Source organism: Tubulanus polymorphus, chromosome 6, assembly GCF_964204645.1.
Source record: "Tubulanus polymorphus chromosome 6, tnTubPoly1.2, whole genome shotgun sequence".
Taxonomy (NCBI): Eukaryota; Metazoa; Nemertea; class Palaeonemertea; order Tubulaniformes; family Tubulanidae; genus Tubulanus; species Tubulanus polymorphus.
In genome coordinates, this window is record NC_134030.1 from 14,231,960 (window position 1) to 14,304,048 (window position 72,089).

Below are 72,089 nucleotides of genomic sequence, written 5' to 3' on the forward strand. Positions count from 1 at the left end.
CTCGTTAAAATTCATATTAGCTTTTCACGAAAATCTGAGCTCAAAATATCGGTTTTAAAAGCCAATCAGAAAGCAAAGACTCCTCTATGATAGACGCAATAATCAGCAGGTGTTCACGTGAACCCGCGGTATCGTCTACTGTTTACTTCCGGGTTTTATTTAAAGATTTGAAATTGTATTTCAAGATCGATTTCTGTGAAATCGTTAGTTGATTTGGTTATTGGGAGGATTTTTTTATTTGCACTACAGAAAATATCATCGACAATGCAAAGTCCGGGAAAATAGCTTTTTCGGATGGATGACCTTGATATGCTAATTAAATCAAATTTTATCCTGGAAAAAAGATCAAATCTAATTCAATTTTACTTTATTGAACAAACAAAACGTCGAGTTCAATTTTGTTTTATTGAGCAAATTTCAGAAATCCAATTCAAACCTATTCCGCTTTCAAATCAATAAGACCAAGGGAAACGATTGGTCTGAGGTATTTGTTGCTGTCCAGCTCGCTGTCTGTGCTTCTCTGTCTGTGCTAACACGATTGTATTAATAGGTATTGACTCTAGCTGGTTTTTTAGAATTTGAATATATCGACGATTGATTGGACTCACCGGCAACCAGTCTAGCCCCAATATTAATGACGTAGTACATGTCCACTCAAACTCTATTATTGAATATCCATCAAACTTAACATTAATTGATAGTCATGAAATTTGATGGATCCAGAAATTAATGTAATGTCATCTCCGTGTAACGCTAATATTGATGACTTGGTTCACATCGATTCAAGCATTACCCCTAAAATGACGCACAGTAGACCAAGTTATGAAAATAACATTATTGTTACAGGTTTTACGGCTTCAGAAAGTATGTTTGGTCAAATGTTTATATCTCGGTCATATTTCAACTAAAAAAAAATCATTGGCTACCGGGTGGGTCAATAATTCTACTTTTGAAATTGAATTTCCTGCTTTTATTTTTTTTTCGGGCTCCAGAATTTGGAGGAACAAGGTATCTTTTGTAGCCAAAGCTGTTGTGATCGATATATTCTTTGATTTGTTGTTAAGCATTCTCTCATTTGTTTACGTCACATAATGCCTCCACGTCGCCGTTGGATTTTTCTGTCATATGATGCCTTTATCTTTCTTCTATTTCATCTGTATTTCTATATTTTGTTTTATTGAACCTATTCTCAGCAACGTGGTATTATCTACATGCAGAAGTTAATTTAGCGTAGCTTTTGAAAAACTTTTCTCGAGGTCAGAGTAGATATTTGAAAAAGCATGGCTGATGATCTGAATTGATAGAAATGGATACATCTAATGTGGTGCCCGCACCACTACTGTAGCAATATGACAGGCGAGAATCCGCCAGGTTCGCTAGTGGTTGCTCGGTTACCTTAATTTCTTACTACATTTTAATTAAATTCGTGTCAACTTTTCTCATTAGTAAATCAATTTCTAATAATACTCTACCATACACTTACTGGGACCGTCAATATTTCATTTGGGTGCCTAAAAATCCAGTTCCAAGTTCATTGAAAATGAAGTAATTTTCACTACGTATAACTGAGTGTATTGTAGCGCCATCTGGTCTGTGCCGAAACCACATTGAATCAATGAATAGAAAGATAGCTTACGGCAGAGCTTTTGCTCCTATTCCTAATTTTTTGCAGCACGCTTGCACAGCGGATGGTAAAAATGTATTGCTATGGAGTGAATTTAGGAAGGTCTAATCGAAACCTGGCATGCTGCCAGCTATTAACGACAGTTGGGTGCGGTCAACCCTCGGTGCATCAATCACTGGTAGATTAATTTCAAGGAGAATGTGTTTGTAAGTTTCACACTTTGAACGAGGCAATGATCGGATCAATGCATGCGATTCGGACAACAATTTGCGTTATGGATAATATAACCGTTCGTTGAGTGTTAGGGCATATTACTATTAGGCATAAACCCCTTGATTATTGGGTTTCTGACCATTCGACAGAAAAACCCTATGGTACCTTACTGTCGAGACGTAAACATCATTTGCCCGCACTGAACTATCCATCATTGTGATATTTGTGGCGTGTTCTTGCCGTTAATTTTTTTCTGCAAAACCATCTGAGCTACGGACTTCGATACGTACTAATGAATTCAATAATTTCCAAAAATCGCCTGCGTAATGGATTAATCGCTTTCAAGAAACAGAATCTTGAATGTACAAAACCATTGATCGCTGATTTGTAGCTATGTGTAACTGAATAAAAGTTTTTATGGGATTACCAATGAAGTTTAAATCATGCGCAGTTAGCATAATGAACAAATCAAGTTCTTGAAATTAGACAGAGATTCGCATGAGTTGTAAAAACCTATGTGAATTAGACAGCTTCACTGTACAAAATGTGATTAGTAAATACCCGTTACATTTGGGTAAATTGAAAACTAATAATGGCTGCATGACTATCGGTGGACTATATCGGACTGTTTTTTTACATTACACCGCATTACCATTAGTCATTCGAAATTCATTTTTCTATCATAAAAACCGAATAAATCATTCTAAATTTACTCAGATAATGAGTAATTAATGCGTCCCCGCGGAGTCTAACGATAGCGACACTACATACAGGAACCGTCGCACGAGGAAAAGGGGGAATGAAACCATATATTAAGCAATTAGCGCCAGTGAGGGTCGAGTGAGGGGGATGGAGTAACGTGGGTTGGATGAAGGGAAAGGAAAATCTTCAAAATTTTGGACATTCGCAAATCCAGGTGGCGCCTTCCGAACCGATCGCAAGAGTTGGCCTATGAAATATTCTACGTAGGTCAGGTAAGAGACGCGAAGTAACGCTATTTCGGATATAATAGGGTTGTCGCTCACGGACGATTGTAGCATAAAACTAAAAGAATAATAATAATAATGAAATATAATAATAATAGAATAATAATCAATAATATCAATAATAATTAATTAATAATAAAAATAATTATTATTTCTTAATGTATGTTAGTTGTAGATTGTCGATAACAACAAGCACTAAATCAATCGATTAATCATTAATGGAATTGGTCGGGGGCTCGGGCTGCTGTACAATGTTGATAATAGCTTTTTCAGCCCACCAAATCGACAACGATAAAAAACGATAGGCAACATAAGTATGAGAATCAAATCTCTTCTACTTGTTAAAGTTTCTATTGCCTTACAAATGTCACTCTCAGTACCAGAATTACAGTATCTGAATCGAACATAAGTGGTGTTCTCTCCACTAATATTTGCAGAACCTGGTTTACATTGTAATATCATCAATCTCAAATCCCCTTTTACAAATTGTCAGAAATTTTTCAAGATTTGTTCGTTACAATAGTTGTAGGATTATTTACGGTGAGTTTCAGTTACTATAAAATCCACATAAGTACACATTGAACTATCTGATCTAGTCATTGCAAACCTATCACAGTCATGTCGATCATGTTGAATCCTACGCGAATCGAACGAATGAAATCTTATGGCATGATGCGAGATCAAATAATTTCTCTTTCTGCACTGTGCTTGACCAAATCGCTCGATGACACTAGAATCAGTATCAATCAACATTCATCGTGTGTTGTTTGGACTAAAAATATTTTAAAACATGAAAACCCATATACTGCAATATCAAGATTTTCAACGATTTTTTTTTCTTGATATCGGCTATTCGAAAAACGTTAAGGCCCGTATAGATTTTAAACCGAGAAATAATAAAGGTCGACTTCGATGGGCCCTATTCACCAGAATTGTATAATGCGTACAGTTGTACACTATCAGAGTAAAGTTTGGAGAAATTAGTACAATGAATGTACACAGGTCGACATACCTATTAGAACCGGGTCAAATCCTTTCTGTGTGAGCATGGATTAAGTAAGGTCTTAAGGGATAGAAAATAGTTATGTTCGGAGTAGGCTTATCGTACTCACGTAATAAGGTATTGGCTATTGGTAAGGCCTATTTCATCATTACACTGAATAACACGTAGGATTTTTCAGAATATCAAGATTGCCAAAAGTTTTCACCGATTTCATTCAGGAGAAATTTAAAGTTAAATGTAATTCATCACCTAAAACAATACAAGTGGAACATTATCTATCATTTCTATCTAACTGAAGGTTTGATGATTCATTTACAGGCAAAAGATAGGACCCAATTCTAAATTCGAATAAGCTTATTACTAAGTCCTGTCAAGTTAACTAATATACCATTCTTATTTGATATCATTTTTGTATCGTATATAATCGATGTATCGGATTAGCATCTATTGTGGAAATGGTATCTCGCAGATTGCGGGAATTCGATGATGTATTAGTAGTACTAAGGGATTGTCAATAGTCTATCTATTAGTCTGTCTAAGTCTATTTATACTTGAATTTGAAATTGAAAATTTATCCCATTAGACGGCCTTCTCATCTTAATATTCTCTAGCGACGGGAGCTGGAACACAAAGTATGAGGTAGAATCCAGTGGGGAAGTTTAAAATCGCTTTGACCAGTATTCTTTTTAACCATCGACAAGACGTAGGATTCGAGGGGCATTGTCGCTTTCGTCTGTCCTGGTGGGTGGGTGTACGTGTCTAGGAAGAGCTTGTTTTCGCTATACAGCTTATACACTTTTAAACATAACACGCATGGGGAATATCTGAATTCTGGATGTGGGGATGAGCCCTATTGTTTTGTCTAAGGGGCCATCGATGTCCACAACCACTATATTTGTGTGTGAAATATACGTACACTTAATTGCCGCTCTGCAATCTGCATTTTTTGACCGATCTTCTTGTGACTATGAGTTATTGGTGGAACGAGAATGTGCCATATTGTTTTGGCATGTGTGACTTTAAAGATGACCATTGTAGGCACATGCTAAGGCAACATATGTATTTTGTTCTTTGTTCTGCTCTACAGTCTACGAGTTTGGACCAATTTTGTCATAGCTCGGTACGTGGATTATGTATCAAATGACTCATGATATGGTCTTCATACACATACTTGTAAAACCTTGATATATTCCAATCGAGGGGTATTGCTAGCATACCTCTGGTTTGTATATTCGAAGCCTGATTCAAGTCTAGTATATTGCTCAGATCAAACATCTAGTAAAAGACCCAGACTTCGGCAATTGTTATCTTCTTAGAACAATTATAAACAGATGCGGATCCGGAGAGAGGGTTTCAGTGGTCGTGACATCCCCCCCGTGCTCAGCTACCAAAAAATTTATTTATGGGAAACAATGAAAATAAATGAAAAAATAATTCATTAGTGGCAGTAAATGGAATATGAAATAACTGCCATGTACTTAAGTTATGGTTGACGGGTTGTCACATCTCATCGTTTACTGTGTCGGCTGTCAACGGTCATTTGCTGTTAACACTAACCGCAGAACGCTAAACGCGCACCATGCCGTGAACTGACTTATCAAGTGAAATTCACTTTCGGATTACGGATATATATATATATATATATATATATATATATATATATATATATATATATATATATATATATATATATATATATATATATATATATATATATATATATATATATATATATATGCATTTTATCATGCACATTGGTCTCTGTTACTCACTGGGATTTGAACTTGGAAGCACCATACCGATGATACGCAAAATAGAAGAAACGTTGTGATGCATACAACGTGCATAGTCAAACAATTAACCATCCGGCTCAACTGATATAACTGTTTTACTCAACAATCATCTCTAATTCTAGTAGTGTTCTCTAGCTTTGATTTATCTGCGGAAGTGTGCTCCGTTGCCTAATGCTCGTTTTATTTCGTTCACGTTTTTGACATCGGGTCTACAACAGCGCGATATGTCATTAGCTCTCATCGGACGGTCACGTGATCGTGTGCGCTGAAATACATAATTCTTCCACTTGCCGTGTAATTCGACTTAAATTCAAGTTAAGATAGACTTGGTTCTACATTACGTCCTGTGCCTTTTCTCTTAATCATTCACCATAAAAAGTTAATCGGAAATTTCGGTGAAAATGCATGTTTCGATTTTGGAACCCAGAACCTTGAGAGACAATGTATCTTATTTCTAAGTTAATGTAATCGATTTTCTCCCGCGCTATAATTGATATTCTCTCGATTATTATGGTTTGTAGAAATACCTGTTGCAATTCCCTATCACATTATCATTATTATTATCTGACCTAATGGCGTAGTTGGTCTCAGTTCCGCTTAGTTTTTTCGAGTGTGATGTAAATCGATGATCAATAGTCAATAATGAAAGATTGGGTAGGTCAAAGAAAATGTCGTCGAATATACAGTCGAGCCCACTTTAGTCGAATTAAATTGGCCCAGAGATCATATTGCGAAATAAGTCAAAATTCAACCTCGAAAATTTGCGTCTGGCTTTTTATGCGCGTATACCGTAAGTAAACGTTTAGTAAGTTGCGTTTAAATAAACGCAAATAAATAGCTACGTGTACCTTGTTTTGGTTACCTTGTACCTTGAGGGATAATAGATCGCCAGATTAAAGTTTGTAAAGTTGATGGAATGACTGATATAACGAAGATAACTATGAAAGAACAAGTTGAGTTATTGAACATAATATGATTTAGCAATTTAAATATGGCTACAAATCAGGGATAGAGAGTTTCTGCAAATTGGCTTGAGTCATCATATGCTCTAAAATTCTAAATAATTGTAGGCTCGAAGGAAAAATGATTGATATTATTAATATTATAACATACTTTGTGGTAGGGAAAAGATGATGGAGGGAATTTGATACAATTTTATAAGTATAATAACAAATATAAGTGGAATACAGGCATTTTATTGTAGTGCCTCCTAGTGGAAAATATATGAACTTAACTAATTTGGTATCGAGTTGTATCTAATGGGACTACCTGTATACCAGGTTTTATTATATGACCTTTTTTTCTAAAAGGACTACCTTGTTTGAAAAAGATGCACCAGATTTGAATATCAATGGGATTTTTCCAAAAAAGTATCAAGATACCAGCTTTTGTAATGATAACTTAAGTTACCCCAGTACCACAGTAAAGGCGTTTTAATATTTCGCCCCTATTATGAACTAAATGTAATTTGATAGACCGTTTGATAGCCATTTCATAACAAGAGGCCCATGAGCCTTAAAGCATTGGTAGATTATACTGTGTTAAGGTATTAAGTGAAATGTTTACATCTGCCGGCAAATGTTCTATGACGATGTTGATTGGGAGGACCACAGACTTAAGGTCAATTTGTGTTAGTACGATTTTCATTTATACTGAAAATGAATTTCATTTTTCTGCCGAACGATTTAGCCTAGGCTATTTGTACTGTTAAACCCCATTAATGCGATTCTGTTGAAAAGACGAAACTAGTTTATTCTAATTTTCTCCATCATGTCACAGCCAAGATATTTATATCAATCAAGATTTGGATCCAAAAACCATTTTTTTCGCCTGAACTGTGAGGCCCCACTGAATAATCATAACAAAAAGAAAACGATTTTTCTCAATGCAATAGCAAGATCCCCTGATGCGTGATAGGTATACGTAGATCAACCGGTCAAACGTACGCATGCAAAACGTTGCACAGAGAACGATGACGGCGTTGGTGTCACTGAGGCCGGCTGATGATTGTTTGTTTGTCTTTTAGTTTCTTTGGATTTACGTTGTTTGGATCTTGGTTTCCCAAGACTAACCCTATTTGATTGTTTATTTAACCTCTCGGCGGTACGGCGTTTGAAGTGTTTCCTGCACACTGTACGAAGCCAGCAGGACTCGAACCCATTTGTCGTCACTCAGTACTAAGCACTGGATTCAACAGCATCACGCACTATCTCACTGAGCTACCGAGGCCGGTCGATTCAATTCCAAAATAAACTACAGCAGTGGCAAATAACCATCGTAATGTTGCAATTTACGACAAACAACGTGTAAATTTAATCACTGTTATGGTGTTCAACGCATGGAAAAGATACAAGTTATTTTTCCCGGTGCGCATTACAAAGTGGATCTGGCCCAATTCGGATATAGCACAGTATAGTGCCTTGGCGTAGAGTTAATAAGTTGTGTGGTTAATGTATCAGCGCATAGATACATTGGCGCATGAATACATTGATAATTGGGTATTAATGCGCGGCAAAGGAACAGTTCATGTACAGGTTGACCGACGACTAGTGACAGTTGACTACTGTTGGTTGTTTGTTGGTTGGCCCATGGGAGAGATGATAAAGTGCATATCTCATCCGCTGGTTGACGGTCGACGGATGACACGATGCAATTTTGTCGCCAATTTATGTACAAGGATCGTGGTGACAAAAATGAGAGACGATAGAGTGCATAGACCTATATGATCCGTTGGTTGACGGTCGACGGACGACACGTCGAAATGTTGTCGCCAATGTATGTACAGGGATCGTGGGTTGACTGGTTGACGGGTGACCACAAAACACAAACAAACAAAAGAAGTAAATAAACAACGTATTAATGTATTAGGTTTTATTAACGAAATGATTACACAATGAAATTTAGTTATCAAAGTCCATTAGTTGGCCAGACACCCGGGTGGTATCCCAGAATTTCGCGGTATAAGTGTCCTGATTTATTCCGGCTCTTTTAAGCTGCGTCGCATCAGGTGCCAATGTCTCCGGTGCCGGTTTATAGAAAATGTGTCGAGAAGCGTTGCGCATTTTGCGGTTGGTATACTTACCTAATCCCGCACTCGCTTGTGCTTGTAGTTCAACTGAAATTGGAATAACGCCGAAATAACGATACTGTGGTCAACATAATAATGTGGATTGCTTAGATTAATTGCGATTGTTGTAAAATGTAAAATAACATGGAATTAATTTGAAGTGAGCATAGCGTACCTACAATTTCTTGAGCTAGAGAGCCTTCTGTATGTCGCTGTATTTGGCGGCTGTCGACTAAAGGGCCTGGTAAGTGGCATATTGTCCTTACAATGCGATCTCTAAAAGACTTAATTGGTGGAATACGGCATGACGATTTTCCTTGATCTCTTGATGTAGCTGTGGCGGCCTAAACGATAAGAATATATAGTAGAAATTGATAATGTATTTATTACACGACATAATGCAATAAATGTAAACGATTATTATGAAATACTTACGGAAATGAACAAAATCTTTTGTAGACACGTCGACATGTTGACACATGGAATGTTGGCCGGAGTGTTAACGGCTGGCGGTGTCACGGGGTTTTTCATGTGTTTGGTCACGTGGTGTGTTTGGTGTATGAGGTTAATAGATCGTTAATAGTTAATTTGTTGGTTGGTAGATACGTCCACACGTTGACACATGGAATGTTAAAGGCTGGCGATGTGAATATGTCGACATGACAACTTTCTTTGGGATACACATAAACCGAACAACGCAGTAAGCATACGCGAAGGAACTATACTATGCAATACCCTACTTGAGCCGTCTATCTGCCGAGTGCGTAGGGGGCTGCTACCGCCTCGTGCGCAGGGGGCGGACAGAGCATCTTAAAGTGAAAACTTATCTTAGAATACAGCCGAACCGATGGAATTTTACAATAAACTGTCAGTCAACTGATTGATGACACAACATGGTTGTTCTCGGCGTATTTAACAATGATATTTTCCTCCAATAAACAACTGAATAAGATGATCTATCTTTATTGGTGATATCGTATCATGGTGTTAGCCTACCGTTTACCGTTTGTTGTTTCGTGTTATTATGAAGTGGTTTTAACTTTAGTAAAGGCGTTCCCGCGAGATCAGATAACTTACCTAACTTACTTCAGTCACGAATAGGCCTGCCGTTCCATGCTCTGGAAATACGTATTCTGACGCTGAGAATAAATCCCAATTGATCCCATGGCTACTGGCTACTGATAGTTGGAATAACAGGGATATTTAAACACCATGATATCTATAAATCGGAGGTACATACTTTCATGTTTTTTCTATTCAGAAGAGGCCGTTCCCCATTTTTTACTGCCAATGTCAATGCAGACATATCACTATGCGATTGCTTAACCCGCTCTCATCTACCAGATACCTAACGAGAAAATTGCGATAGAATAACTTTTTGGACCATTAAATCAGAAATCTGATGACGCTACGTTGTGGGGAATAATTTAAACATTATTTTGAGTCATTTTAAGCTGTTTCTAATATTTTACGTGAACGGAGTTACAATTTGAAGTTACAATGGAAATGAAAAGAGTCGACGCAATTTTTTCGTACTACTATTTTAGATCCATTTTACTAGCATTGGCATGACGTCATAGACGTTAACCAATGCTAGTAAGCTACCAAATTTAGTGGAAATGGTTGCATCCAATCTGTGTAGTAGGTATTGATTAAAAATGCGTTTAATGTATTGTAGATGGTGCCAATTGTTTCATTCTTTCAGGAATAGTCTGTATTGAGCAAAATGTTGTCTTGCCTATATCGAAAAATACCAAGCAAAGGTTTTCTTTTTAAGGTTTGATCTTGGCACCCAACGGTTCTAGCCGCAATCGCGCCTCTACCAACTGGAGTATAATTCAGACAGCGTAAATATTCTGTTAACGCACTATACTCAATATATCACTGAATGATATATGTTCTATTTTCCTTCTCAGTTTCCATGATATTATTATATTTCTAGGCGATGCTCACAAAGAACCATCCGGGGGTAAGTAGTCAAGCGATAGATCCTAATGAAGCGTTTTTTGAGTCAGAGATGTAAGAGTACTTCCGGTTTTTGACGGAATACCGTTTTATTTTTTCAATTTCCTGGTAGAAAATGCTGTGAAATTGCATCTGAGAACACTTATGATCTGAGAACACTTACTTAAAACATCTCCTAGCTCCTTCAGTGTGGCGTTTGGATATCGAATATTTAGGGTTTCTGCTGCTCTAACAGAAACCCCTTATTAATTATGTTGATTATTAGGGTTTCTGCTACTTCGCAGAAACCGTCTTGTTATTCTCGTGATTATTACCTTTTCCACTTTCCAGCCAACTTTTTTCATAAAATGTATCTCCTCTCAGATTCGACTACTAACAGCTTATAAACGCAATTTTAAATTCTCAGAAATATAACTCAACGTCTGACCATTTCGAATTTGCGTATAGTAATTTATTATGACTTGATCTCGTGTTGTTACCTGGTCTAAACAGCGACAAGTATAACGCAAAGCATTATCATCCATTGATAAAAGTACATCCCGAAAAGCCTACAAATTACTGGACGACCTCGAGCGTCAACTTCAACCGTAAAACACGGATTCAAACTTACAATCAGTCCAGATCCGTCATTTACCGCGAACAATATTCAGCCGTCAATCTCATCCCGTCATTATTTTTCATTGTCTTTCTTTGTTTTTTCTCTCTCTCTCTCTCTCTTCTTTTTTTTTGCTTTTCAAGGGTGCTTGCTATAGCGGCCTTTTGGCTTTTGCTTGGCCCTCAAAAGAAAGCCTTCTTAATTTTATTTTTGTTCTGTTTATCAATATTCTTATAACATGCTTTCTAATGAAATAATTTGAAATTGATATTGAATTGAGCCGGTACGCAACAAGTGTCTTATTAATGAAACAACATGGCGGATGGTTGAAATCATTTTCGGCTTCAATTTATCGCAAATTCATGGCGAGTTTTAGGACTTTAATGAACTATGATCCCTAAAATGAATCAATTGATTAATTCTATTCGTAAATCAATTTACGTTAGCTACATTTCCTGAAGATTTCTGGCACAAATCAACGTAATATGGACAGAAATTTTAGGGATTTTCGTATGGAATTTTACTTCCGCGTTCACTTGACGACTCGGATCGATAACAACGTCAGCAGAGTTTATGAAATTTAAGGTGAGAATCCATTAACCAGGGAATATTGGACATGATTTCTTGGTCTAACTACAATTAAGGTCCCCATTCCTCTGGGTGGTACAATGATATGAGTAAATGGTAGCTACCATCGTTGGCTACCTACGTAATGCCTAGCTTTTTGGGGGGACACACCTAAAATAGATTTAGGCCCTTAATGTAGTGTGTAGAGCCAGTGGAAAGTAGTAAATTAAGGGGCTGGTTTACACTTGAGGTATATGACTACGGTATTTATTTCGATTACTTTCTTTCCAGCTATTATTCGTGGAATGAACTGGTTACTACGGTCTTCAATTCATTTGCGGATTCTTGCAGCTAGTGGGAATATATTCAAACCACAGTGCTGTCTCAGATGCTGTAAGTACTTGACGTTTTGTGTAATCTAATGCCATGTTTGAAATATTTGGATCAGTAATCCGTCGTGCTGACGTACATGCAGAATCGGATTCATTGTTATTATGGGATAATAATTCATGGGCATCAATAGTCCTACGATATACCCTTGATATGAAGCTATTTTTTTTCAGAGACTTGTTTTGTAGTAAACCGAATAGCCCTGTAAAGCTGCAGCAATAACGGTTTTTCTGACATTTTACATACACGTGACCTGAAGGGATTCATTGCTTTGGATTCCATCAGATATTAATTTATAATAACATTGATAATAGTGCTTTATTGGCGATCTACAACTTTACATATGTATGTATTCAAATATTTCAATAAAAAGATGTCTTTTATTGAAATAACAGATATATTTTCCTATCTCTGTTGAACGTCAACTCATCAGAATAAGATTGAGTTCTTGATAGAACAAATCAAGATCTTTAGTGAAGTGATATTATCAAAATGCTTCACGAATGCATGTTGAAATCAATTAGTATTTATTGAGTACAGGTGGTTTAATTCAGTTTCAAAGCTGTATCATATCAAAAACATGGTATAAGCACATATACACGTAAGTGCCATATGCCAACGGGTATAATTAGTTTATGCAAATCCCAACGGAACTATGAAAGCGCCAGTCAATTAAGGAACATCAGTACTTTTTACGTGGTAGCCTTTGTGGATCCAAATATCGCGGATGTGTCGCGCTCCTTCAAAATAGTTGCATGTTATACTGATAAGAATCATTTTGGTGAAATCTTTGGTGAATCACATTTAAACCAGCAAGGCAGAAACCCGTTGTCGCTGCTTTGCAGCTATATTCATTATCTTTAGAGCTAAGGCTCTTTGACTGTGCAACTGAGCATATGTTCATGCAAATCATTCATTAGAGCATTATCCATTCTCCAACCCCTAAGAAGCTGAACTTTGAAAGAGTGCCTCGTTAAAATTCATATGAGCTTTTTCGCAAAAATCTGATCTAAAAAATATCTGTTTTTAAAAGCCAATCAGAAAGCAAAGACTCCTCTATGATTGGCCTAGCCACAGAGATCAGCAGGTACTCACGTGAACCCGCAGTATTGACGTCTACCGTTTTACTTCCGAGTTATATTTTGAGATCTAAAATTATATTGCAATATCGATTTCTGTGAAATCTTTAGTTAAGTTGTTTTTGGGAGGAGTAATTTGTACCACACTAAATATCATTGACATTTGTGCATAAATAGCTTTTTCTTAAATCGGATGGATGACCTTGATATGCTAATTAGCCATGTGCTCAAACTGCAAATTCAATCAAATTTTATTCTGCAAGAAAAATATCAAATCCAATTCAATTTTGCCCTATTGCACAAGGTAAAACAGCAAATCCAATTCAATTGAGCAAATTTCAGAAAATTCTATTCTATTCCGCATTCAAATCACTAAGACCAAGGGAAAGGATTTATCTGAGGTGTTTGTCCCTGCCAGCTCCAGTCGCTGTCTGTGCTACTTATGAAAGTACGATTGAATTGTGTAAATTATTTGCCTGGGTTTGACTAGTCTATCGAGCTGGGAGTGTATTTGGACAAATTTAACCCACATAATGCATCATTCGCCATCTTATGAAAAGCTGACAGGCTGGTCATAGCGCCCCTTTTGGTTCTTGTTATTATTACAATTTTTATTTCTTTTCCACTTTCCAGCCAAAAATTTTTCATTAAATCTTACTCCTCTCAGATTCGACCACTAACAGCTTAAAACGTAGTTTTTTATTTCTGTCAGATATATTAACCAGCGTCTGACCATTTCGATTCTGCGTATTGTAATTCTCGTGATTATTAACAGCTTATCAATGTAATTGTCAATACAGGATATCGACAAATTCAAGTTCTGGAATTACTCGTTTGATGGCGCTTGTCAGAACCGGAAATTGGAACCTATATCCGCCATGTTCTAGTTCAGTTGCAATAAAAATCTCTCGCTTCAAGTTTTTAGTTAGCAATATTTTATTTACTATGATCGGCACGCGTAATCCTTTAAGTGTGATATCCTGACAACGTGTTGAATTCGATAAAACCTCACTTCGAACGCTAAATATCACTAAAAATGTCAAAAAATTACCAAGAATCACAAATTTAGCGAAGACGCTCGAAGCAGCTAACGGAAGTAAAGACTGGCGCCTGATGTCATCACTTTGTTGTTGAGTTCAAGACTCTAAGGTGAATTTATTGTGGGCTACACTGATAAATATGAAATAATATTATGAAATAAAATTGATTTTTGAAGGACTACACTCGTAGATTCATAATAAAAATATGAAAAATACCAGGACTCGAACCTAAAATCAAAATTGGGCTATCAAGTGCTGCCACCATGTGCTACCTGGCAACCAGTCTTTACATCGTCAGCTGTTGCAAAATGTTTTTTGATAATTTTAGGACATTTATAGTGATTTCTATTCTAGCCTTTACAGTGAGGTTTTATCATAACCAGCGTAACGGCAGGTTATCATATTTAAAGGATTACGCGTGAAGATATATAGTAAGTAGAATATCGCTGATTGAAAACTTGAAGCGAGAGATTTTCATGGCAAATGAACTAGAGCATGGCGGATTTAGGTTCCAATTTCCGGTTCTGCCTAGCGCCATCAAACGAGTAATTCAAGAACTTGAATTTGTCGATATCCCGTATTCTGAGAGAAATATAACTCGGCGTCTGACCATTTCGAATTTGCGTATAGTAATTTATTATGAATAAATCCCACGTAATTTCCGGGTCTAAACAGCGACAAGAATGTCGCAAAGAAGTTTCATCCGTTGATTGTGAAGTGCACCCAGAAAAAAAGACTAAAATTACCGGACGACCTTGAACGTCAACTCAACCGTCAATCGCGGATTCGGAAGCCATTCTGGTACATCAATACTTTTTACGTGGTAGCCCTGGGAGCGTTCATAAATTACGTACCTCCATTGGGGGAGGGGGGTTTACTGATTTTTGGTACAAAGTGGTACATGGGGGGAGGGGGGTCAGCAAAGAAGGTACGTACTTTGAGGGAGGGGGGTATTAATCAATCTTGGTACGTACTTACGTACTTTATGTACCAAACTCAAATGAAAATAGCCGTTGGTGTTTTATCGGCTTTTAGTACCGGGTATATAAAATCAATAAACAACAATACTTGATTAATTCTTTTGTTGCGTCATTTATTTAATATCGGAATTTTGTTCTAAACAAAATGTCGAGGTACCACTTGTAGTAGACTTCAACTGGGATTTACCCAATACCGGGTACCCGGTATCGATATTTCACGCACTTGTTGGTACATCATTAATGAAATCAGGTATTTATATATTTTTTTTGATTTGTGTTCTTTGCATCAATATAATTGGGGGGTGGTCATGGGTGCGATGGTACGTACCTAAGAGGGGGGTCAGTGAATTTGGTACAAAGGTGGTACAAGGGGGAGGGTGGTCAGAAAAACGGGAGATTTTGAGGTACGTAATTTGTGAACGCTCCCTGTAGCTGGATCCACGTGTTGACCCAGGTTGCGCTTCTTGGTCCTTTATGGACTGATCAGAATTATTTATGGATATGACATTGAATTGAACAAGCTCATTGATTATCATGTGTAAAGCGGTCTTAAATCTTTAGACTGGTCTTAAGTTGTTATATTGGCAATACAACTACGACGGTCTTAGACTGGTCTTAAGTCTGAGCCCTAACTATGGACTATTCCCGTTAGTTATTAAGGTCCTAGGCACCTAGTTTTGGGTACTCGCTGGGTCCGTACTGTTGAATTTTTTATTTAAATATTTACTGCGATAATGCGCGCTGGTGAAGTTGTAAACATTGATATCGTCTTTCCGCCGATAATTCAACTTGAATTATTGCTTTATCTCATTCAAAAGTTCGTTATTCTAACAACCTTTAATCTAAGTTTTCAGGATATCTAAATATCTTTATAATGTATCTATATAATAATCTATGTTTTTTACCGTTCTCAACGATCTTTATTAGTTTTCAAGTAATAGCGAGCCAAACTTCAAAAACACATTTTCTTGGGTCTCATGCGTGCATCTTTTGATAAGGAAATTTCAAAATTTTACTGGTCCCTACTTTGTTAGAGAATCCAAACTTTATGAAAATAAGGGCACCTATATATCCGAAAAATGGTTAACACAGATATATTTTATCTAAGATTAGTCAAAATAAAAATAAACGAAATAATCCAGGTGTTAAGCCTAGCGCACATCGACACTGCGATTGGAGACAACTAGTTGCTACCGAACGATTACCCCGCGCACATCGAAATCTAGTTACAACCGGTCAGTTGCAGCAACTGCATGGCGCGTGTCGATCGTCGAAATCCAGAGCGCGCACATTGACGGATATGACTGCGATTGAGTACAACCAGTTGCTCAAAAGTAGAACATGGGCAACTGGCTGGAACTGGAGATAGATCGACGCTTACCAATCGTAAGCTCGCTCACATCGACACATTCAAGCAACTGATCGTATCCAGCCAGTTCCTCTCATGCGCCGAAAACTGCCTTGCAACTAGTTGTCTCCAATCGCAGTGTCGATGTGCGCTAGGCTTTACGCTCTAACCAGCTTCGTAGGTTCACTACAACAAAAATTGTCATTATTTCCTTCGTGCATGTGTCATTCGATTCCAAAACGACACGTAACGCAATATACCGTGAAACTTGATGTATAATATTGGCGGGAGACGAATGAAACTTCAATGCCTGACACTAGAAAACCTATTTCTACATTTTTACTATCTTGGGAGAGGGTCCAGAAGGACATTCCGCGGATTAAGCCTACTATTATGGTTATCCTCGGTGTCGAAACAAGTACATCCAAAATGATGTAATTTACAAGAGGATGATGGTTAGATTTGCAGGTTTTGACGGTCTTAATGGGAAGGCAGAAGTCAGGACTACCGACCCCCAACATCTAGATCTGTCCATTTTTTACTAGAACATATATCTTTATTTATCAATGTTCGGACGGATACCTAGGTGCCCTTGTTTCCATAGTTACCGGAGATTTTGATTTCAACAAAGTATGGACCGGTAAAATTGTGAAATTTCGTCATGTAAAGATGTACGCATGGGGCCAAAGAAAACGTGTTTGGGAAGTTTGACTCGCTATTACTTAAAAACTAATGAAGAGAATTGAGAATGGTGAAATAAATTTTCAAAAAACTACATATAGATGTCTATTGTGCCTGAAAACTTCATGTACATTAAAATTTGTTAAAATTACGACGTTATGAAATTAGTGAACAACAATTCAAGCTGAATTATCAGGAAGACGATATAATTGTTTATCAGCGCGCATTGTTGCAATAACTTTAAGAATGGGTAATATCATTATTAGCCGAGTTCATCGATATTTTTATTTCGTTTCTATCTTGGTCCAATCCAGAAATGAACGAAACAAAACAATTAAACAAGGGAAAAAATAGGGACAAAAATTCAACAATTCGGACCCAGCAGGTATTCTTAAAACATGGCAAACCTGTTAAAAGACTTATTGTTTCAACACCAAACCAGCTGGCCTATGGAATTCCCAGCAGGTATTCTTAAAACATGGCAAACCTGTTAAAAGACTTATTGCTTCAACACCAAACCAGCTGGCCTATGGAATTCTTATCATGTTTATCACAGGGGCATGTGGGCATGTAGATGTGTAGACCTTTAGCGCTCCTAGGGATTGGTTGCGGTGGAGGCCTGCCAGGTATAGTTAATGTAATTAGATTATCAACACCTTAAAGTAGTCAGTTTTACTTAAGGACCGCGTCATTTGTAATTATAGTTGCTTCATCCTTTCTAAACCCGACATACTCCGGGGAAAAGCAATGTTTGTTTGTCCGTTAATTGAAGTGAACTGAAAAAAACTTTTGGTCAAATGAAAACATTCGATTGGCAAGCCCAAAAATATTTGTACCCTTCACTTTCCACCACCGAATTCAGAATTGGATACAGGATTCGGCGCTGCAGACGCAACGCCCAACGTCTGCGGTACTCCCCAGATAGATTTGTAAAAAAAGTGTTAAAACATATTCGGGTTGAGTCTTAAGTATAGGGCCTAGATTGTACTGTAACAGTAAGACAGTTCTAAGTGTTAATTTTATTGAACGTGGATATGAAAATTGGTAAATATAAACTTCTATGTTTGTTTATTATTCTTCATTTACGACTAAAATTACAACATTGAATAGGATTCGTCTCAGGTAAAAATCGTTTTAATCTATTAAACATACTGATACTCTTAGATGTCTCACGTTGAACATCATTGATGTGATTCATCCATGATAATTTATTGTCTGTATTCATACCCAAAAGTATGTGCTATGATTCTGATCGATATTAATTCCGCTAATTTTAATCGAAGTGTTAAGTGGTGGTTTCTGGCCAAAATGCCATGCCATACCTGGATAATTTATTAGCGTAATACCACGTGGCTAGTTTGTCAAGTTTGCTAGATACGGTCGAAGTAGTCTGGCACATGAAATCTAAAATTTGGCATTTCGTTTTCCAGAAATAATATATGGCTGGAATTTTTACAGGGGATGAAGAACGTTCAGGGGTGTATGAATCAGACATTCATTACCATGGCAACAATGGCACTGTTGCTAAAATATGTTGTCATGGTTACTAAGTCTGTTTTCCAAATAATTTCTAAACCAGCGTAGAGCTTGACCTTTAATTCCATAGAAATCTAATCAATCAGTTGAGAATCACAATATCCGTGGTATAAAGATGATGAGTTCACAACCCCTTAATCCTACTGACTCATCTTAGCCTCATAACAAAATTATAGTTTCTTTTGCCCCTTGTCTTGATAAATTCAAACCTACTCTTCGCCAATTTGATACCGATTTCATTGTAAAGTAAAAGAATAAGATTTACAATTATTGCTCCCAATCGTGAACCCTAAGGTTCATTGTGGAGTTTTTAAAATTAATTTTTCTGATTGTGACCTTTTCTATATCGGGGAAACTGGGAGAAATCTCAAGGATCGTATTAAGGAACATAAACGGGATGTTTTTATTCAGGTTAAACTAGAAAGAGGGGTTGCCCTTCATTCTTTGGAAACCGGACATAATTTTGATTTCCCTAGAGCCAAAATAATTTTTCCTTACAGTTATCTCACGAAATGACATTTACTTTTTATTTGTTTGCATTTATGATAATATATTTATCACAATAAGACATTAATCTGTTATTCAAGATTTCTTCAAGAATTTTTTAAAAGCAAAGCAAAATTGAGATAAATTATTATGATTATTTATTGTCACCAATTTTATATAAATATCGGATTCTAGTGATTTTTCAATATGTCTGGCACAATTCCAGTATCTGACATAGCTTTACTAATAGAAATATATTTCCCAATAATTCAAAATAATTCAAATTAACTCTCGAAATGCTTATCACATGACCATCCGAGCCGGTTCAGTTGCCAGTAATCGTAACCGACATAAGCAGGGAAGCAACTGGGTGGATCTCATATCCCGCTAGTCGTCCTCAGTTGCTACGAATCGGAGCGCAGTCGACATAAGCTGGGCTGCGATCGCAGTTGCGTCGGTTGGAGTCGGTAAGCGTCGCGTTGCTTGTCGACATAAGCCAGCCTTAAGGCTTCATATAGTAACATAAATCATGACCTCGATTCAATCTCCAGCAAGTTCTGAGAGTAACAAATTGATTGAAGCGGAATAATGGAGGAAAACACCTGGGTTGGCCAGATGAGCACTATTTTGTGTTATAATTCAGGGGCTAGTTGTTCAAAAGTTGGTTGGAATATAGACTAGTAGTTTGAAACTGGATTAACCAAATATTTTTTCCATTGTTAGAGTTAACTGGTGTGCAAACATCATGGTTACAATGCAATTTCGACCCGTCAACTTAAGGCAAGGCCCAGAGCGAAAGGCCCCTTTAGCGTAAACAGATATTGATTGACAGATTTCGCCGACAAGCACTTCTTTTTAATTTCTAAATCCAATAGAAATTGAAGTGGATAAATAAGGAGTAAAGATTGGACGCTTTGGGTTAAGGTACTGAAGTAAGGTCTAGGATCAAATAGGAATAAATGTCGCTGCCTAGTCTATGGAACTGAGTTTATATCATACGATGCATGGGAGTGGAAAGATGTAGAAACTCCCCGAGGACTCCTAATTACTATGATTATCAGCAAATTGCTCTGAGTGCTCGTAAAATTGTTAGCTGACCATGAGACTAACTGAATGGCCATGTTAGAAGGAAAAAACCAGTGTGGATTATCATCACACTAGTAAATCGTCCCCCCATGTCAGAGTTTAATGTAGTATGCTTTTTCTGGCGTGTCTACAGACCCTTGACTGCCTCCTTAGATCATAACTATTGCGTCAAAAATTTGGATATTAATTTAATAATATAATTATATTAATAATATATTAATAATACCACGTAGTAAACAGCACTCCGCCATGAAAAAGATGGCCATATTTTCATTGTCCCCGCAATGACATCATAACTATTTCCAACTAACTCCATTTATGAAACCATATGCTCCAGATTTAGCTGAAGCAATTTCCACACGAGTGGTAAGCTTTTAACGAAGTTCACCTTTGTAACTATAGCTTGATTTCTTTGTTTTGGTCGTCAATTGATTAAATTGAGTGTGCTTTCATAGATGCCTTAAAATACCTTAATTTTTGACAATGGAAATGGCCCCAGGAACTTTTGGTGACAATTATCAATTATTACACAATGCAGCTATGAAACATGATTCAAATGTTATTGAAAGTATTGATTGGCAATACGCACACTGATAATTTTTATTTATAGTCAAAAGAAATAATCGATAGCTTTTCTTGCAATACCAATTATATGCATGTTTTAAGTGTCAGCGCTTCATTTCTAGAATTTTCAACAGCTTACCCGAAATAAATGAAAGAACAAAATCCATGAACTTCGAAGATATCTATGTATTACGTACGTAATTATTGTTATGGAAATGCTTCACAATATAGTATTAACCGGAAAGTGAAAGACAGACAGCCGTGAGGTTGATTATGCAGAAAGTTAAATACAAATCACCTATGCGTGAAATATAGAGCCATTATCGCTTTAGGTATTGATTCAACTGGGTGTTAGTATTATCATTGATACGACTTTCATAGATATCATCTCACATGCGGTGAACACCAAACACATTGTTATAACAGCGATTGTAAGGAAATATCATGATGCATCTATGTAGGAATGTTTGCACTGGTAAGGTTGATGAATTGATAATAAAATATCGGATAGTTGAAACGACATTTATAAACAAAACTCTACACTTGCCTGGTTGTATTTTATTTCTTCTTTTATAAGAAATAAAGAAAATATCATGGAACTGATCCGGCCGACAAAGTTTTACTTCTCACTTTCCACTTACTGATTTGACCTCATTTTCTCACTGATGGCAAGCCTTTTGAAACATCGTTTCTGGAAAACCAACTTCCAATGTTTGCATAGGGTTTTAAACGCGTGTGCCAGTGCCATCGAGTTCACGCATCACGCAAAGAGGCGCTATAAATGCTTATACTTAAAATCAATTCCTTTAATTAATTAATCCAAATGCCATTAGATAGAATTACGTTGAAACGGCTATTCGTAAAGAAGATCCTAGTGTTGGGGATGGTTTTAAACAAACAGAAGCCTGAAGCAGAAATAACTATGGTGAAACTCGGTACGTGGTATTAGACACAGCAGACTGAAAGCTCAGATACATGCTTTCACCAAAAGAAAGAAGCCGACGCAACCGTCAACCCCCAAAACTACCAATGCCACTCGACCAGGTTTCAGGTTATCGGGATGCTTTGATGGCAATGTGCTCAGTTTGTTGCTCGAACTCTCAGATAGCAATCTCATGATGGCAAAACGCGCATGATGTAACACCCTAAATAAGTATGTCATAACGCAAATTGCATAATTTATGAGTTTAACACTGATCATAAATCCTCCTAAACTTGGAGCTTCTATATTCAGGAGGTCTACTGAAGATGTGTAACTTAAGACACTGTGAAAACATGACAGCGACTTTTAACGTTATAAATCAGAATATTTTGCTCGGCATCCGGTAACACATTTCAGTACCACAACGGATTCAAATTCTCTGTTTTTGTGAATACGTTACTTTACGATTAAATCAGCCAAATACGTTTATTCGTTAAACGACTTTTTCCGTTTCTAACCGTATGCACACAAATATGAATTCTAATCAAACATCATCAAACTGCATCACACGTGTTTTCAACGTTTGTTTTTCAGCGTACGTACATCTACTTTCCGCTTTTCTTCACCCAGTGCAACATTACGCATTTAGTCGACCATCGCCACGCTCTGGTATCCGCTTCAGGAAATATCAATATTTTGTTTTCATCCTTACAAAAACGCGTAAAAACAAATCTACCGCGCAAAAACTTGTTGCGTATCGGGAATTTTGCTGGATTCTGTGTATATGCAGTAGGTAGTCAAGTCTGCCCATGCACACATAAGGCTTTGAAAACCTAGAATCGGGTAACTAACAAGAAACTGCTGTTATTCCTCTTATTGTTATATTAATGTAAAATGTTTATGTTTTGTAAATACTATTTGTAAATATCACTCAGTACATCTCGACCCGAAAGGGTGTAATAAGTACAATAAGAGATTATTGAATTGAATTGAATATTGAATTATAGTCTACCCATCTACTTGGAGAGGAACTTATTATCCTTGAGATTGCTTAAACCACATGATTGTCGATGACCTTGGGAAATGTTTTATACAGTTCCTTAGGTTATGTAATAATTAACTGTGAGTGGTTTGGTAATGAAAATAATATTGGCAACATCAATAAAATTTCAAGTGAATTGCATAACTAAGACTTGCAACATCAATAACTGGTATGTGATGGTTAATCAAACAAGTTTTATTCGTTTTGCTATCGTAGGCTAATGGTGCATGATCGTGCATGTGTTGATATCAGTGAATTTGAAAATGCAGAGGCACCCGACACTTTATAACTGAATTCTGATTTGTTAATGTATAGTGAAGAACCCATATCTTGAAATACATTTGAAGTTGCTAATACCCTCATCTTCTCTGCAAATGGCTACTGATGAGATAGCAAACGTAAACCATATTTCATTGACATACCTAAAACAACTGCTTTTTATAAGCTTCAGAATCGTGAAATCGACGATTCAACTATTAATATAACATACTTTCTTTCACTCCTCTATTATATTACATAACTGAGTATTTGTTACATTTGATTGCTTAATTACAGGTGAAATGAGGTCAGATGGCATGAAAATCGACTGTGGCTGACTAGTAGATATACTAGAGCTGAAAGCATTCAGCAATTTAGGAAATCCTAGACTCATAATCAAATTTAAGTATTTAAGTGTAAGTACGAGACGAGTATAGGTTAACTATTTATTTGACGCTAATGAATAGAATGAATAGAATAGAATCTAATGAATAGAAGCTTCATCAGGTGAATAAGTATAGTCAATCACCTGATGAAGCTTCTATTCATTAGAAGCGAAAGCTCGTGCGTCAAATATATAGTTAACCTTTACAGTACTACTCGTCTCGTTACTTATATTAAACCTGGTTAACACGGCTACTCTACGAATATTCTAATCAAATTCTGTGAAGTCAGTTAAGGTCTTTTGCTCGAATCAAGTTGAGGGCTCAGGTGCCTAAAATTCAATTCCTCGATGTCCCTGTAATGCCGAGTACGATGGAGTTTACACACTGAAAAACATTGGGCTCAGTAAGTGAATAGGTGAGCAATATAATGACCACGCTGCAACTGAGACGAAAGCAAGTTAGACTGCATTGCTTCGATGCTTTAACAAACCGACTCCTAAGCAATGTGACCTTCAAAATCAAATGTAAAATATAGCTTTAGAGCAGCAATAACAGGTTTTCTGACATTTTACATACATTGCTTGGGATTCCATCAGTTATTATTTTATAATAATATTGATAATTAGTGCTTTATTGGCGATCTACAACTTAACATATGTATGTATTCAAATATTTCAATAAAACACGTCTTTTATCGAATTAACATAGATATATTCTGATCTCTGTTTAACGTCAACTCATCGGAATAAGATTTAGTTGTTGATAGAAGAAATCAAAATCTTTAATGATGTGATATTATCAAAATGCTTCACGAATGCATGTTAAAATCAATTAGCATTTATTGAGTACAGGTAGATAACACCAAAAAACATGGTATAAGTACATATACACAAGTGCCATATGCCAACGGGTACGATTAGTTCACGCAACTCCCAACGGAACTATGAAAGCGCCAAACAATTAAGGTACATCAGTACTTTTTACGTGGTAGCCCTTGTGAATCCACATATCCCGGATATGTGTCGCGCTCCTTCAAAACAGTCGTATGTTATAAACTGATAAGAATTATTTTGGTGAAATTATTTGTGTGCTTCCCTGTGGGACATTTAAACCAGCAAGACAGAAACCCGTTGTCGCTGCTTTGCAGCTATTTTTTGTATTACATTCCTTTGAAAGATACATTATTATCTACTGAGTGATTCATCTGTTATGGAGCAATTTTAGAATCCAGGAGTCGGTAATAAATCAAGCCTTACTTGAAGATTTTCATGATGGTTTATGATTCAAAAGGAATGCTTTTTTCGATGATCCACTGTCGTTTCAAATCATTCTTTATCTTTAACTTTGGTAAACCACTTATCTCAAACGGAGTTCCAAGCATCATTATGAGTCCCGAAAATCAGCGAGACAACAAGGGAAATTTTTAGCTTTTAAATTAGCGTACATTAGAATAAAATCTTTCAGTATGAGGGGTCGTTTTATGTGTTTGAAAGTATTTTATTTTGTTTAAGTCACTGGGAATGATATATGCGTAATACATGCAACTTGCTCGGTTATCCTTATCTCTATCTGTTATCATTTTCTGTAATTTAAACACACTTGAGGTTTCGTTTCCGCGCACGTATAACTTGACAGAAAAAATATAAATTCCTATTGCCAAAATCATGAAATGTTTTTTATTTGAATACTTGAACGGAATGTACGTTAAAAACGCTAAATATGGATAAAAACCTTGACACACAGAGTCAGGATATTCAAGAAAATAGATATTCGGTTTATTTGGCTACCGATTTTTGTTAAACGGAAATAACTTTTATAGCGTGGGTTGAAGAGTGGTTTTGTCATTTGATCCATACAGCTGACAAACTTGATAAAATCAAATAATGTTCTTACTCGACTTTTGCATACAAACGAAAACTTTGGCCCAAGTCCGATATACGACATTATAGTGCAACGTGTAGAGATACTTTTGGAGTAAATCGGGGAATTAATGCGCAAGCTGAAATATAAAAGCGTAGTAATATGGAACTAAAAGAAGTTCCATGAAAATAGATCCTTGATGGGGATCATATTTTACAGCTGATGACACGCGACACCTTACATACTAGAGTGATGACTCTAAATGACGGTGACGACTCCACAGGACGGCTGACAGCTGACACCCTACATAACAGTTAGGTGATGACTGCACAGGACGGTTGACAGGTAGACACCCTACACAACAGTTAGGTGATGATCGCACAGGATGGATGACAGGTAGACACCCTCAGTAAGGTGATAACTGTACCGGACGGTTAACGACTGGCCTCTCACCTAGATTCCGTGTGAACGCGTATACTAATCGTCTAGTCTTCTGTTTCGAGGACATCTTCCTAATTAATTATTCCCAAAAATCAATTGATATAATATTTTATATATCATTTAATTATATACTAGCAGGAAACTTGTCTTCGATAGGTTGGTTGATGTGCAGACATACACGATCAGTGGAGACATACAGCAGCGTCACATGTCTATAATATTAAATGATATATTCATGTTCCTTAACAGAGAAACAGTATCCCAACTGCCAATGGTATAGTTCACTGATTTTTGAATTGAAGCCTCATAGTAACCCTTAACTCTAAACCTAACCCGAACCCTAACCCTAATCATTCACATTTTAAACTATGCTAAAAACCTTCCCAAGGTTATTTAGGACCGACGATTTGTCAAATCAACATAAAAAACCACCCTTCCACCAATTTTAATAGCTATCTAGATATATTATATTTGAATGTTATATATACATGCCTTTTTGTGTTTCGAAATGTTGATATCATCGCAACTTCATAACACGCAATGGATTTATGAGAGACAATGAAAATTATGAAGACAAATAGCAGTTAAAGGGGTGGAAAAACTGTTATACTTCAGTGCTGGATGACGGGTTGATAGGTTGCCACCTGTTCTCATAGTTTACTTTAGGTGTCGACTATCAACGGTCAACTGCTGTGAACACTGACCGAATTACGCAGTGTAACTCTACGCACGCACTATAATGTCGTATACTGGACTAGCGCCAAAACTTTTTAGAGACCCATCTAAATAATTTAGGCAGAAATAACTGGCTACGTAAACGTATCATCCAATTCCGGAAATAGAAACTGGTCTACATTACCGTCCCTTTAGTATTTCAATTCGACATAGAACAAGCGGATCAAGTACATTATAGCATTAAATAGTTCCAGTGGAGTCTAATCACTTCGGACTATTTTAAATGAATCCGCCAATATTGGACTGATTTTAACGTCGACTGATTTTACTAATGGACAATGTCTACAATTATAAATGTCGGCCGATTTTACTCGTCGACAATGTCAACAATCCTGATCGTCGACTGATTGTACCCGTCGACAATGTCTACAATGCAAGCAAATTTCTTGAACTGTCAGAACAGTTTTCTGAATAGTACTGAATCCAGTCATTTATATAACGCTTAGAAAACGAATATTCCCCTCTTTAGAGTTATGGTGGGACCGTGGGGCGTAGACCGTTTCAAATATTCCCCGCCGTAGAATTGCTGGGATCGCAGTGCGTAAACTGTTTCAAATATTCCCCTCTGTAGAGTTGGCTGGGATCGTGGGGCGTAAACTATTTCAAATATTTCCCTCTGTAGAGTTGCTGGGATCGTGGGGCGTAAACTTTTTCAAATATTGCCCTCTGGCACTATTCCACGCTATACTGGACTTGAACATGCAGTTTAAATCAAACTCAGTGCAAGATGAAAACCATATAGTTCGAATTACTTAATCTATGAAAAAGAAGAGTCACTTAACTTAGCCGGGGCCAGTTTCAAGAAGGGTATTGATTATAACTCTTACATAAGCTTAAATCACTTGTCATATAGTACACAATATAGAGTAACTGTTAAAATAGGTTGTTATAGTATTTTAGAAACCAAATTTCACGACGATCGGTTTAAAACGAACTGGAGGCGGATCCCCATTCATAAACGTAGTCATATATATATATATATATATATATATATATATATATATATATATATATATATATATATATATATATATATATATATATATATATTCTCATTATGTTGGACTACTACACTTTTTATTAGTTTTTCTCTTAATACACTATCATCATCAACAGTGGGGGTAAAAGAACGGTGGCTAGCATCATCAACTATGGGGGTCAAAGAACGGTGGCTAGCACTGGTTACGTTCATGTATATTAGTTTTATTGAATGAAAACAGAAATAAGCATGCATTTCGACTGATGTACGTGCGCACCTACATTTTGCCAGTACTTTTACAGCAAGCGATAAAAATATTCGAATAAAAAACCGATAAATATCTAGTCAAATTATAAGTAGAGTGATGCGGAATTCAGCGGAGACTTTCAGCTATTCTATTTGACGAATATCATAAATCCACCTCAAATTGACCGTGAAAGGCTAATTTATTATTTCCATTCAGTACAATTCAAGAAATAATTATCATAACAAACTCGAATAATTCCTTTTGACGGCACTTGTCTGACATTTATTGAATTCTTTACCGAGTTAAATTGATAGTTTACGCGCTTTATCATTTTTGACATGTAGAAAACAGAAATGTGCCTCACCGATCATATTGTAACGGCGCATAGTTACTAACACTCGGTTGCTAAGGTGTCATAAATGGAGATTACTTTTGATTGTTTGAAAGTTAACCGCGTAGTGAGAAAGTGCTGTGTTTGAAAAGTTACGATCTACCCGATAATATTCTATCAGTGGAAAGCAAAGACAGATCCTGGTGCGAGAGTTCATCATATTCATTCTGACCATTGAATTCGCTTTTGAACTCAAGTCATTGGCCACTTATAATGTTGGTATTGATGTGTCAGTCTGGAATTGGTAATTTACTAGTGCTGATTTGTTACGGATAGTGAGAAACATTGATTAGTAAATTTTCATATACCATCTCGAGACGAGATAAAATAACGCATCTTGATTCACCGCTGAACTAATATCATAGAAATATAGATAATCAGTACACCTAATGAATTAAGCAGTTTTGTTGTATCAAACATCTGGAATTTGGCGGTCGAATATTGACGAAAACATTTATGTAATAAAAATGTAATTTAATCGTGAATCCTCGTATCAGAATGTCTGCACAATTATCTCATCTAAGTTAAATATTTTCTACAGTTCGATTAATTGCCTGAAATAGATTTTTGAGTTTTTCTTTTTTCGTGAAAATGTAGCCCTGGGGCTGGTTCAATAGTCGTGGCTATGACTTAAGACTATCCAGTCTTAGACTATCTTAGTTCTATAGCTAATCTAGCAGCTTAAGACCAGTCTAAAGATTTCTAGACCACTTTTTGGACTTAAGTCACGACTATGGAACCGTCCCTGGGTTTTTTTCATGACCATGCCCATACGCCATTGGAAAATATATTTTCCAATATATCATACATGTTATTGCGTTGTCGCATATTTGTTTTGAAATGAAATTCAAGGTTTATGTTACGATTTGATTAGTTAATAACGTTTGGTGGCGAATTCCAAGAACAAAATATCTTGCCATCATAAAAAGATGTACTAGTAGGAGGTTTCATGCGTTCTTGCTCAAAAGTATAATGAAATAATTCCCTGGAGGTATCCAACGGCGATGGCCTGTATTTAGTATGGTATGAATCTTTGTACTTTTTCAACACGGTGACACAAACATGTACAAATCAGTAGAAATGTTTTCCGAAGCATTGTCTCTGCATCGTTATGCAGTTATCAGGAGCATCGCTCAATGAGCACCATCACCATTCAGTATATGAAGTCCCTAAGCCTACCTTTTATTGAGTATGTACAGAAAATAAATATTCTATACATTTTATCACCCGACCTTCCAACGGGATTGTCCTACTTCATTCTTGACCTTAACGTCAATCTTCAAAATTAGACGCAACGGAACATGATTTCAGAATTTAGTTTCTAACGTGACTTCCCGTTTTTAGGGGAATTGGTCAATAAGCAGCTAAATTCAAACTGGGGTTTGTTGTCAAACTGGAGCCTATATAGTAAGAAAATTAATTGTAGAAAGATCGCAACTTACCTGCTTTACTCTATCCTAACGTAATCTGACAAAACCCTCGGCGATCTCCGAGACTTCTCAGAAAGATTGAAGAAAAATACTGATCTACCCTGGTGACGAGACTAAAACTAATTGTGCCCGTTTCTCTAAGTACATATATTTATATATTAGTCCGCTGTTATGCCGTCGTTACTCATGCAATATGACGAGAGATGCTTCATCAAAACATCAAGCTTTAGTTCCGCGCGCGTGCGAGCTCTCACTCAAACGAGTGACGTCACGCGTCCGATCGGCGGAACAGTTGATCACCTGATCGGAAACTGGGCGTATTTTACCAGTGAATGTTTTATGGAGTTGTTCGAACGAGGTTGTCGAGTATCAGCAAAGCCTGGTTGTTGATATCCCTCTATTCTTAAACTGAGTGCTCAAATGGCTCCATAAGTCTCCGTTCTCAATCATACTATACACTTACCGGTCATGGGAAAAAATCTCAATAACTATCCAAACTTTCAGCTAGCATTCAAAATGGCGATGTGACAATCGCAAATCTATCAATATAATGTAAAAGCAGAAAAATAAGAAACAGTTATTAAATTGGAGATATCGATTCCAACAAAACGCATCCCCTTTAGAATTCTTAATCTATCAATACATTGAGTCGTTGAAAATCTGAACATTCTATCAGAAGATATCGAGATAGAGTATTTGATTATTCAGAAATTATTTTGCTATAAAAAACAATAATCAATCACCTTCGAATATCCATTTTAATATCTAATGTCTAAGTTGAGTCAAAAATGGCATAAAAGAAGGTTATACCTAGAATAATATTTCGTCGTAAAAATAGTTTCGCGATTAGTGACTATTTCGAACCAAACAAATCTTATATGAAATCGTCATATTTCATTTCATTTGGAGTGAGTACTAAACTGTCGGAGACTTTTCTACGTGCTAGGTGAAAGATGAAAAATGGCAATGAGTTACTTGATCAATTAGAAGTATCTGTTATTTTGGAATATGTCTTTGGAACAAAGATGTTTGAATATTCATTCTAATTTGTTCGACACGACTGAACAAGAATTTAACCGAAACTATGCAGAAAATTGAATGAAAAGATTTATGACATTAATCATTGTGGACGTATTTCCACCTGAAAGCATACTAGCAGAGCAAATGGGTAGAAATTGAACTGGCGATCACTCAGAAAATCACTAACGTAATTTCAAGTGAGGTAACGTTTAAGACTTAAGTGGTTGGGTATTTAAACGGATTTCGGTCGAGCCGCTACGGAAATAGCATGATTTAATAACCAGCATTGTAAGCGTCGGTTTTCAGCCTGTAGCACTGACTCAATATTAGACGCTAAAAGTGACATTAAATATTGACTGAATGGGTTGTCGCCGATCTCTTCGCGAGAGTGTCGCCATCTCAAATAATAGAGAGGCCTGACCGCAATAGGTTCAATACATACAAAAACAATGTTGTTTAAATCGTCCTAATAATGAAAACTTCTTTTTCTTCCCAACGAACTCGCTAGAAATTGATGAAATAGTAAAGAAATTCTCTGGAAATAAAGGTATTGGCATTGACGGGATTTCTATGGAAATAGTTAAATGATGTGATTAAATATCCACTACACATATATTCTACAATAGCCTACAATCTGGAGTGGCCCCTGCTGAACTAAAAATTGCTCGGGTGTGCGCTCTGTATAAAAACGGTGAATGCTATTCCTTTGACAATTATCGACCTCTATCTATTTTACCATGTTTTTCGAAGATACTAGAAAAACTCGTTCATAAACGTTTAGCCGCTTTTTGTGATAAATTTGAAATTATTGATCACAACCAATTTGGATTACGGACAAACTATTCAACATCAATGGCATTAACTCGTACATCGTATAAAAGATAACAACGATTGGAATATTTTTGGATTTGTCTAAAGCTTTCGATACAGTGAATCACGGTATACTTTTGGAAAAACTTAACCATTATGGTATTAAAGGCACGGCACTTAATTGGTTTCAAAATTACTTAGAAGGTCGCAAACAAACAGTTCAGATTAAAGATATCAAATCTACCGCTTTAGATATTGATATTGCAGTACCACAGGGCTATATTTTAGGTTCACTATTTATATTATTATATAAATGACTGTACTTGTGCATCCAATGTCCTAAAGTTCATTTTATTTGCTAATGACACGAATGCTTTCTATATTGGTCATCTCATTGACCGCCTGAACGATACAATGAATATTGAACTTTCGAAACTTGTTTGGTGTGTGCCAACAAGTGATCAATTAATATTAGTAAGACTTATTATATTATATTTAGTAAAACTTTTGTTGGTAATGCAAAGATTTATATCGACGATCGTGAAATTGAACGTGTCCATACTACTAATTTTTGGGGGGTTTTAATAGATGAAAAACGGTCATGGGATGATCACATAAAATCTATATGTAACAAATGTCACGTTTTGTTGGCGTTTTACATCGTGTTAAACACAAGTTGTCTTCCAATTCTTTACGTACCTCGTATTCATCCTTAATAGAGCCATATCTTCAATATTGTGATATTGTTGGGGGAAGAACTTCCGATTATAAACTGCCTCCATTAACAATCCTACGAAAACGTGCAGTCCGTTTGGTCAGCAAATCCGATTGTTTAGAACACACTGATCCTATTTTTGCTCAGTTAAATATACTAAAAATTAAGAATATGAACAAACTCCAACTAGCTATTTTTGTACATAAATTCGTCAGTTCAAAATTACCTAGAACCTTTAACAACTATTGGAACTTCAATTATCAAATTCATGCTAAACCTACGCGTAATAAATTAAAATTAAGATTGCCTTATTTTAAAACTGTAACTAGAAAATCTTCTGTTAAAATATCCGATCCCCTATCAGAATCAATTCTAACAATACAAAGCGAACCTGCCCTTAAGCGTACCTGCATTAAATCATTATTCAGCACTTGGTAAATTTTCATTCTATACAAACCTATGTTAATGTATAAAATGTGTAAACATTTTTTGTTTCGTTTCGCCTTTAATTACTTGTGTGCATGATGTGTGAGTGTGATGAATGTGGTGTGGGGTGTGGATGCTTCTGGGTGATATGGCCTAGACAGACCGTTTCAGTCTCTCCGTAAAGCCCCATTATACTGTTACATTTTTCTTCGTTTAATCATACTTATTATATCGTCTAATAATGTGACATTTTACTGAAAATGAATTTCAATTTCAACAAATAAAACTTTTTTGTAATGAGGTTATCACATCTCTTTTAACCTTGGGCTTTTTTAACAATAAATTTCATTTAATTAAGCAGGTGATATGTGACGCATACGTGGCGTATAACGAAGAGGTAATAAAATTTAAGGAAATTGATAGCTTACGCTACGTTGTCTAATATTCCCAAACTGGCTGAAACACCCGGTTTTCTCAACTAATATTTAGAAGGTCCATTGACCTTTTGTACAATTTCAACTGTAGATATTGGTGGCAAACGGAGACTTCACTTTAGGCATACTCTTAAACATAGTTCATTAATGAGCCAACTAACTCATAAGGCTGATATTCAAACCCCTAACATAGATACATGCCGTAGTCTGTCAACAAGTTATAACAATAAGTTATAACCTTGTTTTTATTGTTGATATGATATGATCTATTTTATCCACAGGAATTTTCATAATTAAGAAAATACAGTAGAAAATAATTGGTTGACACCATGCAAGCTTAAAAGCTGCACTGCCGCAAGTGCTATGACAAGGAACCCCAGTGAAAAAGAAATGTACAAAAACAAATGAATAAGGTGCGGTATTTTGTCATATATAAATCATAGGAATTTCAAAACTACGAAGTCCAGGAGAATCTGAAAATCCATGGCTTGTTATGTAAAACCTCTCAAAGGTTTGACGTTTTCATTTCATGATTTTATTTTTTTTATTAGTTCTGAGAGTAAGTTCTGTTAGCTCTTGGTGGCAAAAATTGTAAACACTAGATATACACAGCTTGATATTTTGGTTATTAGGAGGGAGATAGGTGTTGGAATTAATGTGGAGAATTCCGTCCACTCGCTCTTAGCCGTTTAGAATGACTGGGAGAAAATGGGAAAAATTGCATTGAATTTTTCCCCATTCTATTAATCGATGCACATCACAGGGAAAGCCCTTTAGAAGGGTATAACTTGAAAAGCCCTTTAGAAGGGCTTTACCAGTGGTGTCCTTATCAAGAACATGGTTGTGATTGTGCTGCCATGTGCTAGTGAGTCTTGCCATACCCATGCCATGTATATCATCAAAGTCGAACATACCTAGTACTGCACAGTGGACCATGATTTCATCTTTATCAGCTGTTTATACGCTATTGCAAACCCGAGAACAAATCGATTTTCAATAGTAAAATGTCCTCAGTTGATCCTACTGGACACACGGTCCTTTATTTCATAGTAATGCCCCCCTTAAAAAAACGTTTACAATAATAACGACATTGCAGTGCGCACTGAATGATTCGGTTCGGGGAATTGTTGACAGTGATTTGGCTGCATTATCATACGTCTTCGAGCGCGAAGAAGATGTTTATCTTTGAGTAAAATAAAGGTAAAAATCTTTCACCCCGGATGTATCACTTTTTAATGCAAATGATCGATTGCAAATTTAGAAAAATTGATGAAAATGATACGTGAGGGGATAGATTGGTGATAAGATCTTATATGAGACCATATTTTCTATAGAGATATGTATATATCATAAGCTAAATCAGATGTGTTAGTTGAACTTCATGCTTGATTTAACTCACACTCTCGGTGCACCATTAGTCAGGTAACAACTAGACCTTCAGGTGAAACATTATCCAATAATACAGAGTACCCTCACTTACCACCGACAGCTACAATGCTGTATATCTATGTGTATCGCTATACTACTGCCCAGGTACGTAGCGATATGTGCAGGTAGAATTTGACACAAGATAATTATACCGTTATAAGTTTGGTTTACTCTGCAGTCAGTTATAGCTAAACTCTATAGGTTCTAGGTTGGTGGCTTCAGTCAACTCATTTCATTTATATGCGTGAGTTTCATTTTCATCGGACCTACAGTTCACTGTACGTTAAGATTCAGTGGGTTAAACTGTGGGTTAATTAAACGACTGGAACCAAGTCCACATTTTTGATCCCAGAAATAGTCTTCTCACATTTTTGCATTTGTGCATTCGATCTTAGTTTGTTTCTGGTCCACAGGTGGGTTGAATTGTCATCATGACCTCACGGGTTTCATTTGATTGGGTTTATTTTGGCTACGCACTATCCTTGGAAGAATCTAACAATTTTATTTTATTTTCAAATGTGGGGTTATGAAAGGGTAGGGATAAACCGAATGAGCAAACGCAATAGAATCTGCTCAGGGGAATATGCTAGTCGCGTAGGCCATTTCATCGCAGTCTTATTATAATTTCCTTTAAACTCCATAAAATGGTGAAACTATTCTTATTCAAAAGGTGCTTGAGTGAACTTCGCGCTTACATAATTGAAGAGGGGGCTTAAATCAACTGTTAGTCGAAGTCGTATAACTCAGTAAAGTTTCAAAATCGCCAGGGTATGATGTCTCTCACTGCGCTGTTGATTCGGCGTTTTGATTCAAATGATTTATTATGATTTATTTATAGTTGTCGAATAAACACTATAATCTGTGTAAACTGTAGATAAATGAAGAAATCCCACACTTCGAATTTGAAATTATATGATCAAATTTATTATTACGAAACCCCAACGTTTCGGCTGTTGACTAACAGCCATCACCAGGTGGAATGACCAGAAAAACAAGTAACAAAGCATATAAACTCACAGGATCTAAAATAGAAGCAGTGTGTCAAAAACCAGTATTTAGCTGATTCCACTATGTGTCTCTTATGAATATCTTTGCAAGGATAAATAATGTAATCTATATTGCTGTTGCTGTTGCTGTTGCTGTTGCTGTTGCTGTTGCTGTTGCTGTTGCTGTTGCTGTTGCTGTTGCTGTTGCTGTTGCTGTTGCTGTTGCTGTTGCTGTTGCTGTTGCTGTTGCTGTTGCTGTTGCTGTTGCTGTTGCTGTTGCTGTTGCTGTTGCTGTTGCTGTTGCTGTTGCTGTTGCTGTTGCTGTTGCTGTTGCTGTTGCTGTTGCTGTTGCTGTTGCTGTTGCTGTTGCTGTTGCTGTTGCTGTTGCTGTTGCTGTTGCTGTTGCTGTTGCTGTTGCTGTTGCTGTTGCTGTTGCTGTTGCTGTTGCTGTTGCTGTTGCTGTTGCTGTTGCTGTTGCTGTTGCTGTTGCTGTTGCTGTTGCTGTTGCTGTTGCTGTTGCTGTTGCTGTTGCTGTTGCTGTTGCTGTTGCTGTTGCTGTTGCTGTTGCTGTTGCTGTTGCTGTTGCTGTTGCTGTTGCTGTTGCTGTTGCTGTTGCTGTTGCTGTTGCTGTTGCTGTTGCTGTTGCTGCTGCTGCTGCTGCTGCTGCTGCTGCTGCTGCTGCTGCTGCTGCTGCTGCTGCTGCTGCTGCTGCTGCTGCTGCTGCTGCTGCTGCTGCTGCTGCTGCTGCTGCTGCTGCTGCTGCTGCTGCTGCTGCTGCTGCTGCTGCTGCTGCTGCTGCTGCTGCTGCTGCTGCTGCTGCTGCTGCTGCTGCTGCTGCTGCTGCTGCTGCTGCTGCTGCTGCTGCTGCTGCTGCTGCTGCTGCTGCTGCTGCTGCTGCTGCTGCTGCTGCTGCTGCTGAATCGGTCCTCCGTATTATTATGTGGAAACTTCGACGTACATAGTCATAAAATCAGTTACAGCAAACCTCCAGCTTAAATCTCGAACCACAAAATTGCCCCCTCTTAATAGTGAAGGTGATGATTTGAAAGAAATCATAGACTGGAAACCCGAGAAAAGGGAGCAATTTTCTATAGCACTTGGAGAGGAAAGCATTCTTAGCGACAATAAATAACAGAATTAAACCAGCAAAAAACAATTTGAAATAAAAAAGTTAGTTGATGTTACAAAAGAAATTGAACATAAAATATTGAAATTAGAAACGATAAAAACTAAATATGGAGATACAATATCAGCAAATTTAAGTTACTGTAGTGTTAGTACAACGCGAGAATTTTAAGTATTTTACCTGATAAATGGGCTTCATTGAGTACAGAGGAATTAAAAGATTTAGAAGGATTTAATATAATCTATCATGGAAAAAATGAACACGATCATCATGATTTAGAAATTGTTGACTAAATAAAAAACAAATAATGAAAAATAAAATAATGAAAAAAATAAAAATAATGAATATCTAGAATCAGAAATGACTTATCTGGACAATTTAATTGCTCCGCATAGATAGACAAAAGTAGTGAGATATTCAATTAATTAAAAATGAAATTACTTTTCTGCTTTTTAGCGAACCTAGTTGGTCTTGTGCCAATATTGCTAGAAAGTGATGTTAACGAGCTACATTTTGAAACGGTGATAGACCCGGTCGTATTTCTTGTTGCAGATTATTCAAATAGCCTAATACTCGCTATTGTGCGAATTTCGTTGCGATGTGATTGATCTAAGCTGTAAAATTTTAGATAATTTGAAAATTTCCTTAGCTTTAATATAGTTTGACATGACCTGGAATGACCTAAGTCATGCATAATCATTAGCAGATGCGCATGCGCTTAACACTGTGTAGAATGACAGGAGGATCCTCGCTAAAATAGATCCATTTTGTAAAATATCAAGCTGTGTATTGACGATTACTGTTAAGAAAACAAATGGCGGAAAAGCACGTTACATTTTTATGCTTTGGTCACTGACTCTTGAAATAAGAGTACCGTCGACGTCAAGATACTCGAAGAAACCGTAGCGTATTAACTTCCACCAGTCGTCGGGTATGGTACATGTACGAGGGAGGGAGGTAAGTCTTCAGTTTCTCCTGATGAATTAACGAATCACAATGTATATCCAATAAAAAGACCTTCATTTTTTCATGACTGGACCTCGTTTGTAAAAAAAATGCCTGCTGAATCGGAATACAAACTTCTTTCAGCTATATCGTTTGCTACTATAGGTTATTAGGAGAAAAAAAATAATCTTCCACCCCTCCACTTTTTACTCAATGGATTTGATGGCCTTGCGATTGCGCAATACCGATTAATGATGGCAGCACCAGCTTGCCAATTGAGAACTCTCCACATTTGCGGCTGTCCCTGAAGCTATTTTAATAGCGAATGTGCGATTACTGAATTATTTCCGAAAAAAGTTATAGAACATAATTAAAGACCTGATTTAGCGATATGAACGGTGGGTTTGAATTGCTTTGTCTTCTTATCTGTCGCTACAATGCGTGTTTGTGCATGAAAACAGTTTCTTCAATGATTTTGATAGAACATTGCACAGGCGTTTAAAACATTTCTTGAGGGTGGCCAGGCTGAAATTTCGAGATGATACGAACGAACTTGTTATTTAGCGTAATTTAGCAACTCGCGATATTTGGTCATTTATTAGTTTGCTAGGGCAATGGAATACAGAAGCATCAGTAAAACATACATTTTCTCTTTTTTACCTTCAGGGCCTCTTGTTTAGGTAATGATCTGGCGAGTAGCAGTCATTAAACTTATAACAAAAATTACGACGTTCACGGGAAACCAAAACCTAGATACATGTACGACGGAACATCTGAACTATTCAAGATTCAAGTTATTGTAAAAAAATTAGCTTGTTATTTTGCAAAAAAATAAAACATTTTATTTTATATATATGAAGTGTTACCTCTCCATCTCACAGTTCTTTGTCAACTAAGCTTTGATTATTACCCCCCCCCCCCTCCACCCCAATTTCAAATGCAAAGTTCAATGTTACCACAGGATTGACTGGTAAGATAAACAATACCAGACTTAATCTCTCGATGAGATCTTCCTGACCAAGTACTTATTGGGACCAGGTCAGCAGCTACTTCTTTGAAAGCATATTTCGCTTTCTTCCTTTACTTCTCAGATTATCAAGTTGGGGAGCTTCTGGGCCATTGGTCCTTTATTTTCTAAAATATTAATCCATTTTTTATAGTGAACTTTGGAATTTCAACAGTAGTAGTTTCCGAATCATTAATATGATAAATTTTATTTGATTTTTATACCAACTACACCCAATCAAAATGAATAGAATTACAAATCCAGCTGCAAAATATAGATATTTATCAAATATTCTATTATCAGAAGGAGTAGAAATAACAATATTTTCACCATTATCATTAACATTTTCATTATTTATTTTTTCTTTTTTAGCTTTTTTAAATTCTTTTGATTTAATTCCTAATTAGATAGACCATTCAATTTGTTTCTGAGTTCTCGGTTTTTTCTTCACAATTAATTCCTTCAATTCTTCCATTTCGCTCATTTATTATACATGTAGAAAAATTTTTACTTTCAATATTTGAAAATGTTATAACTCCAATTGATAATAATGTCATAAATCCACCTAATTGAAATGATAAATTTCCAATCCATTTATTTAATTCAGTCATAACTAAATAATAATTTTTTAAATCGAAATATAATTTATTTTCATCTTGAATTGGTAGCATATATTTACGTAATTTACTATAACCTTTTACTACATTTTCTGATATCGCGTCATTAATTCTAGCTATTCTCGCAGTTTCATGAATCTTAAATAATTTAATAATTTCATCTGATTTCATTGTATCTAATTCATTATAAGTTAAATTTTTACTAATAAAACTTTTACATTTCCCAGATGCAATTAATATTTCTAAGTGATGTTTGCAATAAATATAATATTCACAATTATTGTTTGTAGTAATATCATTTAAAGCACCATTATTATCTGGTGTTAATTTTGTTTCTGTTATACCCAAATCATCCAAAGTTTTTTCAATTGGAACATCACTATTTTTAGATTTTCCTTTCTTTTCACCTCCCATTTATATAACAAAAAATTAATTGTGTTGTTGCAACTGATATTTAACTAGAATGTATCTAAAAATATACTAGATTAACAAGCTAGTTGAAATATTATTGTTTCTATTTGATTTTTGTTTCAACTACCAATAACTAAAATTTAACTAGAATGTAACTAAAAATATACTAGATTAACAAGCTAGTTGGAATATTATTGTTTTTGTTTATTTCTTGTTGAATTTTATTTGATTTTTGTTTCAACTACCAATAACTAAAATTTAACTAGAATGTCACTTAAAATATAATAGATTATCAAGATAGTTGAGTTTCGATAAATTCATATTTAAAGGGGTGTTGTAATCGAAATAGTAATTTTGACCATTTATTATTTTTCAATTTATCCATATATTTATTGTGTAAATCATGCGGAATAATATCAGTAATTGGTAAATCAGGGTTTCAGGCCAGAGGGCGATAGGGCGACACACCACTCATCACCACAAGTAATTTATTTTCTAATAAAATGGGAGACAGTGAGTACCAGACAGAAAAAAATGATGTTAATGAAAATCAATATTATTGTACATATTGTAAAAAAAAAAATTGATAAATCTCATAAAGCACGACATGAAAAAACTGCAAATCATATAAAAAATGTTATAGATTTTGAAACTCCAGAAAATTCCAATTAAAGAAAAGAACGATTAGAAAATATGAATGTGGATAAAATAAGATGTGAAGTAATGAATTTATAGCAAAAAGGAATTATAAAAGACATCTCGAATCACAAAAACACCATCAAAATTTGAGTAAAAATGTTTTAGGAACAGATTATTTTGATGATAAACCTCAACAAGCAAAAAACCAGTTTCAAAAACTAAATCTATTTCAAATAAACCTTACATGGAAAATGTTAGAAATTATATCGATTCACTAGAAATAAAAGATACAATTGAAATTTTAGAAACATTACGCAGTAAAATTGGGCCTGCAGCTATTATATTTAGATTTTTTAAAGGAGCAACAATAGAAGATTATAGTAAATTTATTGAAATCATGGAAAAAATACTAGATTTGGTAACAGATGTTGAATATCCAAAAATTAGTATTTCTGGAAAAGTAAGTTTTATCAAATCAGAAGAAAAAATGGATTATAATATTCAAACATACTCTGAAGAAATAATTTCAAAAACACAAATAAAAGAGAAATTAGAAAAAAATATTTCATGAATTTAAACGTCATATTAAGGAAAGATATTTTGAGAGTCCTGGTTTAACATTGAATGAAATTATATTTTTAGATTTCAATATTTATAATACAAAAAGGAATAAAGCATCAAAAAGTAAAACAATGTTTAAAAATGATTCAAACTTTACCACAGAAAAGGATATTTAAGCAACAAGTTATATCAAATTACCATTTACAACAAAAGCAGTAATAAATGTTCAAAATGAAGATAATAAATGTTTTCTATGGTCAATTATTAGTTGCTTACATCCAACAGAAGAACATGTTTATAGAATAACAGATTACCGGAAATATGAAACATTATATAAAACTGATCAATATCCTGTAACTATAAAAATGATACCTAAAATAGAAAAAGTTGATAATTTAAAAATTAATGTATTCGAATTAATGCAATTACCAGAGACAAAAGGTGAAAACATTAAAGATTATACATTTTAACAGAATATTATGATGATGAAAATGTTATAGATTTGTTATATTACAAAAACGATGAAAATGAACATTATATGTGGTTAAAACAAATAGATTTATTCTTTAGAAGAGGAAGTGATCATCATAATAAAATTTATCTATGTAGAAAATGTTTATCTAAATTTATTACTGGGAATGCGTAACTAAAACATAAAGAATTATGTGATAATAAAGATTTTTGTAAATTAATAATGCCAACAAAAAAAGATTGTCAGTTGAAATTTACTAATCATAAATTTAAAAATATTGTTCCATTTGTAATTTATTGGGATTTTGAATCGTTGAATAAAGAATTAACTGATCAAGATAGAAAAGAAATATATAATAAAAAGCAATTTTTAAAATCAATGGATTAAGGAAATGAGCTAAATGAAGATATAATTCAAGACCCACCAATTATAAATACAATTAAAAAGGTTCATCAAAGAGCTGCTGCTTATGGAATTTATATAAAATCAAATTATCCTGAATTATATGAAAGTCAATATATTTCTTTTAGAGGTGAAGATGTAGTTAATGATTTTTGTAATAAAATAATTGAATTAGAAAAAGATTTTGCAAAATTATTAAACAAAAATAAATGTAATATCGTTATGACAAAAGAAGATGAAATTGATTTTAATTATGCAACTCATTGTTGTTACTGTGAAAAACGTTTTTATTCATTTGATAAAAATGTTAGAGATCATGATCATTTAAATTCAGAATATCGTGGAGCTGCTCATGAAGATTGCAATTTACAAGCTAAGAAAGTTAATTTCGTACCAATATTATTTCATAATTTATCAGGCTATGATACCCATCTATTTATAAAATAATTATCAGGAAAATTGGGCGCAATTAATCAAGAAATAGAAGAATATAATGCTATGAATGAAGCAAATGTAAGAAAATATGATTTTAAACTATTAGCTAAAACATCTGAAAATTATATTTCATTTCAATTTGGTTGCATTAGATTTTTAGATTCTTATAGATTTCTAACAAGTTCATTAGATAATTTAGCAAAAAGTTTAGTTGATAATGATTTTATAATGACTCGACATTATTCCCCAAATGAACAAGATTTTAAATCATTGACATATAAAGGCGCAATTCCTTTTCATTTTTCGCAATTCATTTTATAAAACACATGATGATTTTAATGTAACAGAATTATTAAAAGAACAATTTTATGATCAATTAAAAGAGGAGTATGTGAAAGATGAAGTGTTTAATAGAACATAAAATATTTGGAATCACTTTAAGATAAAAAATCATGGTGAATTAGTAGATTTATACTTAAAATCAGATGTTATGATATTGGCTGACATATTTGAAAATTTTAGAGAAGTTAATTTAAATCATTTTAATGTTGATCCCTGTTATTGTTATTCAAGTCCTGGTTTAACTTGGCAATGTGGTTTAAATTATACAAATGTAGAATTAGATTTATTAAAAGAACCAGACATGGTTTTATTATTTGAAAAATCAATTAGAAGATGAAAATGATGATAAAAGTTATTGGGAAGTGCAATTATGGGTTTAAAAGATGAAGCACCAATTGGTTATTTCTTTGTAGTTGATTTAGAATATCCTGATAACATAAAGTTTAAAACAAGAAACTGACCATATTGCCCAGAACATTTAGCCGCAGATGATAGTTATTTAAGTGAATACCAGAAGAAAATAAAACCGAAAGATCATGATTTTACAGAAAAATTAATACTTAATCAAAATAATAAATACAATTATATTGCTCATTATAGAATGTTAAAATCTAAAACAAGGAATGAAATTAAAGAAAGTACATAGATATATTGAATTTAATCAATCGAAGTGGTTTGAAAAATATATAGATTTTAATACTCAACAGGGAACCATATCAAAAACAGATTTTGAAAAAGATTTCTTCAAATTAATGAATAATAGTTTTTATGGAAAAACATGTGAAAATATTATAAATAGAAATGATATTGAATCAGTAAATAATTCTGAACGATTAAGACATTTACAATCAAGTCTTAGACAATTAGGAAATAAAAGATTTGAAGATTATTTAACCGCGGTAAAATTAAAAAGAACGTCAATGAAATTTAATAAACCTATATTCATTGGTTCAACTGTTTTAGAAATATCAGAATTATTAATGTATGATTTTTATTATAATGTTTTACAACCACTCTTTGGGGAAAAGCATATTGAAATATTGTATTTTGATTCTGTAACAGCTGATACCCCAATATTATAAAAATACAATAACCAAATATTAATTAGAAGAATTTCAGAAATAAATCCAAAACAAAATGAACTTTATATTTCGTATGGTGAAAAAGAATTAATACAAATAAATGGATTAATGGATGTTTGGACAAGAAATGGATGGAAAAAATTAAAGAATATAATTACACATAAAACAAATAAAAAGATTTATAGAGTTGGAACTAAATTAGGGTTTGTAGATGTCACTGAAGACCATAGTTTAATTAAACAAAATGGTGATGAAATAAAACCAACTGATATAAAAATTAGAGATGAATTATTACATAAAAGATTTTTCCAAAGAATGAATCATATGTCATTTGATGAAATAATTGATAACATTTATAATATAGAACCCGACACATTTGAAGAAAAAGAATATTTTATGAAAGGTTTTTTTATGGGAGATGGTTCAGCAGGTGTGTATAATTATGTTTGGGGTAATAAATATTGTTGGTATTTATGCAATCAAGATTTGAAATTGTTAGAAAGAATAAAGAAATACTGTGAAGAAGTTTATTCACATAAAACATTTAGAATCATGGATGTTATGAAATCATCAGCAGTTTATAGAATACTCGTGAATAACCCCAAAGATTTTGCTACAAAATATAATGATGAATTCCACATTCATGCAATAGTGAAAAGTAATACTTCAACCAAAGAAAAGATAGTTCCAGATTATGTATTAAATACAAAATATAATTTTAGCAAATGGTTCTTCATTGGATTCTATGCTGCAGATGGCACTAAAAAATTTATAAAGTATAAAAAGATAACCTTTGCACAAAAAGGAAAAGTTGCTATATCAGGATTAAATATATTATGCAATTCATTAGGTTTTAATATGAATATTGAAGATTGATTAAATCTAAACCAAATTGCTTTAATTTAAGCCATGTAGAAAATGAGTTAACAGAAGAAGTTAAAGATTTATTTGAAATATATAACCCATGAGATTACGTTTATGATTTATCAACTGAAGATGGAACATTTAACTGTGGATTTCCATTAAAAGCCAAAAATACGGACGCCTACATACTGAAAATCAAGACAAATGACATAACAAAAGACTTAAAAACATTAAAACATCATTTTGACTTCAGCAATTATCCAAAAGATCATGAACTATGTAGCAATGATAATAAAACAATTCCTGGTAAATTTACAGATGAATTAGGGAGGATGAAATGATTGAATTTGTTGGGATAAGAAGTAAAATGTATAGTTATAGAACAAAAGATCATGAAGCTAAAAAGTTAAAAGGAATCACAAAGCATGTGGTTGACAAACATATAGAATTTATATTATATTAAGTGTTTACTCAACTCAATAGTTATGAAACATAAAATGAATTGTTTAAGATCACGCGATGTACATTAATGAAGTTGAAAAAACTAGCTTCAATCCATTCGACGATAAGAGATATATTTTGGATGATGGAATAAAAACATTACCTTATGGCCATTAAAAGAGAAAATCAAGATCATCATACTCGAAATCACTACTGGTTTCTTCATTTTTATTTAATTGTTTAGGTTCTTCCATTTCATTTTTCTCATTTAAATAAAGTTCTATATTATTCCACATTATCATCTAGCTCTCTTTGTTTCTTTTTGTTCGTTAATTCATCAAATGGAATTATAATATCGATGTTTAAAAAATTTACAATCTTATTTAAACAGAATTCATAATTAATTTAATCTGTTATTTTATTATCCACATAATATTTTAATATGTTTGTGAATGTTTCTTTTATATTTTTCATATCTTTTTTTGTTAATTTAGGTTTTTCATAATAATCGTTTAATAATAAATATAAATACATTTTCTTATTTTTTGTGTCAAATATTAATGGAATAATTGTTTTTATAATATCTTTCTTAATTATTTCACCATTTTTATTTTCTATTATTTTCATTTTTTCAATCCATTGCTTATATTCTGGTGTATGATCTTTCATAGAAAATATCTTAAAAATTTCATCTAGATATTTTAATGTTAATTCTATAAGAATATCTCTAGTTTTTCCATCACCCCATTAATTTCTTTGCCATCCACATTCATTACAAAATATCACAGAATCTTCTTGTCTTAAGTACTCATAAATACATTGCGGGCATTTTTTTATATCTTGGTAATAGATCTTCATTAAGTTCTTGGTATTTACTTACGTTTTCTTCATGTTTTATTGTTCTATTATGTAGATTTGAATTACTTGTTGTAATAATCAATTTACAATATTTACAATAATATGTTTTTCTTGCTAATTCATTATATTGTTTTTCTAACTTTTCAAGTGTTTCTTTATTATCTGGTAACGTTTTCTAATATTTTATTTTTTCTTTCATAAAATTCTGTTTCAAATTTACTAGAAATTTAATCTATATGTACTTTACGAAATTGACGATTCTCCCAATCTTCTATATTTTCGGGGCTATATTTTATTCGACAATACTGATCTTTTATATTATTCTTATCATAGAATAAGAAAGGTCTTTTCCAAATAATTTCAGGTTCAGTTTCAAAAGAATTACTATCAATTTCGTTACTATCAACATTAACCATTGAATCATTAATTTTACACTTCTCTGAATGTTTTTTAACATAATTTCTTGAGAATAATTTATTACAATTTGGGCAGTTTATTTTAGGGGGTTTATAATTTTCATCATGTTTTTTCATATGTCGAGCCATATTACTTTTTCTTTGAAGTTCACCAGAAATTTCACATGGTATCTTCTCATCCATTTATTTAGGAAAAATTTTATTAGAATTAATTTTTAGTGATGCGAAGTATTTTTTGCGTTATGAATAATGGGTGAATTAAAAGAATATAGAAAATTTGTTGATTCAAGAAGACTTAAAAATTATAAATCTCATAATTTACTTGTACAATTAGATAGAGAATTTAAAAATTGTGTAGATTTAAAATTAGTAAATATTAGTTTATGTAGTTCTTTTTATAATATAACTGATAAATCTATTGATCATAGAGGTTTTGCAGTTATTAATAAGACTAAAAATAAATGGTATCCCCTTTATTTAAAACCAGGGTTATATAATTTAGATACATTATCACAAGAAATTAATAGAAAAGACTGGCACAAATTAGGTAGTGATTCCGAATTTAACATTAGATTTTTAAAAAGTGATAGTTCTTATAAAATAAAGATAAGGTTAACTCATGGTGAAAAATATAAATTTTTAGTTAAAAAACCTATAGCTAAACTGTTAGGAATTACACCAGATAAACTTTATTCAAATGTTGATGCTACACCAAACTTAATACCTTACACACATTTCTATATTTATTGTTATTTAATTGATCCTACAAACACATTCGAAGCAACTAAAGAAACAACTTGTAATTCCAGTATAATAAATATTTTACCATTGAAAAATGTTAAACTATTTGGAACACAAATAAATTATAATTTAGCTGAATGTGATTTCAAACCTTGTATTTCACGATTTAATGATTTCAAATTAGAAATTAGAAATCAAAATGGATACTTAATTGATTTGAATAACTTTCCTGTGATATATGAATTAGTTATAAGATGTAAAGAATAATTTTTTCACTATATAAATGAATATAAAAGTAGGACCGAGTATATGTTTTGGATTTGATTTTAAACGTGAGAAAGAAATGAAATTTAACATTAATGATGTAATAACACATATCAAAAATATTGCATTTTCTAATGAAACAACATTCGAGTATGAAACAACAATAAATAAAGAAACTTTTAATGTAGAAAAGATAACTGATTTAATTAGAGGGTTATTAACATTTTATGAATTAGATGAAGATTAAATTATTGATGATATTAAACAAATAACAACTGAAATATATAAAAATGAAACTAATAATATTATCAATGTTGAAATAATTATAACTAAGTTAACTAAATATTTTGAAGATAGTAATTTTTTTTATTAATAAATGAGTGATAATAAGTGGATACTAACTGGATTATATAATGGTGCCTTACTATCAGTTGGAACTGTTGGTTATTCAATGGTATTAAAAAAGTATTTAAAATGGGAAGTGTTAATGTTGATAGATTTATATAAATGATATTTTGAAATTAACATGAGCAGTAACTTTATCTAATTTAACAATTGATTTTTTGGAAAAACAAAAATATATTCCTCCCATATAAATGCATAATTTTTTTGCTAAATAAATGGCTTCTGCAGTTATAACTATTATAGGATCGGCAATTGTTAACGCGTTAGCATTTACTGGTGGTGGATATTTATTTAAACATATTGATAAAAATAGTTCATTAGGAGAACAAAGAAGAGATAATTTAGCGTTAGAGAAATATAATAAAGCTGCAGAAGAATATAGAGAAAAGAGGCAAAACTATATGGATTACATCAATAAAGAATTATATAATCAGAAAATTACACATAGAGATTTCCAATCAGTCGATGAAGCTATGAGTTTATATAACGCAGTAACAAATCGTGAAAAATTACATCTATATAAACCTAAATTGTCAGATTATTATACACGAAGTAAAGAACAACAGAAATATGAAATGATTTGGATTTTAGGTGGAACAGTTATTGTATTATTTGTTGCATATATTTACTAATTAGTAATTTCTTTTCTAAATAAATGGTTGATGAAGTTGATAATATTGATATTATTCCTCATGATATAAATAAAACTAAATTAAAATTATATTTGGAAAAACAAATATTAGAATTTGAAAATGATTTTAAAGTTAAAAAGAAAAAATATTTAAAAAGTAAAATTATATACTATTTTATTATAAGTAGTTCAGTTACAATTAGTCCTGTAATAACATTTCTAGCATTATTCTCACCATTCACACCTTTGGCTATCTCAATTGGAACTTTAGGTTTAAGTTCAAGTGTATTAACCGGCAGAAGTTCAAAATTAAATATAAAAAGTAAAAAGTCTAAGTTAAAGAAAAAATAAAATCTTATATAAAAGAAATTAATGAATTAAAAAATACCTTTGGTATATAATAAGTTTAAATGGTAATATAACAGTTGAAGAACAAGATGAATTATTAAAAGAATTAGTAAATTATTAATTTTTTTATTATATAAAAAATGGTAGATAGTTTTCCAAAAGCTTTCCAATACAATAAATCAATTAAATATAATATTCCAGCAATAAATTTTAGTAAAGATATTTCATATAGAAATGAAGTTTTAAATTCATTAATTGATTTAGATATTTATGTTACTAAAACTAATAATTTTAATGCAAAGATGGAAAATATATTTCATGTATATTTAATTAATTTAAAAAAGATGAAAGATGAAAAACAATGGTTAATAAAATCTAATATGAAGTATTGGCAGAACCAATTACTTTTTGCATTTTATTATGCAACAACAGGATGTGGAATAAGTTGGAATGATCATTTGAACAATTCTAAATATAAATTAATTCAGAGTTTATTTAGATTCCATACTTATTTTCAAATAAGATTAGTATTAAATGAATTAGAGACTCCTTTGCCAGGATCTAGATATTTTAAAGAATTAGATAATAATATTAACTCATCAAAGTTTTATAAAAATTTGTATTGAATTTAATATAGATATAAATCATTCTGATTTTAGAACAAAAATTGGAACAATAAGATCACTTCCTTGCCCTAAAAATGTTGCAGCATATTGTAGACTTCCCATACCATCTAATATTTTTTATAATATCTATAATCATAAATTAGGTTATGTTTAAATAGAAACTAGGGATTTAGAAACAATAAATTTCAATCAATTACCGAAATTCTATGATAATTTAAAACAAGAAAACAATAATGGTTGGGTTTATTTCATTTTAGAAAATAGTGAAGGTTTTATTAAATCGGATATGAAAAGAATAAATCAATCAATTAGAACTTATTTGATATGTATCCTAGGTGCTCAAGTTGAAACAAGATCCCCGATAATTGGAAATTTAAATACATCATTTGATACACAAAAACAATTTAAAGTTTTATTTGAAGATTCCATTCATAATGATGAAAATAGTTCGGTTCCAGAAAACATAGTTAGGTACCAAAATTATATAGATAAATCTCATGTAAGACTAAATTATTGTATAGGTCCTCATTTATTAATTATTTCCGATGATTTAATATTAAAAATGGGAAATATGATTGGTTATAATAATTTGATTAAAACTGCAACAATAAATAATAAGTTTGGATTAAATGATATAAATAAAAAGATTATTACTACTCCAAAACTAATTAAAGGTGAAAAAATTAAAAAACATATTCAATCAACAGAAACTAAAACTAAAAATAATAAATTAAATAATTATTCTAAAATAAAAGATTACAATACATCAGAAAATATAAAAACTGATATTATCCAACATGATGTGATTAAAACTAATAATGATAATAAATCCCATGAAAATACTAAATTAGCTATAACTTGTATAGAAATTGTAATAGGAGGAATATTATATTTTAAATTTTTTAATTATATAAATGGATGTAGAAGTGGGAGAAGATGGATCCTTTTGATGAACCTGGTATAACTGAAGAACAACCACCTGATTTTGATGAAAGAAGTTTTAATGACGGTAATGAGCCAGAATATAATAATAAATTTGCAGATAGTGGTTTTAATGATAATATAATAACAACAGGCGATTTTGATAGAAGAGCTGGACGGAGAATAAATATTGAAAATGAAAATCCAGATTTAGTAAGACAGAATTTAGAATATAATGAATATAAATAATTTTAAACCTATATTTGAAAAATCTGGATATAATATAAATGATAGCGGTGCCAGTTATTAAGTACAAGAATTAAAATCTTTAGATGGTGAATATTACTATCATTTGAAAGATGATTATTATATTAATATCACTTATAAAAATCAAAATAAAATATTAGCAGAATCAACTTTGAGTAATTTTGAACCATCTACAATTAAAAGAATAAGTAATAGTAATGAAATAGAAAATGTTACACAAGAAGAAATAAATCAAAATAAAAGAATATTTAAACAAAGAATTAATGACATCGAAACAATCAATAATAATTTAGAAACAGAAACAACTTCTGAACAGAATATAACTTCCAAAACTAGTAAAATTAAATCAAATAAAGTTCCAATTGAAAACTTTTACCGAATGGGTTACTAGATGCAACAGATCAAGAATTAGAAGGATTAGATATATTTTCTGGTAAAACAATTAGAGAAATTATTAGTATAAGACTTGCATCTGATAAAAATGCGCACGATAAAAGTATAAGAGATTTTAAAATTAGAACTTTAGAAAAAGATAGAACTGATAAAATAAAAGAAATAAAACAATTAAAATTAGATAGAGATAATACAGTTATTAAAGAAATCAAATTTAAAAAAAGAAATGCATATTTAGAAAAAGAAAAAGATGATTTAGAATATAACATAGAATTTCAGAAAGAAGAAATTGAATTATTAAAAAAATCATATGATTATAATATTAATTGATTAAAAGTTATTTTTAAAGATTTGTTGATAAAACCAAAATCTGAAATATCATTAAACGATAGAATAAGATTATTATTTAAGTTAGAAGGTATAAACATTCTTTCAATTCTAACAGCTGTTACTATGTTATTTACAACAATTGGTTTAGCAATATCAAATTCTTTGAAATCTACTCCTACTCCCAATAAACCGGATAAACCCCCGAATGATAATTCTATACAAGATAAAGTTAAAGATGGTTTAAAGAAATTAGCAAAATATTTATGGGAACTATCTAAAAAATCTGCTGCAGCTTTACCCGGAATTATTGCAACAATTGTTGGTTTTGTTTTAAAATCTGTGGGGAATATTCTTAACTTTGCTGCTGAACATATTATCTTATTTTTAATTACAGTTGTAAGTGCTATTATTTTTGGGTTAGTGAATATGATCAAAAATAAATGATTAATTTTTTTGTTAAATAAATGAGTGGGAGTTATATAAATCCTTCTAAGAATTCTAGAATATCTAATGCTATTAAAGCGGAGAGATCTCATATCATTACTCATAACCCTTCTAATATTAATCCTGATGAAACTTTATATGTTAGAATCCCGAGATTAAATCAAAATACTTTTTATGTTCCAAATAGTATTTATTTATCAGCTGATATAAAAGTAACTGGTCATGATAACAATTATGTTGTCGATAATGTTGGAAGATATTTGATTGAAGAATTAACTATAAAGATTGGACCAGAAACAGTTTTATCATTAGATGATTATAATTTATTTATGCATTATAAAGATTTATGGTTAGCAAAAGAAAATAGAAATAATATGATATTTCAAGGCATCCAATCAGAATACCAAAATAGATTAAGATCAGAAGCTAATGATGCAGTAGTAGATAATTTACAGATTTAGTACAGATAATTTGATAAAAAAGATTTATGGAAGCAAATATCAAATTCCATTAGAGTTTGAATTGATAGATAATAATGCACCTTTGTATAAATACGCAATTCAAGAAGATATTACATTCGAAATAACATTTGCTCCTGTTAATGAAATTGTGCTATCTAACGTTGTTAAAGATATGGGTTATAAATTATCGAATATATGTTTAGAATATGATACAGTAACTGATGAAAATATTTCAAGCATAATTCAAACTCAATACAATCAAGGATTTTCATTATTATATGATTATATTGATAAATTTAAAACTGTAACTATTAATGCAAATGATGAAATAATTAATGAGAATATTAACTTCCCAAGAAGATCTATTAAAAGTATGTTAATATTTTTTACCATTGCAACATATTGTAATGGTGCAATAAATGATGATAATTATTATAATCCTGAAATATCAAAGGTAGAAATAACTATTGAAGGTATAGCTAATAAATTATTTTGCCAAGGAATGAGAATGATTGATCAATGGCCAGATATTAGAAAACATTTTATGAATGAAAAAGTAAAATCATCTGAAAATTGTAATATTAATCAAAATGATTATTATACCGGCAATAAATATGCACTATGGTTAGATTTTAGAATAACAGAGGATAATTCATTACATGGTTCTGGGAAAAAACGACATAATACAAAAGATGGAATACAATTATTCATGAAAAAGAAAAAAGGAATCAAAGATTTCAAAATGCAGATTTATATTATATCTGACGCCCGATTAAATTTTATAAATTTTCAATTCGATAGTATTCAATATTAGAAATATAAAGTTCAAATTAACGATATATAAATGGGGGATAAAAAAAACTCGAAATACTGAAGAACAATATCTAAGAAATTTATATTATAATCCTGAGAGTTCGGTTGCTTATTCTTCTGTAAAAAAACATATGGAGTCAAGTCAAACACGATCACAACAATTAGATAAGATAATCCCACAAAATTGAGTTAAATATAAAGATATAAATGAATTTATGTTAGAACAACCAACATATACAACACATAAAAAAATTGTTAGAAAATATAAAACTCGTAAAACAATGGTACGTTATGTAGATCAACAGTGGCAACGAGATTTAATTGATATGAAAAATGTTAAGAAAGATAATGATGATTATTGGTGGATATTAAATATAATTGATATTTTTAGTCGTTATGTATGGAGCTTCCCACTTTACAGAAAAGATGCTGTACAAACATCAAATGTTTTAAGAAAATTTCTTTCGGATGATAAACTAAAACCAGAAAAAATACAATTTGATGATGGAAAAGAATTTGATAATTCACTTGTTCATGAACTCTTAGATAATCATAATATTAAATATTTTTCAACATAATCGGATAAAAAAGCAGCAGTTGTTGAACGATTTAATAGAACATTGAGAACAAGAATGTGGAAATATTTTACAGCAAATAATACTTGAATGGATTGATGTTTTACCAAAATTGAAAAAAGGTTATAATAATTCTTATCATTCTTCTATTGGAATGAAACCTATTGGTGCTAGAAAATCTGAAAATGCTGAAATTGTTTGGATTAATTTATATTGAGCATTTCTTGTTTTGGTGAACCTAAATTTAAAGTAGGTAAAAATGTTAGAATTTATAAGTATAAAAAGATATTTGACAAAGGATACGATCGAAATTTTACTAGTGAAATATATAAAATAAAAAAGGTAATAATAACAAAACCATGTGTCTAAAATTAGAAGATTTAGATGGTGAAGAAGTTGATGGATATTTTTATGAAGAAGAATTAAGTTTAAACTACTGAAAATCTAGAACAAGAATATAAAATTGAAAAAGTATTAAAAACAAAAACTGTTAATAGAAAAAAATATTCTTTAGTAAAATGGGTTGGATGGCCAGATAAATTCAATGAATGGATAATTATCGAGTAAAATTAAAACTATATAAATGAATAAGGAATTATTTATATTTGAGCCTCATAATATGTTAATTTCTGGTGTAACAAATTGTGGAAAAACTAATTTTATATTGAATTTATTAGAAACTATCTATAAAAACTATTTTGATAATATAGTATTATTTTGTCCAACATATGAATTTAATCAAACTTATGATAGAAATATAACTAGAAATAATAAATTTATTGTATCAAATCCTAAACAGTAAAAGAAAATTTAGATAATTGTATTAAAATAGCAATTGATATTTATAAAGGATCAAATACATTATTCATTATAGATGATTGTGCAAATTTACATGATTCAAAAATTAGAGATAGTGAATTATGTTATTTAGCGTTCTCTGGATGACATTTTGGGATAACAACTTGGGTTTTAAATCAAAAATATAAATGAATTGTTAAAGATTTTAGGGAGAATATTAGATTTTTAGTATTATTCTACAATAAAGATAGGAAATCGATGAAAAATGCGCTTGAGGAAAATGATATTATTCCACATGATTTACACAATGAATATATGGATAAATTAAAAAATAATAAAAGATCAAAATTAATATTTCGATTACAACGCCCATTTAAATATGAATTTGTTTTAACTCAACTAGCTTGTTAATCCAGTATATTTTAGTCACATTCTAGTTAAATTTTAGTTATTGGCATTTCAAACAAAAAAAAATAAATAAAAACAACAATATTTTAACTAGCCTGTTAATCTAGTATATTTGTAGTTACATTCTAGTTGAATTCTAGTTATTGGTAATTTAAACAAAAATCAAATAAAATTCAACAAAAAATAAATAAAAACAACAATATTTCAACTAGCTTGTTAATCTAGTATATTTTTAGTTACATTCTAGTTAAATTCTAGTTGAATTCTAGTTGCAACAACAAAACTAATTTGTTGCTTATATAAATGGGAGGTGAAAAGAAAATAAAATCTAAAAATAGTGATGTTCCAATTGAAAAAACTTTGGATGATTTAGGTATAACAGAAACAAAATTAGCGTCAGATAATAATGGTGCTTTAAATGATATTACTACAAACAATAATTATGAATATTATCTTTATTGCAAACATCAATTAGAAATATTAATAGCAACTGGGAAATGTAAAAGTTTATTAGTAAATATTAAACTTATAATGAATTAGATACAATGAAATCAGATGAAATTATTAAATTATTTAAGATTTATGAAACTGCGAGAATAGCTAGAATTAATGATGCGATATCAGAAAATGTAGTAAAAGGTCATAGTAAATTATGTAATTATGTGCTGCCAATTCAAGATGAAAATAGATTATATTCCGATTTAAAAATGATTATTTAGTTATGACCGAATTAAATAAATGGATAGGATATTTATCATTTCAATTAGGTGGATTTATGACGCTATTATCAACTGGAGTTATAACATTTTCAAATATCGAAAGTAAGAATTTTTCCACAATAAATGAGCGAAGTGGAAGAGGTGAAAGAATTAACTGTGAAGAAAAAACCGAGAACTCAGAAACAAATTGAATGGTCTCGGCAATTAGGAATTAAATCACAGCAATATAAAAGCTGTAAAAGAAAAAATAAGTAATAAAAATGTTAATGAAAATGGTGAAAATATTGTTATTTCTACTCCTTCTAATAATAGAATATTTGATAAATATCTACATTTTGCAACTGGATTTGTAATTGTATTCATTTTGATTGGGTGTAGTTGGTATAAGAAATCAAATAAAATTTATGATATTGATAATTCTGAAACTACTAAAACTACCAAAATTCACAATAAAAAAATGGATTAATATTTTAGAAAAAAAGCAAAAAAAATAATTTCATTTTCAATTAATTAAATATCTCACTACTTTTGTCTATCTATGCGGAGCAATTAAATTATCCAGTGAGTCATTTCGGATTCTTAATATTTAATTAATTTTATTATCAATTTATTTTTTTTAATCAACAATTTCTAAATCATGATGACCGTCTTCATTTTTCCCATGGTAAATTATTTTAAATCCTTCTAAATCTTTTAATTCCTCTGTACTCAATGAAACCCATTTATCAGGTAAAAATATTTTAAATTCTCGCGTTGTACTAACATTACAGTAACTTAAATTTGCTGATATTTTAACTCAATGTTTAGTTTTTATCTTTTCTAATTTTAAAATTTTGTGTTTAATTTCTTTTGTAACATCAACTAACTTTTTTATTTCAAATTGTTTTTTTTTGCAGGTGTAATTCTGTTATTTATTGCCGCTAAGAATGCTTTTCTATCTCCCATTTATTAAAAAAAAATTACTTGTGGTGATGAGCGGTGTGTCGTACTCTCGTACTCTGGTATGAAACTCTGATATTCCAATTACTGTTGGATATATGTCGTTCTAGATCAAAGGTCGAATGGTCATAAAAAACTAATATTAAAAGTAATTTAAAACTATAATATATTTTCATAGCCGTGTGTATTTTATATTATAAATAAATATTTATTCTAAAATATTAATAATTTTAATTTTAAAAGCATATTGTATTAAATCATTTGGTCACGTCGCTCCGCTCCGCTCCCAATTGATTAAATTACAATACACAATAAAGAATATATTCATATAATCAAATATATTCTAATAATAATAATTTTTCTATTATATAATCTAAAATACACACGGCTCATATATATCATAGTTTTAAATTACTTTTAATATTTGTTTTTTTATGAGCTCAATCTTTCAACCTTTAATGTAGAACAACATATATCCAATTACTCTAATATTCTTATATATGAAAATCATATTTATGAAAATTTATTATAAGAATATATTTGATTATATGAATATATGTTATATGTAATTAAATCAATTGGGAGCGGAGCGAAGCGGAGCGAAGCGGAGCGAAGCGACGTGACCAATTGATTTTATACAATATGCCTTTAAAATTAAAATTGTTAATATTTTAGAATTATGATTATTATTTTTGATTAAGTAATTATTAATGATTAATTATTATTAATTATTATTTATAATATAAAATACACACGGCTATGAAAATATATTATAGTTTTTAATTAGGGTTTTCTGTTTCATCACAGAAAACCCTATTGAGATTCGCGTGTTTCTTCTTATTAGGGTTTTATGTTACATCACAGAAAACCCTATTGAGATTCGCGTGTTTCTTATTAGGGTTTTCTGTTACATCACAGAAAACCCTATTGAGATTCGCGTGTTTCTTATTATTATTAGGGTTTTCTGTTACATCACAGAAAACCATATTGAGATTCGCGTGTTTCTTATTATTAGGGTTTTCTGTTATTTCACAGAAAACCCTATTGATATCCGCGTGATTATTATTATTATTATTTTCTTCCACACTATTTTTACCAAAAGAACATAGGCTTTGTTACCTTACCGCTGTTTCATATACAATCCATATAATATCGTTCAGCTCACTGAGATCTACAAATAGCCCGCGTGTTTTTTCACGAATCATCGTTACAAAAGCGCTGTCGGGCCGTAAACATCGAAAATTTAGCCCCATTCAATGGGGCGACATGTTTTTCGAGTCGTCATCCCGAAATCAACCCGCAGGCGGACTGTCACTTCGATTATCAATTCAAGTATAAATGAACTAATTTATTGCCGCAGACTTCACATTCAGTCGCGGTCTTCAAACAGTGATTTTAACAATAGCCCATTTTCCTCATTAGATCATATTACCGATACACTGGAAATTTACTACTTTAGATTTTAAAAGCACTGTCGAGCCGTAAACATCGACGAATCGACGTGTGTTACTACATCGTCGTTCCGGGGATCAGCTGCGAGTTTCTCCTCATCATGAGAATCAAATCGAGTACAAATTAATTTATTACTACCAGTGATTTGGCTGCGGGTTTCAAGGAGTTAGTTTAACAACACCTATTTTTCTTTACCGAATTAACCGTGTATGTACTAAGATAAATCTTTAGTGTACCGGGGAATCGTAGGCCTAAACTAAACACGCCGAAGAGATATAGCGGAGAAAAGCTGTTATGTCGACGAGGTATCAAAATAAAAGAATATATTACTTTATTCGGCCGCTGGCTTCAAACTCTATATCAATACCATCAATACTCTATATTTCCTACAGTACATACCGATCATTGTCAAATGCACAAGGTATTTACTAAATACAAGTATATAACACACTCTTATCCGTATGCTGGACTCACTTGACATTCGGAGTAAGCGTTCGCTGTGGGGGAAAGGGATCGTTCGCTGTGTCGCTTGAAGTGTTTATCGAGTTTGACGCGGCTTTAGGCCTACCGGTACTGAGCTTTACTGTATCAAACAAACACAGTACAATTGTTGCTTTTATTAACGGACTCATTGGATTGAACTTCAAACAAAATTTACGATATTTAGGTGGGTTGTTAAATTCAATAGGCCTACGACCAATCTGTCCGGATGTTAGGCCTACGCATATACATAGGCCTACATAGGCTAGTAGCCTCTACTAGGTTAAGCGTTCGCTGTAGGGGAAAGGAGATCGTTCGCTGTGTCGCTTGAAGTGTTTATCGAGTTTTAAGCGACCTTAAGGCATTAGTATGGTGGCTGATAAGGGCCATGCGTAAAAAAAAACACGTATATGCAAATGAGGGCGACATTATGACAAAACGACAAAACTAAAATAACGCGACAAAACAATAATTTTGGTTTTGTCGCCCGCGACAATTCATTATTTCGGTTTTATCGCCCGCGACAACTCATTATTTTGATTTTATCGCCCGCGACAATTCATTAATTTGGTTTTGTCACCCGCGACAAATCAATATTTTGGTTTTGTCATCCACGACAATTCAATATTTTGGTTTTATCGCCCGCGAAAATTCATTATTTTGGTTTTATCGCCCGCGACAATTCATTATTTTGGTTTTGTCGCACGCGACAATTCATTATTTTGGTTTTATCGCCCGCGACAATTTTTTTTTTGTCGCGGTTTTATCGCCCGGGACAATTCATTATTTTGGTTTTATCGCCCGCAACAATTCATTAGTTTTGTTTTGTCTTGTCGCCCGCGACAATTCAATATTTTGGTTTTGTCACCCGTGACAAATCAGTATTTTGGTTTTGTCACCCACGACAATTCAATTTTTTGGTTTTATCGCCCGCGACAATTCATTATTTTGGTTTTATCGCCCACGACAATTTTTTTTTTGTCGCGGTTTTATCGCCCGGGACAATTCATTATTTTGGTTTTATCGCCCGCAACAATTCATTAGTTTTGTTTTGTCGCCCGCGACAATTCAATATTTTGGTTTTGTCACCCGTGACAAATCAGTATTTTGGTTTTGTCGCCCACGACAATTCAATTTTTTGGTTTTATCGCCCGCGACAATACATTAATTTGGTTTTGTCACCCGCAACAAATCAATATTTTGGTTTTGTCGCCTGCGACAATTCAATATTTTGGTTTTATCGCCAGCGACAATTGATTATTTTGGTTTTATCAACCGGAACAATTGATTATTTTGGTTTTATCGCCCGCGACAATTCAATAATTTTGTTTTGTCACCCGCGACAAATCAATATTTTGGTTTTGTCGCCCACGAAAATTCAATATTTTGGGTTTATCGCCCGCGACAATTCATTATTTTGGTTTTATCGCCTGCAACAATTCATTGTTTTGGTTTTGTCGCACGCAACAATTCATAATTTTGGTTTTATCGCCTGCGACAATTTTTTTTTGTACCGGTTTTATCGCCTGCGACACTTCAATATTTTGGTTTTATTACCTGCGACAATTCAATATTTTGGTTTTATCGCCAGCAACATTTCATTATTTTGGTTTTATCGCCCGCGACAATTCATTATTTTGGTTTTATCACCTGCGACAATTCAATATTTTGGTTTTATCAACCGGAACAATTGATTATTTTGGTTTTATCGCCGCGACAATTCAATAATTTTGTTTTGTCACCCGCGACAAATCAATATTTTGGTTTTCTCGCCAACGAAAATTCAATATTTTGGGTTTATCGCCCGCGACAATTCATTATTTTGGTTTTATCGCCTGCAACAATTCATTGTTTTGGTTTTGTCGCACGCAACAATTCATAATTTTGGTTTTATCGCCCGCGACAATTTTTTTTTGTACCGGTTTTATCGCCTGCGACACTTCAATATTTTGGTTTTATCACCTGCGACAATTCAATATTTTGGTTTTATCGCCAGCAACATTTCATTATTTTGGTTTTATCGCCCGAGACAATTCATTATTTTGGTTTTATCGCCCGCGACAATTCATTAGTTTGGGTTTGTCGCCCGCGACAATTCAATATTTTGGTTTTGTCCCACGCGACAATTCAATGTTTTTGGTTTTATCGCCTGCGACAATTCAATATTTTGGTTTTATCGCCAGCGACAATTCATTATTTTGGTTTTATCGCCAGCGACAATTCATTATTTTGGTTTTGTCGCCCGCGACAATCCTTCTTTTTAGTTTTGTCGCCCGCGACAATTCATTATTTTGGTTTTATATTTTGTTTTTGTCGCCCGCGACAATTTTTTTTTTGGTTTTGTCGCCCGCGACAATTCAATATTTTGGTTTTATCGCCCGCGATAATTCATTATTTTGGTTTTGTCGCCCGCGATAATTCATTATTACGGTTTTATCGCCCGCGACAATTCATTATTTTGGTTTTATATTTTGTTTTTGTCGCCCCTGACAATTTTTTTTGGTTTTGTCGCCCGCGACAATTCACCATTTTGGTTTTGTCGCCCGCGACAATTCATTATTTTGATTTTATCGCCCGCGACAATTTATTATTTTGGTTTTGTCGCCCCGACAATTCTTTTTTTGGTTTTGTCGCCCGCGACAATTCATGAGTTTGGTTTTTGTCGCCCGCGACAATTCAATATTTTGGTTTTATCGCCCGCGACAATTCGTTACTTTGGTTTTATCTCCAGCGACAATTCATTATTTTGGTTTTGTCGCCCGCGACAATTTTTCTTTTTGGTTTTGTCGCCCGAGAAAATTCATTATTTTTTTTTAATATTTTGTTTTTGTCGTCCGCGACAATTTTTTTTTTGGTTTTGTTGCCCGCGACAATTCACCATTTTGGTTTTGTCGCCCGCGACAATTCTTTTTTGGTTTTGTCGCCCGCGACAATTCATTAGTTTGGTTTTGTCGCCCGCGACAATTCAATATTTTGTTTTTGTCGCCCGCGACAATTCAATATTTTGGTTTTATCGCCCGCGACAATTCATTACTTTGGTTTTATCTCCAGCGGCAATTCATTATTTTGGTTTTGTCGCCCGCGACAATTTTTTTTTTGGTTTTGTTGCCCGCGACAATTAATTATTTTGGTTTAATCGCCCGCGACAATTCAATATTTTCGTTTTATCGCCCGCGATAATTCATTATTTTGGTTTTATCGTCCGCGACAATTCATTATTTTGGTTGTGTCGCCCGAGACAATTCATTATTTTGGTTTTATCGCCAGTGACAATTCATTATTTTGGTTTTATCGCCCACGACAATTCACCATTTTGGTTTTGTCCCGTGGACAATTCACCATTTTGGTTTTGTCGCCCGCGATAATTCATTATTTTGGTTTTGTCGCCCGCGACAATTCATTAGTTTGGTTTTGTCTCCCGCGACAATTCAATATTTTGGTTTTATCGCCCGCGACAATTCATTACTTTGGTTTTATCTCCAGCAACAATTCATTATTTTGGTTTTGTCGCCCGCGACAATTCATTATTTCGGTTTTATATTTTGTTTTTGTCGCCCGCGACAATTCATTATTTTGGTTTTATTTTTTTTTTGTCACCCGCGAAAATTCATTATTTTGGTTTTATCGCACGTGACAATTAAATATTATCATTTTGTCGCCCGAGAGAATTCATTATTTTGGTTTTATCGCCCGCGACAATTCATTATTTTGGTTTTGTCGCCCGCGAAAATTCATTATTTTGGTTTTATCGCACGTGACAATTAAATATTATGTTTTTGTCGCCCGAGAGAATTCATTATTGTGGTTTTATCGCCTGCGACAATTCATTAGTTTGGTTTTATCGCCCGCGACAATTCATAAGTTTGGTTTTTTCGCCCGCGACAATTCAATATTTTGGTTTTATCGCACGTGACAATTAAATATTATGTTTTTGTCGCCCGAGAGAATTCATTATTGTGGTTTTATCGCCTGCGACAATTCATTAGTTTGGTTTTATCGCCCGTGACAATTCATTAGTTTGGTTTTTTCGCCCGCGACAATTCAATATTTTGGTTTTATCGCCCGCGACAATTCAATATTTTTGTTTTATCGCCCGCGACAATTCATAGTTTGGTTTTATCGCCCCCGACAATTCATTAGTTTGGTTTTGTCGCCCGTGACAATTCAATATTTTCGTTTTATCACCCGCGACAATTCATTAGTTTGGTTTTGTCGCCCGCGACAATTCTTTTTCAGTCCACTTGGGACTTTAGTCCCAGCGGGCTATTGCGTTCACTTTTCGTCCGTCCGTCCGTCCGTCCATAGACGGAATCCAGTTATTTCGGGAAGTTTTGAAGACGCTTCAAGGTAATGTCTTGATATTTGGTTTATACATGTATCTACCGGTACCCTAGACACATCATCAGCCCAAAAACCGGCCCTGTCAGATTCAAGATGGTCGACTGGCAGCCATTGTTGTTTGCCATAATCAGCACTTCTTAAACATTTTCGAAGTTTTCGTGGGAAATTTTGAAGACGCTTTGATCAATTACCTTGATCTTTCGTTTATATTTGAATCTACCAAAGGCCCATCAGCATAAGAAAATTGGGTTGATCTGACTCAAGATGGCCGTCCTATGACCTTTTTAGTGCCCAAAAATGTCAATTTTGGCCAGAATTCTAGGTCCTGTAGCTTCCTGCTGGTTTGCCATTTCTCATTGCAATTGCTGATGGGTATTCTTTAGAGAGGGATGTTTTATACCTGGGACAGGTATTTGGATCAGCCAATTATGACGCAATTGGCGGCCATCTTGGTGTCATCAGTACTCATTCGTAGGTGGGAAAAAGTTTTTCCACATTAAATTGATACCTAAGGATATTGTGTTACTATATTCAATTGGAAAGTTGTAGCCCATAACGTGTTCTATGATTTTGGTGAGTTTCAAGGTCATTGGTTTTTGTATGTGGCCATCAGGGGGCGTTGAATAATACAATAACTTAGTATCGCTATATTATATTTGTACCAAGGCATATTTTGTTACCATGATCAATTGCAAAGTTGTAGTTCATGACATCGTCTATGATTGTGGTGAGTTTTTAAGGACATTAGTTAATCCATATAGTCACCAGGGGGCGTTGAATAGTAGAAAAGCTTAGTTTTTCCTTATTAGATTGGTACCTAGGCATAGTTTGTTACCATGATCCATTGTTAAGTTGTAGTTCATGACATCGTCAATGATTGTAGTGAGTTTTTAAGGACATTAGTTATTCCATATAGTCACCAGGGGGCGCTGAATAGTAGAATGGCTTAGTATTCCCTTATTTAGTAGGCTTAGTATTTCCTTATATTTTGTTACTATGATCAATTGCAAAATTGTATTTCATGACATGTACTACGATTGTGGTGAGTTTTAAGGTCACTGGGTTTTGCATCTGGTCACCAGAGGGCGTTGAATAGTAGAATAACTTAGTATTTCCATATTAAATTGGTAACGAGGCATATTTTATTATCACAATCAATTACAAAATCATAGCTGCTCACATGTTCTATGATTGTGGTGGGTTTCAAGGTCATTGGTTTTTGTATATGGTCACTAGAGGGCGTTATGTATTTAAATTGTTAGATAGTTGAGCATTTGAGACCACTTCCCAAGTGAGCATGGTGTCCCTGGACCCCTAGTTTGGTTTTGTCGCCCGCGACAGTTCATTATTTTGGTTTTGTCGCACGCAACAATTCATTATTTAGTTTTTGCCGTCCGCGACAATTCATTATTTTGGTTTTATCGTCCGGGACGATTCAATAATTTGGTTTTAACGCCCGCGACAATTCATTATTTTGGTTTTATCGCCCGCGACAATTCATTATTTTGGTTTTATCGCCCGCGACAATTCATTATTTTTGTTTTGTCACCCGTTACATTTCAATATTTTGGTTTTGTCACCCGTGACAATTCATAATTTTGGTTTTGTCGCCCGTGGTTTTGTCGGAACATTAAGTTTTTTGATCGAACAGTGTGTTAAGGTCGTTTTGGAAATTTGCTCGGTCTGGTACATTTTGGATTACTGTGTATGTCATTTGTCAGGAGATTAAACAGAAGACGACTTAGGATACTACCTTGCGTGACTCCACTAGTTAGACTGTCTAATTCCAAGATGGGGCGTTCCGTTGATTTCGGTTACAAGTTTCCGTTCAGAGATAACTGCTGAGCCATTTGGGCGACCTATCATTGATACTGTTTCCTAATAGCCTGTTTAGTAATGGCTGATGTTGAGCCTTATCAAATGCTTTGTTGAAATCCACCGTTGAACAGGATTCTAAGACTGTGCAGAAAACCCGTTATCGCTGCTTTGCAGCTATATTTATTATTATTTATTTTCTTCCACACTATTTTTACCAAAAGAACATAGGCTTTGTTACCTTACCGCTGTTTCATATACAATCCATATAATATCGTTCACCTCACTGAGATCTACAAATAGCCCGCGTGTTTTTTCACGAATCATTGTTACAAAAGCGCTGTCGGGCCGTAAACATCGAAAATTTAGCCCCATTCAATGGGGCGACATGTTTTTCGAGTCGTCATCCCGAAATCAACCCGCAGGCCGACTGTCACTTCGATTATCAATTCAAGTATAAATGAACTAATTTATTGCCGCAGACTTCACATTCAGTAAACTAAACACGCCGAAGAGATATAGCGGAGAAAAGCTGTTATGTCGACGAGGTATCAAAATAAAAGAATATATTACTTTATTCGGCCGCGGGCTTCAACCTCTATATCAATACCATCAATAATTCTATATTTCCTACAGTACATACCGATCATTGTCAAATGCACAAGGTATTTACTAAATACAAGTATATAACACATAATCCTTTCCGTATGCTGGACTCACACTTGACATTCGGAGTAAGCGTTCGCTGTGGGGGAAAGGGATCGTTCGCTGTGTCGCTTGAAGTGTTTATCGAGTTTGACGCGGCTTTAGGCCTACCGGTACTGAGCTTTACTGTATCAAACAAACACAGTACAATTGTTGCGTTTATTAACGGACTCATTGGATTGAACTTCAAAACAAAATTTACGATATTTAGGTGGGTTGTTAAATTCAATAGGCCTACGACCAATCTGTCCGGATGTTAGGCCTACACATATACAAAGGCCTACATAGGCTAGTAGCCTCTACTAGGTTAAGCGTTCGCTGTGGGGGAAAGGAGATCGTTCGCTGTGTCGCTTGAAGTGTTTATCGAGTTTTACGCGACCTTAAGGCTTTAGTATGGTGGCTGATAAGGGCCATGCGTAAAAAAAACACGTATATGCAAATGAGGGCGACATTATGACAAAACGACAAAACTAAAATAACGCGACAAAACAATAATTTTGGTTTTATCGCCCGCGACAATTCATTATTTTGGTTTTATCGCCCGCAACAATTCATTAGTTTGGTTTTGTCACCCGCGACAATTCAAGATTTTGGTTTTTCTGCCGTGACAATTCATTTTTTGGATTTGTCGCCCGCGACAATACAATATTTTGGTTTTATCGCCCGCGACAATTCATTATTTTGGTTTTATCGCCCGCGACAATTCATTATTTTGGTTTTATCGCCCGCGACAATTCATTAATTTGGTTTTGTCACCCGCGACAAAACAATAATTTTGGTTTTGTCGCCCGCGACAATTCATTATTTTGGTTTCATCGCCCGCGACAATTCATTATTTTGGTTTTATCGCCCGCGACAATTCATTAGTTTGGTTTTGTCACCCGCGACAAATCAATATTTTGGTTTTGTCGCCCATGACAATTCAATATTTTGGTTTTTATCGCCTGCGACAATTCATTATTTTGGTTTTATCGCCCGCGACAATTCATTATTTTGGTTTTATCGCCCGCGACAATTCATTATTTTGGTTTTATCGCCCGCAACAATTCATTAGTTTGGTTTTGTCGCCCGCGACAATTCAAGGTTTTGGTTTTTCTGCCGCGACAATTCATTATTTTGGTTTTGTCGCCTGGACAATTCACCATTTTGGTTTTGTCGCCCGCGACAATTCATTATTTTGGTTTTGTCGCCCCGACAATTCTTTTTTTGGTTTTGTCGCCCGCGACAATTCATTAGTTTGGTTTTGTCGCCCGCGACAATCAATATTTCGGTTTTATCGCCAACGACAATTCATTACTTTGGTTTTATCTCCAGCGACAATTCATTAATTTGGTTTTGTCGCCTCGACAATTTTTTTTTTGGTTTTGTCGCCCGCGACAATTCATTAGTTTGGTTTTGTCGCCCGCGACAATTCAATATTTTGGTTTTGTCGCCCGCGACAATTCAATATTTTGGTTTCATCGCCTGCGACAATTCAATATTTTGGTTTTATCGCCTGCGACAATTCAATATTTTGGTTTTATCGCCCGCGATAATTCATTATTTTGGTTTTGTCGCCTGAGAAAATTCATTATTTTTGTTTTATCGCCCGCGACAATTCATTATTACGGTTTTATCGCCCGCGACAATTCATTATTTTGGTTTTGTCGCCCCGACAATCAATATTTTGGTTTTATCGCCCACGACAATTCATTACTTTGGTTTTATCTCCAGCGACAATTCATTATTTTGGTTTTGTCGCCCACGACAATTCTTGTTTTTGGTTTTGTCGCCCGCGACAATTCATAATTTTGGTTTTATCGCCCGCGACAATTCAATATTTTGGTTTTATCGCCTGCGACAATTCAATGTTTTGTTTTTATCGTCCGCGACAATTCATTATTTTGGTTTTGTCGCCCGAGACAATTCATTATTTTGGTTTTATCGCCCGCGACAATTCATTATTTTGGTTTTGTCGCCCGCGACAATTCATTATTTTGGTTTTATCGCCCGCGACAATTCATTAGTTTGGTTTTATCGCCCGCGACAATTCAATATTTTGGTTTTATCGCCCGCGACAATTCATTAGTTTGGTTTTATCGCCCGCGACAATTCATTAGTTTGGTTTTGTCGCCCGTGACAATTCAATATTTTGGTTTTATCACCCGCGATAATTCATTAGTTTGGTATTGTCGCCCGTGACAATTCTTTTTCAGTCCACTTGGGACTTTAGTCCCAGCGGACAATTGTGTTCACTTTTCGTACCTCCGTCCGTCCATAGACGGAATCCAGTTATTTTGGGAAGTTTTGAAGACGCTTCAAGGTAATGTCCTGATATTTGGTTTATACATGTATCTACCCTAGACACATCGTCAGCCCAAAAACTGGCCCTGTCAGATTCAAGATGGCCGACTGGCAGCCATTGTTGTTTGCCAAAATCAGCACTTTTTAAACATTTTCGAAGTTTTCGTGGGAAATTTTGAAGACGCTTCGATCAATTACCTTGATCTTTCGTTTATATTTGAATCTACCAAAGGCCCATCAGCATAATAAAATTGGGTCGATCTGACTCAAGATAGCCGTCCTATGACCTTTTTAGTGCCCAAAAATGTAAATTTTGGCCAGAATTCTAGGTCCTGTAGCTTCCTACTGGTTTGCCATTTCTCATTGCAATTGCTGATGGGTATTCTTTAGAGAGGGATTTTTTATACCTGGGACAGGTATTTTTGATCAGCCTATTATGACGCAATTGACGGCCATCTTGGTGTCTTCAGTACTCATTCGTAGGTGGGAAAAAGTTTTTCCACATTAAATTGATACCTAAGCATATTGTGTTACTATATTCAATTGGAAAGTTGTAGCCCATAACGTGTTCTATGATTTTGGTGAGTTTCAAGGTCTTTGGTTTTAGTATGTGGCCATCAGGGGGCGTTGAATAATACAATAACTTAGTATTGCTATATTATATTTGTACCAAGGCATATTTTGTTACCATGATCAATTGCAAAGTTGTAGTTCATGACATCGTCTATGATTGTGGTGAGTTTTTAAGTACATTAGTTATTCCATATAGTCACCAGGGGGCGTTGAATAGTAGAAAAGCTTAGTATTTCCTTATTAGATTGGTACCTAGGCATATTTTGTTACCATGATCCATTGCAAAGTTGTAGATCATGACATCATCTATGATTGTGGTGAGTTTTTAAGGACATTAGTTATTCCACATAGTCACCAGGGGGCGTTGATAGTAGAATGGCTTAGTATTTCCTTATTAGATTGGTACCTAGGCATATTTTGTTACTATGATCAATTGCAAAGTTGTATTTCATGACATGTACTACGATTGTGGTGAGTTTTAAGGTCATTGGGTTTTGCATATGGTCACCAGGGGCGTTGAATAGTAGAATAACTTAGTATTTCCATATTAAATTGGTAACGAGGCATATTTTGTTATCACAATCAATTACAAAATCATAGCTGCTCACATGTTCTATGATTGTGGTGGGTTCCAAGGTCATTGGTTTTTGTATATGGTCACTAGAGGGCGTTATGTATTGAAATTGTTAGATTGTTGAGCATTTGAAACCACTTCCCAAGTGAGCATGGTGTCCCTGGACCCCTAGTTTGGTTTTTTCTCCCGCGACAATTCATTATTCTGGTTTTGTCGCACGCAACAATTCAATATTTTGTTTTTGTCGTCCGCGACAATTCATTATTTTGGTTTTATCGCCGCGACAATTCAATATTTTGGTTTTAACGCCCGCGACAATTCATTATTGTGGTTTTATCGCCCGCGAAAATTCATTATTTTGGTTTTATCGCCCGCGACAATTCATTATTTTGGTTTTGTCGCCCGTGACAATTCAATATTTTGGTTTTGTCACCCGCGACAATTCATAATTTTGGTTTTATCGCCCGCGATAATTCATTATTTTGGTTTTATCGCCCGCGACAATTCATTATTTTTGTTTTGTCGCCCGTGACAATTCAATATTTTGGTTTTGTCACCCGCGACAATTCATAATTTTGGTTTTGTCCCCGTGGGTTTGTCGGAACATTAAGTTTTTTGGTCGAACAGTGTGTTAAGGTCGTTTTGGAAATTTACTCGGTCTGGTATATTTTGGATACAATCCGTCTGATATCATTCAGCTCACTTCGATCTACAAATAACCCGTGCGTATTTTGAAGAATCATCGTTACAAAAGCACTGTCGGGCCATAAACATCGAAAATTGAGCCCCATTCAAAGAGCCGACATGTTTTTCTAAGTCCTCTTTCCGAAATCTACCGCACGTTTCTTGTCACATCAATTATCAATTCAAGCATAAATTAACAAATTTATTACCCAAAGATTGCACATTCTGTCGCGGTTTTTAAAAACTAATTTTAACAATAGCCCATTTTCTTCATAAAATCATATTACCGATATACAGGAAATTTACTACTTTAGATTTTAAAAGCACTGTCGAGCCGTAAACATCGACGAATCGACGTGTGTCACTACATCGTCGTTCCGGGGATCAGCTGCGAGTTTCACCTCATCATGAGAATCAAATCGAGTACAAATTAATTTATTACTACCAGTGATTTGGCTGCGGGCGTCATGCAGTTAGTTTAGCAATACCTATTTTTCTTTATCAAGTTAACCGTGTATTTACTAAGATAAATCATAAGTGTACCGGGGAGTCGTAGATCTAAACGAAACACGCCGAAGAGATATAGCGGAGAAAAGCTGTTATGTCGACGAGGTATCAAAATAAAATAATACATTACTTTATTCGGCCGCTGGCTTCAAACTCTATATCAATACCATCAATACTCTATATTTCCTACAGTACATACCGATCATTGTCAAATGCACAAGGTATTTACTAGATACAAGTATATAACACACTCCTTTCCGTATGCTGGAGTCACACTTCAAATTTGAGTAAGCGTTCGCTGTGGGGGAAAGGAGATCGTTCGCTTTGTCGCTTGAAGTGTTTATCGAGTTTTACGTGGCTTTAGGCCTACCGGTATTGAGCTTAACTGTCTCAAACAAACACAGTATAATTGTTGCGTTTATTAACGGACTCATTGGATTGAACTTCAAAACAAAATTTTCGACATTTAGGAGGGTTGTTATTCAATAGGCCCACGACCAATCTGTCCGGATGTTAGGCCTACGCATATACATAGGCCTACATAGGCTAGTAGCCTCTACTAGGTTAAAGCTAAGTTCACTGTAAACGAGGAATCAGATTTATTAAAGTGCATGTTAATTAGTGATTTACTGGTTCTGACTAGTAACGATCAATCACAATTATCAATTTTATTGACAAAAATGAAGATTTTTTTGAAAATTTCGTCCGAGCAGACAGCTTTATAAGCCAGACTTTTCATCATCAATGAAACTGGTATTTCTTTAATTCCTATGACTTAAGCCGGGGGTGGCTCGGGGTGGGTCGGCCTTGCGATGGCTTGTGACTCACTGCGAGGCCATTCACTGCGACCGCCAGCGACGATTGTGTCGCAACGACTCATCGACCTACGCTACCTTGCGACAGGTTGTGACTGTCAGCAACGCCAGTGACAAGGAGTCGCACGTGTTCTACTTTCTGCAACGCGACACGACTGTCACAACCGACCTACGTGCTCTTGCGACTGGCAGAAACTAGTCGCACACAGTCGCTGACAATCATAGTTGTAGTTCATGACATCGTCTATGATTGTGGTGAGTTTTTAAGGACATTAGTTATTCAATATAGTCACCAGGGGGCGTTGAATTGTAGAAAAGCTTAGTTTTTCCTTATTAGATTGGTACCTAGACATAGTTTGTTACCATGATCCATTGCAAAGTTGTAGATCATGACATCATCTATGATTGTGGTGAGTTTTTAAGGACATTAGTTATTCCATATAGTCACCAGGGGGCGTTGAATAGTAGAATGGCTTAGTATTTCCTTATTAGATTGGTACCTAGGCATATTTTGTTACTATGATCAATTGCAAAGTTGTATTTCATGACATGTACTACGATTGTGGTGAGTTTTAAGGTCATTGGGTTTTGCATATGGTCACCAGGGGCGTTGAATAGTAGAATAACTTAGTATTTCCATATTAAATTGGTAACGAGGCATATTTTGTTATCACAATCAATTACAAAATCATAGCTGCTCACATGTTCTATGATTGTGGTGGGTTTCGAGGTCATTGGTTTTTGTATATGGTCACTAGAGGGCGTTATGTATTGAAATTGTTAGATTGTTGAGCATTTGAAACCACTTCCCAAGTGAGCATGGTGTCCCTGGACACCTAGTTTGGTTTTGTCTCCCGCGACAATTCATTATTCTGGTTTTGTCGCACGCAACAATTCAATATTTTGTTTTTGTCGTCCGCGACAATTCATTATTTTGGTTTTATCGCCGCGACAATTCAATATTTTGGTTTTAACGCCCGCGACAATTTATTATTGTGGTTTTATCGCCCGCGACAATTCATTATTTTGGTTTTATCGCCCGCGACAATTCATTATTTTTGTTTTGTCGCCCGTGACAATTCAATATTATGGTTTTGTCACCCGCGACAATTCATAATTTTGGTTTTGTCACCCGTGGTTTTGTCGGAACATTAAGTTTTTTGGTCGAACAGTGTGTTAAGGTCGTTTTGGAAATTTACTCGGTCTGGTATATTTTGGATTACTGTGTATGTCATTTGTCAGGACATTAAACAGAAGACGACTTAGGATACTGCCTTGCGTGACTCCACTAGTTAGACCGTCTCATTCCAAGAGGAGGCGTTCCGTTGATTTCGGTTACAAGTTTCCGTTCAGAGATAACTGCTGAACCATTTAAACGACCTATCATTGATACTGTTTCCTAATAGCCTCTTCAGTAATGGCCGATGTTGAGCCTTATCAAATGCTTTGTTGAAATCCACCGTTGAACAGGATTCTAAGACTGTGTAGAAAACCCGTTATCGCTGCTTTGCAGCTATATTTATTATTATTTTCTTCCACACTATTTTTATCAAAAGAACATAGGCTTTGTTACCTTACCGCTGTTTCATATACAATCCATATAATATCGTTCAGCTCACTGAGATCTACAAATAGCCCGCGTGTTTT

The 72,089-nt window shown here is 33.8% G+C and overlaps 1 long non-coding RNA gene across 1 annotated transcript; it reads left to right on the top strand.

Annotated features, from left to right (window-relative positions):
- The first annotated feature begins 9,698 nt into the window (after positions 1–9,698).
- LOC141907458 (uncharacterized) lies at positions 9,699–38,437 on the top strand. The gene is made up of 4 exons (XR_012619491.1): positions 9,699–9,918; positions 10,464–10,533; positions 10,629–10,655; positions 38,251–38,437. It is a non-coding gene; the product is annotated as an uncharacterized LOC141907458 (long non-coding RNA).
- Positions 38,438–72,089: the final 33,652 nt, after the last annotated feature.